The sequence below is a fragment of the Lycium barbarum genome, chromosome 8 (assembly GCF_019175385.1).
Source record: "Lycium barbarum isolate Lr01 chromosome 8, ASM1917538v2, whole genome shotgun sequence".
NCBI lineage: Eukaryota > Viridiplantae > Streptophyta > Magnoliopsida > Solanales > Solanaceae > Lycium > Lycium barbarum.
In genome coordinates, this window is record NC_083344.1 from 35,958,759 (window position 1) to 36,030,847 (window position 72,089).

A 72,089-nucleotide genomic window follows, 5' to 3' on the forward strand; every position below is an offset into this window, starting at 1 on the left:
GATAATCTGTCGTGCCTTCCCAACTAGGATGTAGGTGCGTACTATGCATATTATCTGGATATTCTGATTTTGGCTCGCCGTTTGGCACCCCTTCAGTTTGATCGAGTCTGTATGTTGAGGCTGTAGGTAGGTGGTTTCTCATTTATCGATTCGTGTCTGTCTCAATGCATTCTTTCACTGCGACCCGGGCCAGGTTCTGTTATCGTGCATATTTCTCTGCATTGTTCACCGCGTCCCTCGGCGTACGGGCCGGGATCTGTATGTCTGTATGATCTGTGTATGGGGATGGCGGCCAGGATGGCATATGATCTGATTTGATTCTGTCTGTCCACCGCGTCCCGTACTAAGAGGGCCGGGTTCTGTTACCGCGCCCCCAGACAGGGCCGGGATCTGTATGAATATATGCGTGTGCCATCTGTATTTATAAAGCACACGCCTTTGTATGATTTTGTATGACTCTGTGCTACTCTGCATGCATAATTCTGTCCGTCATACTACTGTCTGTCTGTCCGTCTATGTTACGACTATTTCTGTTTGTCCGTATGGCTTCTGCTTCTGTATGTCCGTATGGATTCAGATTCTGCTCGTCTGTCCGTATTATGATTTCGTCTGTCTGTCCGAACTATAATTCTGTCCATTTGTGTGTAACACGATTCTGTATGTCTGTCTGGATCATAACTCTGTCCGTCAGTTTGACTTATGATTTTGCCCGTTATATTTCTGCGACTCTAGTTCGGACTATGTTTATATCTGTTACGTTTCTGCTTTACATACTCGGTACATTTTCCGTACTGACCCCCGTTCTTCGGGGGCTGCGCTACATGCCCGCAGGTACAGACGCACCAGGTGATACGCCGCCCGCGTAGGTTTCTGACTCTGCTACTTGAAGAGCTCCTTTGACTCGGAGCATATATCTTTGATATATATATCTTCTGTCTTTGTGTACTCCGTATGTTTGTATATTCTGGGTACGGCGGGGCCCTGTCCCGTCATATGATTCTGTATGTCTGTAGAGGCCTGTAGATAGATGTGTGGGTTACGGGTTCCGTCTGTATGTTAGCCCTATCGGCTTATCTGTAAATGTCTGTGTGTTCAGGTATATGTATATATATATGTATGTTACGCGCACGCCGTATTTGTATCGGCCTACTTCTGTACTTCTGTTTTGAAAAAAAAATCTGTATGGTTCGAGTTCGATCAGGTAGGTACGTATGGGTGCCCAGTTAGGGTACCAGTCGCGGCCCACGGGGTTTGGGTCGTGACACGAAGATGGGTTGTGATTAGCTGGAAAACGGCAAAGGTATGTAAGGAAAACATTTCTTCCTTTGGCATGATTCTTGCTGTTATTCATTCTATATGTACTCCATATGATTCCATTCTTAGACGAATAAGGTCTAAATGTTTCTTGTGATGGCTTATTGATATTGTACTCCTATTCTGTTCCGAAGGGAACACCCATAAGGTGCCAAGTTGAGTTGTTTATATGGTTTTACTAATGATTTCGAGGAAATGAGTTTTATACTAAAAGAAACATAAAGTGTGATTTTCAAAACCACTCCGAAAGGGGTGCGAGATTTTACTACTTCATTTCATTTACGATTTCTGCTTACATTCCGTAGTATCATCCCTTTATATTGATATGATCATTTATTCTTTGGGTAGGGCAATAAGATGAAATTGATTAGAATATAAGTAGTAAGGATTTCATAACAATTCTACCCTTAAACCTGGAAGTATGTCCTGCTAAGTCTAGTGAGATACAAATTTGATAACTTCTTATGAAAGACTAAGGTTAATAACTGGATTGTGATGACTTGATTAGTGACTTATGATATGAATTGAAATTGATATTTGTGTATTGAGTTTGAATTGATATTAAGCCGAAAGCGGCTGCCGAAGGAGCCATCGTTATTAAGCCGGAAGCGGCTGCCCTAAGAGGCCATCGTTATTAAGCCGGAAGCGGCTGCCCGAAGGGGCCATCATTACTATGCCGGAAGCGGCCGTCCGAAGGGACTATTGTGATACTAGCCGGAAGCGGCTGTCTGAAGGGACTATTCTGTTAAGATGTCGGAAGCAGCATATGTGTTGGATTGCATTATTTACTTAAAGATTGTTTTGAGACTTCGTGTGCACATTTATGTTTCTTCCAGCGAAGGCTGCAGGTATTGAGTTAGGTTGCGATTTCTTCTCTCCTAAGTCAAATTATGATTATGACTTGTTACCACCTTACATACTCAGTACATTGTCTGTACTGACGTCCTTTTGCCTGGGACGCTGCGTTCATGCCCGCAGCCCCAGATTGTTTGGCAGGTTAAGTGTATAGCTAGGATGCTTGGACGTCAGCTGGGATTGGCAAGTTCCACCTCATTCTGGAGCTGTGCTGAGTCATGTATCGATATGTATGATTATGGGTATGTCAGGTCCCTGTCCTGACTCATAATGTTCAGTTTACTTCTTAGAGACTTCTGCAGACAGTGTCCTGTGGTATGTTTGTCGAGATGTCGACAAAGTGATGTCAGTTGAGTCCTTTGTGGATTTTAAAAGAGTATGTATTTTAGATGATTTCAATTGGTTTAAAGTACTTATTTAATTGAAAGTTTTCATAATCGTTATAAAGATAATGATTTCTATTTGGAAAAGTTTTATATTCTTAAAAGTTTTTGAAATGATAGGATTTGATAGAGAGAATGTCTAAAGGTTCGCTCGACTCTGATGAGAGTCGGGTGCCCGTCATGCCCTACCACTGTTAGGGTGTGACAGGGAGAGTCTCGAGCATCGGCTTGGCCAGTAGTGACATCTTTTTCCTGAAGGTCGTTATCAAAATATAGTTCCCTGGCATTATGCATCGTGCCAGTGGGTTTATCTTAGTTGTGACTTCGTCACCTTGATAATGCATATCCGGCAACCGGGGACGGCATTACGGTGGCACAAGCGTCGGTGGCATCAGAAGCAGAAAGAGTGGTGGCTTCAGTAGAAGGAGTTTGTGGTGTCGACATGGTGTCACTTGAAAGGAAGGTTGCGTAAAGGTTTTTGAAATGGTGAAGTGATTGAAAAACTTTTCGGTGATCGGAATATAGGAGAAGAAGAAGGTATTGTTGTAGAAAACTTGTAGAAAGTTTCAGTAGTGAGCAAAGTAACAGTATGAAGGTGGTGATTCGTTTATATAAAAGGGAAAAAACACCGACTTCATCATTATCTTGGTAACCGATGAGCAGTCATACGGATCTTCAGCCAGTCATGAGGCGACACGCGTCTGTAACATTCAAAGCGAAGAGACGTGCGTCTTATCAAGTGTCAGAGACCATTGCCTGATTTCCCGCCATAAATTGTGAAAACTTTCCACTTCCCGCTCACATTTGCACTAGTCCCCGAAAAGTGGGGGACTCTGTATTAGGCAAAATTTGTAGACACCGAGTGGACGAATTAAATGATGCCACGTGGCAATAGTGACAGGTCAGGTTTGAGTCAGCATGCAAGAAACTTCGGGGAATCATGTGCGGTCTTGGAGAAATGTGCATGGTATCTCGCCTGCGAGGCATAGATTAGAGGGGATCCATGAAGCATACTATTTCATGGCACACGGAACGTAGTTCAATGTACAACTATTACAAGAAGGTTCTGGGTCTTCCTCGGGTCTTAAATGAGCTTTATTACCCTTCATTGCTCATCATTACTATAGCATTAATATTAGGTAATAAAGAAGGCTCGATTCATGGATCACGCACCTCATAAACTCTAGTATAAATAGGACTCCTCATATCAGTGTAAGGACATCCGAAATCTATTAGACAAATAGGCACTCTTAAGCAATTTCTTTGTTCTTGTTCTTGGTTTATATTGATAGCGCTTAGGAAAATCCATGCCCCCGAGACCCTAACTGGCAGCTTCACCAATGGTCAGGCTACTTACTTTGAATAACATTAGCTCTCTATCCTATTTGTTCTTGTTCATTATTTCATTAACTTGGTCATATTGATCCACTCGTTCATAACCACATATATAATTCAACTGTACCGTTTTGTGGGTAAACACTTCTATACAAGGAAGAGAAAATTTTGTCCCAAATTTATTTACTTCTAAAAAAATGGTGGTATATTTTGAAGAGCGATTGTATTCTAAAGAGTGGAATTAGAAGTGGCTATTTGTGCAGTTGGGCCCTCAGCTAGTGTGACTAGGTCCGCTTATCGGACGGATCGGGTGGATAATTACGCTTAACGGTTTGACTTATCGGTGATCGGCTTTTAAATGTATTAATCCGCCAGCCAACTGATAAGATATCGGTTTGTTTGGTGACAATTACCGGTGGTGTATCGACTAATCTAAGAAAAATTAAAATTAAAATCACATGTAGTCCAACTTCCACAATTATTTTGTGTTCTTCAAATTCCATTATGAAACCACGCAGTAGTAACAAGGAAAACTCGTAGGATGGTCAATTTCTACCTGTGATGACTAATAAGAACTTTAAATTTTCTCATAGGATTGTTACTACTTTCTCCTAAGATGAATACAGAAATCATGTTATGACCACTTGAGTGACTTATGATAATGAAAACCATAGGATTGTTTAAGATCACCGTTGAAAATTGCTCATGCGATGGTTTTATTCATTGAATCAATCTATATATATAATAAAGCCAAGCATAGACAAGGTGATGTGGCACCTCTCTTTAGCCACAATTCCTATTTATCTTTTTTCGCCCTTTTTTGAGTTATTCTTCATTTTTTTCTCAATTATTTTATTTGAAAAAATCATCTTCTCACACATTTATTTTCATAACTTCAATCCTAATAATATCCATTAATCTTATGCCTTTAACTGACACATATTCATCTACATAACTCCTACTCTTAATAACCTCAATTACTCCTATGTCTTTTCAAGTCCACAACCCCCCAAATAATATGCTATAAAGTATACCCCTTATCTTGATATTTTCCTAATGAACTATTATTGGATACACAATGGAAAACGACAATGCATATTGGATCTGTATAAATAATAAAAGGGAAAATACATAAACCCCCCCCCCCCCCAAACGTATACTCGGATTAATTATGACACACCTAACTTTTGCGGGCGACCTATTACCTCCCTGGCCTTATTTTTTCTGTATTTTTGTACCCTTTTTTGACTGACGTGGCAAAAAAAAAAAATTGAAGCCCAGTTGCACAGTGGAGAGTGTTGCACACTCTCCGCCACATTGGTGCCACGCTGCTGCCACATCACTGCCACGTCACTACCACTTTTCCTTTCTTTTTTTTTCATTTGATTTTTCTTTTATTAATTATATTACAATAATTAACCTCTAATTAACCATTAATTTTGTCTTCTTCATCACTAAACCCTTCTTCTTCTTCTTCTTCTTCTTCTTCTTCATTTCAAGATATCCATCAACCCATTTTCTTCCTCCATTAACACACACACACACATTCAACCCACTTTCTTCCTCCATTAACAACACAGATTCAACCCATTTTTTCCTCCATTAACACACACACATTCAACCCATTTTCTTCCTCCATTAACACACACATTCAATTTAATCATCAATCATAAAGAGCTTATTTTCAAAAAACATTCAACCCATTTTCTTCCTCCATTAATACACACATTCAATTTCATCATAAACCCCTCTTTTTCATCTTCATTTCAGCCCCCCCCCCCCCCAAACCCGCTCCTCTTGCCCCACCCATTTGAAGAAATTGCCATTGACACCCATTTGAAGAAATTGCCATTTGAAGGACAAACTGTGCAATTTCTTCCTTTCTGGGCTATGTTCAATCATGGACTGGAATTTAACAACAATGGAAATTGTTGTTTGTTAAATTTCATGGAAATTGTCCAACCCGCTCCTCTTGCCATTTGTTAAATTTTATGGAAATTCATGGGGAATGAAATTTAACAACAATGTAGAAATTGCACGAACTGCCCATGATTTCACGAACTGAGCTATGTTCAATCATGGCGGCGTCGGTGGTGGCGGTGTGGTGGCCGTGGCGGCGGCGGTGGGGGTGGTTGAAGAGAAAGAAGAAGAAAGAGAAAAAGGAGAAAGAAGAAGCAAGAGAAAAAATGGGTTTTTTAAAAAAAATTAATTTTTATTAAAATATAAAAACTATTTTTACTGTTTTCACTCGCTATTAATTATTTTTTTGCCACGTCAGCCAAAAAAGGTACAAAAATACAGAAAAAATAAGGTCAGGGGGGTAATAGGTCACCCGCAAAGGTTGGGTGCGTCATAATTAATCCGAGTATAAGTTGGGGGGAGGGGGGTTATGTATTTTCATAATAATAAAACTAGGAATAGACAAGATGATGTGACGCCTCTCTTTGGCCACCATTCCTATTTATCTTTTTTCTCCTTTTTTTGAGTTATTCCTCATTTTTTTTCTCAAACATTTTATTTGAAAAAATCATCTTCATAACTCACACATTTATTTTCATAATTTCTATCCTAATAATATCCATTAATCTTATGCCTTTAAATGACACATATTCATCTACATAACTCCTACTCTTAATAACCTCAATTACTCCTATGTCTTTTCAAGTCCATAAACCCCCAAATAATATGTTATAAAGTATACACCTTATCTTGATCTTTTCCTCATGAACCATTATTGGTCACACAATGAAAAACGACAATGCATATTGGAACGAGGAAAGCAAGTTCATACATGATGCCTGGTCACTTTAGTTATTAGGAGTCATCAAGTCTTTCTATGAGAAGGTTTACATGCCATATATGCATCCCTTAAAAAATAACCAAGAGCTGCCACAAGTTTTGCATTGATGCTTCTCATGGCAACAATGAGCTGTTTAAGCTTACAAGATATGCAAAAGGTGAAACTGCAATTCTCACAATCCACTGCACTGTGTATGCTGATAAGAGTCGAAATGGGCAAAATCTTTCATACGTTTTCAATAGGTTCCAAAAAATTGAATTTCTGTAGTACTGGTCATGCATCTATATACTCGATCTTTTTCGTCATATCAACGTTAGAATCTCTTTCAATTTGTTAATGATACGAAGTCTGCATCAGTGTTCCTTTTTTAAGCTACTTTTATTTTGGTTTACACTTCAATATCTTAATTTGTGCATACCATCTGTACAATGGAAGTAAACTTTAAATGGCTCAGAAGTGATTTCTCTATGACCTTTTTTCTAATCTTGAAAACGTTGTGCGAAACAATAAAATATTTCTTATTTTAGAGATGTACAAACGTTTTGGACAAAATTGCAAAGAAAATTATTTGGGATAGTTTCCCATACACATTACATTCAAAACCAGTATATGTCACGACCCGACTGGTGGGCCATGACGGGCACCCGGTGCTATCCCACTCGAGCACCTCTTATTGTACATCCACATTCACATCTAGGTGGACCACATGGCTTACTCATAATTTACATATATCAATAGTGCTAATCTCGTTAGGCAACAACGCATTTATATCATCATCAATAACAATGCCCATATCCATATATACAAGCCGACGAGGCTATCAAAATGATATACAAAATATGAGCCGACAAGGCTACAAGACATCTAACCATACACAACTGTTTACGAGCCTCTAAGAAGAGTATGTAATATCATATAGGCGGGACAGGTATGTAACATCATATAGGCGGGACAGGAACCCGCCATGCCCATAGGTATGTACACAAAAGAATAATACCCAAAAGTTGTAGCTCCGGATGAAATGGAGCTCCTCTATGCAGTCATTGAATAGGAAATCTATAGATCAAGCCTGTCTCCCTGTCCACCTGCGGGCATGGCGCAGCATCCACAAACAAAAGGACGTCAGTATGAATAATGTACTGAGTATGTAAAGCATAATCAATATAATAGTATAAGCATAATAAACAGCACAAGAAATAACATGAAATGGGGAGAATCAGGAGGTAATAGAGTCATTTGTACCTCTAGTGGCCTTCATCATATCTACTTATTTGTTTTTCATAGGGACCTTCCATTTCTACTGCTTACTCATGTACATATATACATATATATTCGTATTCGTATTCCTATTCATACTCGTATCCATATCATACCCGACCATGAAGGTTCGGTGTTTCACATACTCGGCCATGACAAGGCTCGGTGATTATACATACCTGGCCCTACCAAGGCTCAGTGTTATTCGTACTCAACTGCAGTGGTGTGCGCGCGATAGGTATCATACCTGGCCATATAAGCTTGGTGTTAGATAATAGTCATACATACTTAGACACGTATACATAAGAGCACATAAGTATCATCAACATCATTACCATCATCATCTTCGTTACGTATATCCTTGGAGGATCAACTATCATATGAGGGATGCAATGGAATCATGAAAGTATCGAGGATCATGAGCTTTAGTAACTTTAGAGATAGAATCATTTGGAAGACATTATGGAACTCATGAAAGGGTATATAGCAAGGAACCATGCCTTAATGATAGAAGGGTTAGCCTTACATACCTCTTTGTCTTCTTAGCTATTTAATGTTCACCTTCGAAGCTTGAATAATCTACATTTAGAAGGATTCGTACCATAGTTAAGCCTTAATGATACTCTTAAACCTAAACTAGAATAATTCATGATTTAACGAAAATTGGGCAGCATTTCCCCTATTCCATCGACTTCCACTATACTACAATACAACTGCCAAACATCCACTATATCACAATCAAGTAATCACATTACATTAAGCCTTCAATATTCATTCTCATATCCAACCCATACTAGCAACTTCATGCCAACTTTTGCACATTTTCAAACAACGCTTCCTCATCACCATTATTACCTTCCATAACAAGATTATATCCATATCATACTAAGAATCATTATTCAAGTTAACTTACTACTCACAAACATCATAAAAACTACATTTAGACTACATTCTCTACTTTCTTTTTTCTACCCAAGTTTTGCTAGAACCAAGCATTCTAAATAACATGAAATAAGCATGGAAACTAACCTCTTTATCCCTTAGGAACAATATTTGGAGCAGCTATCAACTTGTGCAAAAACCCTAGCTACAATGCCCAAGTATTTCTTGAAATCCATCAACCCTATGAAGCCTTCTAACACATGAACACTTTGATTCTTGCTGTTTGATCTTTGTAATCTCTTGGGTTTGAGTAAAATATGTTTGGAGAAGGGTTTTGGAGCTTTAGAGAGTTTGGAAGAAATGTGGGAAATGAAAAATGAGCAAGGGTCGTCCATCCTTATAAAATAAAGATCTAACCCGACCTGATTATACGGTCCGTATAATTGGACCGCAAAATCCCACCAGGGATCACCTCTCTCTGAACGAAACCTACGGACCATTATATGGGCCGTATAATTTATACGGTCCGTACAAATGGCCGTACAACTGGAAATTTTCCGAATTCCATTCTCGTCGACTCGTTTGACTTCCAATCCTCGTGGAACCTTCTTGGTACGTATATAACACTTCATTAACCATAAAATAGGTCCTATATCAGCCCTTTAAGATATTTCTAAATAAAAATTAGCTCAAATATAGCGGAAACCTTCCGAACACGACTTACATTTCACTTCCTTCAACAAACTAAATTTCACATATCCGTATGACTTCAAAATCCTATGGTATACATCTTAAGCTATCTAATAGTTCCCTTAATCTCATAAGGATTTCATAATCAACTTAAGCCCATATTAACCTATCCACAAGGCAACACATCCAGAATTTTCGATATGTAACATTCTTCTCCCCTTAGGAACATTCGTCCTCAAATGTTAGGTTCTTGGGGATTCTATAAAAATTTTGCCAAAGTTTCCCCTATAATATGGAACTACCATCCTGCATAGCAACCCAAAATACATCGTCTCACAGGGCTACAACAACAACATCAATAACCATGGCCACACACGACCAAGAAAATATCAAGGAAAACATTACATACCTGAGGATAATGGTGTCTCTGCCTGAGTCTCCTCTAAAGGTGAAAATAAATACGGGTCCCTGAACTTCTTGTCTTCTTCGGCTTCCCAAGTCATTTCCTCCCTATTATTATTCTTCCATAAAACTTTAACTGAAGCTACCTCTTTAGTTCTGAGCTTCTGTACTTGCCTATCTAAAATGGCAATGGGGACTTCTTCATAAGACAATTGTTTGGTAGCTTGGAGATCATCTATTGGTACAATTCTAGAAGGATCTCCAATACATTTACGAAGCATCGATACATGAGAAACTGGGTGAACTGACTCCAAATCAGGAGGTAGATCTAATTCATAAGCCACTTTGCATACCTTGCGTATAATCTCATAGGGCCCAATGTACCGAGGGCTAAGCCTGCCCTTCTTGCCAAATCTCATGACGCCCTTCATTGGCGACACCTTCAAAAATACCCAATATCTCATTTGGAACTCTAAGTCTCTTCGACGATTATCTGTATAGGATATTTGGCGACCCCTGAGCTGTTAATAATCGATCGTGTATAAGCTTGACTTTCTCTATAGCTTGCTGGACCAAGTCCGGCCCTATCAATTTGTTCTCTCCTACTTCGAACCACCCAATTGGAGATCTACACTTTCGCCCATATAAAGCCTTATACGGAACCATTTGGATGCTAGAATGATAGCTATTGTTATAAGGAAACTCAATAAGCGGTGAATGATCATCCCAACTACCTCCAAAATCCAATATACATGCTCGTAGCATATCCTCAAGGGTCTGAATGGTACGTTCATCTTGTCCATCAGTCTATGGGTGAAATGCCGTGCTAAGGCTCACCTGAGTCCCCACACCTTCTTGGAAAGATCTCCAATACTGGAACATCGTGAAGTCGCACTATCTCTTTAACATAAAGCTTTGCATAATCTTCTGCTACATATGTAGTTCTGACCGGTAAGAAATGAGCTGACTACGTGAGTCTATCTACAATAACCCGTATAGAATCATACTTACGTTGGGAACGGGGTAAGCCTGTAATGAAGTCCATGTTAATTACTTCCCATTTCCAAGTTATAATTTCTATAGCTTGTAACAATTCACCCGGCTTTTGGTGCTCCATTTTCACTTGCTAAAAGTTAGGACATTGAGCCATGAATTCCGCTATGTCCTTCTTCATTCCATTCCACCAATATATAGGTTTAAGATCGTGATACATTTTCGTTGCTCCTGGGTGAACATAATAACGGGAACAATGAGCTTCTTTTAATATTTGGTGGCGTAATCCTGCAACATCAGGAACACATAACCTGCCTCGACATCGGAGGACTCCATCTCCAGAAATCTCAAATGACGACTTCTCCTTCTGAGGGAGTGTATTTCTGTAATGAATTAGCATGGGATCTTCGTATTGTCGATCCTTCACTTCTACTACTAGCGACGAGACCACTGAGTTTTGAATGATAGCTCCCATATTGCCTGAGTCCACTACTCGAACTCCTAGGCTAGCTCACTGATGGAGCTCACGAGCGATCTATCTTTTCTCTAGCTGAACATCGCATAAACTTCCCATGGATCTACGGCTAAGAGCATCAGCCACCACATTTGCTTTCCCGGGATGATATAGGATGTCAACATCATAATCCTTCAACAACTCCAACTATCGCTGTTGCCGTAAATTCAGTTCTTTCTACTTGAAGATATACTGAAGGCTCTTATGATCTATATAAATATCAACGTGGACTTCATAAAAATAATGTCTCCACATCTTCAATGCATGAATCACTGCAGCCAATTCAAGATCATGGGTCGCGTAATTCTTCTCATGTTTCTGTAACTACCTTAAAGCGTACACAATCACCTTACCATGTTACATCAACACACAACCTAGCCTAACGCCTGAAGCATCGCAATAGACAACATAACCTTCCGATCCCTCTGGAAGTGTCAGGACTGGAGCAGAAGTTAATCTATCCTTTAGCTCTTGGAAACTACGTTCACAAGCATTTGTCTATTGAAACTTAGCTGATTTCTGGGTCAGCTTCGTGAGTGGTGCAGAAATTGAAGAAAAGCCTTCTACAAATCTCCTGTAATAACCTGCTAAGCCCAGAAAACTACGAACTTCCGTAGGGGTTGTGGGCCTTGGACAAGTTTTCACGGCCTTAATCTTTTGGGTATCTACCCATATGCCATCGGCTGAAATAATATGCCCCAAAAAGGTCACTGAGTTCAACCAAAATTCACACTTAGAAAATTTGGCAAATAACTCTCGAGTTTGAAGAACTCTAAGAACAGTACGCAAATGGTCCACATGTTCTGCCTCGGACCTAAAATACACCAAGATATGGTCGATGAATACAATCACAAATAAATCTAGGAAGGGCCTGAACACATTGTTCATCAAATCCATAAATATTGTCGATGCATTAGTTAGCCCAAACGACATTACCCAGAATTCAAAATGGTCGTATCTTGTCCTGAAGGCTGTCTTAGGGATATCTTTCTCCCTAACTCTCACCTGATGATACCCAAATCTCAAATCTATCTTTGAAAACCATGTGGCGCATTGTAATTGATCAAATAAATCATCAATCCTCGGAAGCGGATATTTATTCTTGATCGTCACTTTATTTAGTTGCTGATAGTCAATGCACATTCGCAAGGAACCATCTTTCTTTCAAACAAATAACACGGGTTCTCCCTACGGGGAAGATCTAGGCCTAATAAAGCCTTTCTCAAGCAAGTCCTTCAATTGCTCCTTCAACTCTTCGGGATCCACTCTGTAAGGAGGAATAGATATGGGCTTTGTATCCGGTAGCACATCTATAGAGAAATCAATCTCCCACTCGGGAGGGAGACCTGGAAGATCTTCCGGGAATACATCCAGAAACTCATTCACCACGGGGATAAACTGAAGAGTTGGCGTTTCAGCTTCTACATCTTGAACCCGACAGATGGTAAATACTACCTTTTGTGATCATTCTCCTTTCCTTTAGATAGGAAATAAACCTACCTTTTGGGGATGCGGTATTTGCTTTCCATTCTAAAACTGGTTCTCCCAGAAACTGGAAGCGAACCATTTTCATTCTACAATCAACATTGGCATAGCAAGAATCCAACCAATCCATGCCTATGATAACATCGAAGTCCACCATTTTTAACTCATGTAAATCAACCATAGTACGATGGTCACAAATCATAACTACACAGTTTCTATATACTCGACTAGCTATTACCGGCTCACCGATGGGTGTAGATACCTCAAAAGGTTTAATTGACTCCGGTCTAACCCCAAATCGACCCGCAATATATGGGGTAACATATGATAATGTGGAGCTCGGATCTATCAAAACATACACATCATGAGAAAATACCGATAATATACCTATGACGACATCGGGGGAAGACTCAAGATCCTGGCGTCCTGCCAATGCATAAATATGGTGCTGAGGACCACTAGAACTGGGAACTCTCCCTCTACCTCTACCATGGCTGACTGGAGCATGTGAACCTGGCCCCATAAGGAGTATAAATGATGAAGACCTAGTTGCCGACCCTGAAGGCTGAATTCTACCCCTGCTACCAGCCGAGGGGCAATCACGCATGATATGGCCTGGCCGACCATATGCATAGCAAACCTCTGAGCCCAGTCGACACTGGCCCCAATGTAACTTCCCGCACTGGGAGCATCGTGGCACGAGTGGCCTTTCCTGACCCGAATCACCCCTGAACTGAGAACCTGAAGCCCTGAAACTCTGACTCGGCCCGGAATAAGTAGATCTATCAAATCTCTGGCCTGTAAACTGTAGAGGCGCACTAGTCATAGAAGGGCCTGAATGCCTAGAAATCTCCGGACCCGATGATCTAGCCCTCTTGCTATACCCTCTATCATGCTCACGCTCACTTCTTTGTTGTTTTTGGGCTTTCCTCTAAATTCTGGGCGTGGGCTTGAATGCGTGAAATATCTATGTTGTCCTGAAGGGATGCAGTCAAGCACCTATCCATCAAATGTGGCACTAGGCCTCTCATAAATCGGTGCACTCGGTCACCCAGCCAAAGAATTGAAGCGGAGACTATACTCTAAGGCACTCATACTTCCCTGTCTAAGATTCAAGAATTTATCGGCTCTAGCCCGCCGAACCTCAGGAGGTAAGTAATGTCGGAGGAAGGCATCCACAAACTCTTGCCATACCGGGGGAGGTGCATTGACTTCTCGTGAAGCCATCCAAACTGTGTACCAATGAACTGCAACATCCCGGAGTCTATAGGATGCTAACTCCACCGATTCAACGTCTGAAGCATGCATTAACCGGAGTGTCCTCAATATCCCATCAATAAAATTCTGAGGGTCCTCCTCCAGCTTTGACCCAAACAATTTCAGAGGGTTCAAGCTAATAAAATCACGGGCCCTTGCACTAACAACCCTATCACCTTGACCTGTACCTTTCCGCTGAGTTTGGGTGGCAACGAATTGAGTAAGTAAGTGAATGACCTCTTTTACATCTTGGCCTGAAGCATCCGGTGGAGGAGCTGGAGGTGCTGGAGCTGGGGATGAGGCTCCCTCATGCTCCTCAGAAATAGACATTGTATGGGAGGATTGAGATTGAGCCGCATTCTGAGACTCACCCTCCTCTATATCCATTGGCGGGTGCTCTTTTAGCCCGCTTTTCTGCCACTGTCTTGCCTTTTTGGGCTGTCGTAGCGTTTCTCTTTATAGGCATTTCTGAAATACATAATACACGATTAAGGAAAGAGAAATCCTTATATCATGGCTCTATCGCATGATCTTATGAAGAAAGAAGGTCATTCATTCCTAAAATGCCCGCAGCCTCCTGTTTATAAGTGTGGCACGCAATACACCCATAACCAAGACTCTACTGGACAAGGCTCGTAGACACACCCTAGGACAGAACTGCTCTGATACCACTTTTGTCACGACCCGAATGGTGGGCCATGACGGGCACCCGGTGCTAGCCCACCCGAGCACCTCTTATCGTACATCCACATTCACATCTAGGTGGACCACATGGCTTACTCATAATTTACATACATCAATAGTGCTAATCTCGTTGGGCAACAACACATTTTATAGCATCATCAATAACAATGCCCATATCCATATACACGAGCCGACGAGGCTATCAAAATGATATACAAAATATGAGCCGACAAGGCTACAAGACATCTAACCATACATAACTGTCTACGAGCCTCTAAGAAGAGTATGTAACATCATATAGGTGGGACATGACCCCGCCATCCCCATAGGTATGTACACAAAAGAATAATACCCAAAAGTTGTAGCTCCGGATGAAATGGAGCTCCTCTATGCAGTCACTGAATAGGAAATCTATGGATCAAGCCTGTCTCCCTGTCCACCTGCGGGCATGATGCAGCGTCCACAAACAAAAGGACGTCAGTACGAATAATGTGCTGAGTATGTGAAGCGTAATCAACATCATAGTAGAAGCATAATAAACAGCACAAGAAATAACATGAAATGGGAGAATTGGGAGGTAATAGAGTCATTTGTACCTCTAGTGGCCTTCATCATATCTACTTATTTGTCTTTCATAGGGACCTTCCATTTCTACTGCCTACTCTTGTACATACATACATATATATATATATATATATATATATTCGTATTCGTATTCATATTCATACTCGTATCCATATCGTACCCGACCATGAAGGTTCGGTGTTTCACATACCTGGCCATGACAAGGCTCGGTGATTATGCATACCTGGCACTACCAAGGCTCAGTGTTATTCGTACCCAATTGCAGTGGTGTGCGCGCGATAGGTATCATACCCGGTCATATAAGCTCGGTGTTATATAATAGTCATACGTACTTAGATACGTATACATACGAGCCCATAAGTATCATTAACATCATTACCATCATCATTTTCATTACGTATATCCTTGGAGGATCAACTATCATATGAGGGATGCAATGGAATCATGAAAGTATCGAGGATCATGAGCTTTAGTAACTTTAGAGATAAAATCATTTGGAAGACATTATGGAACTCATGAAAGGGTATATAGCAAGGAACCATGCCTTAATGAAAGAAGGGTTAGCCTTACATATCTCTTTGTCTTCTTAGCTATGTAACGTTCACCTTCGAAGCTTGAATAATCTACATTTAGAAGGATTCGTACCATAGTTAAGCCTTAATGATACTCTTAAACCTAAACTAGAATAATTCATGATTTAACGAAAATTGGGCAGCATTTCCCCTATTCCATCGACTTCCACTATACTACAATACAACTCCCAAACATCCACTATATCACAATCAAGTAATCACATTACATTAAGCCTTCAATATTCATTCTCATATCCAACTCATACTAGCAACTTCATGCCAACTTTTGCACATTTTCATACAACGCTTCCTCATCACCATTATTACCTTCCATAACAAGATTATATCCATATCATACTAAGAATCATTACTCAAGTTAAATTACTACTCACAACCATCATAAAAACTACATTTAGACTACATTCTCTACTTTCTTCTTCTACCCAAGTTTTGCTACAACCAAGCATTCTCAATAACATGAAATAAGCATGGAAACTAACCTTTTTATCCCACAGGAACAAGCTTTTGGAGCAGCTATCAACTTGTGCAAAAACCCTAGCTACAATGCCCAAGTATTTCTTAAAATCCACCAACCCTATGAAGCCTTCTAACACATGAACACTTTGATTCTTGCTATTTGATCTTTGTAATCTCTTGGGTTTGAATAAAATATTTTTGGAGAAGGGTTTTGGAGCTTTAGAGAGTTTGGAAGAAATGCGGGAAATGAAAAATGAGCAAGGGTAGTCCATCCTTATTAAATAAAAATCTAACCCGACCCGATTATACGGATCATTATACGGTCCGTATAATTGGACCGTAAAAGCCCACCAAGGATCACCCCTCTCTGGACGAAACCTATGGACCATTATATGGGCCGTATAATTTATACGGTCCGTACAAATGGTCGTACAACTGGAAATTTTCCGAACTCCATTCTCGTCGACTCGTTTGACTTTCAATCCTCGTGGAACCTTCTTGGTCCTTATATAACACTTCATTAACCATACAATAGGCCCTATAGCAGCACTTCAAGATATTTCTAAATAAATATTAGCTCAAATATAGCGGAAACCTTCCGAACACGACTTACATTTCACATATCCGTATGACGTCAAAATCCTATGGTATTCACCTTAAGCTATCTAATACTTCCCTTAATCTCATAAGGATTTCATAATCACCTTAAGCTCACATTAGCCTATCCACAGGGCAACACATCTGGAATTTCCGAGATGTAACAATATATATATAACTAGAAATTAAACATGGATATATGTGTATGTTTAATTGATATTTTTGCTTATATCCCATTTCATTTTTTCCAACTCTTTTTTTGTTTCCATTCCTTTTTATAATATTTTTCTTTTACTTTTATTTGATAGGAATGAGAGAATGTCAACCTTATCAAATATAAGTACTGTTAACAATTTATACAAAGAAGAAAAAAAGGGACATATCTCAGTACTGTAAATTCCTCCTCGGATTTTCACATCATGATTTTTTTCTATTTTTTGTGTCTATTCACATAAACTGATTTAATTAAGTCGCTTTATATTTAACCTGAAACGTTTTTAACATAATGTTATAAAGAATCATGAAAGATGATAGAATCACAAAAGACATGTAAAAACAATTGATTTCTTAAAAAGTAACAATATTAATATTTAACTATTTTAATATTTGTTTAACCGTACGAAGCGCGGACGAGTTGACTAGTATATAATACAAAGGTAGGCATAAACAATCCTATGTGGCACCTTTCTATGGCCTCCATTGGCATTTATCTTTTTTCTCAATTTTTTGACATTTTCCTCTTAATTTTTCTATTTTACTAAATAAAATAAAATATTAAAGGTTTCATCACTCACTCATAATAAAGACTCACCCACCATTTAATGTCATTATTTTTTCCATCACTTCCCCTATAATTATTGTGATTACTTTGTATTAAATTTATTATGAGTAAAAGCAATGAACCTTCCCCTCATTCTACTCATTCAATTCAATTAAATTCAATTTTAAGGATCTATATATATATATATAGATACACATAAACACACACATACATTTTTTGCATCATTCTTCTTATTGATTATATTTAAAAGCCTATGTAAAGGCAATAAATACTTATAGTAAATAATTAGAATAATGAAGAGTCATAGTATGAGCACTGTTACCTACAAAGTGAAGAACTAGGATGTGAGGCAATAAAGTATTGCACTAATAAATGATAATGAAGAGTGGTAGAGTCATTTTGAAACCAGAAAAGGGTCAAAAATACCTCGTACTATTGAAAAAGGGCTAAATATACCCCTCGTTATATTTTGGGTCTAAATATACCCCTGTCATTATACTATTGGTTCAAATATACTCCTCTTCCGTTAAAATTATCTAAGATGGACATTCAATCCTACATGACATTGACATTTGATGAGGTGGATGCCACGTGGCATGCCACCTCAACATGCCTAACCTATTTTATCCATCCCCTCTATTTGTTCGTTCTTCCACCACTAAAATTTCATTCCCCTGCACCACCATTACCGCCCCTAAAATATCTCTTTGGAGGTAATTTCTTCTTAACTTCATTGTTTTTACCCTTTTAACAATAATTTCGGTGGTGGGTTTGAGTGAAATATTGAATATTATTCAGGTTAAATTGTATTTGCAGATGCTTACGGAAGAAAAGTATTCTTTAACTATGAAAAGCATTTTGGGATGCGAAATCCTCCTGAAAAAGTATTAATTTTATCTAAGTCGAGATAAACTTTTTATGCTTTCATTTAGTTTGTTTGTAATTTTCCATCAGTAGTTCTTCTATAACTATTAATTGACTACTAGATTAAAAGAAAAAATTGGTTTCGCTGACTAGTATGTGGATGACTAAATCTGGTGCTTCTTGTAAACAAAATGAAGCAAAGTTGTACTGAATCTTTCGCTAACTAGTATGGTGGATGACTAAATCTGGTGCTTCTTGTAATCAAAGTGAAGGAAAGCTATGCTGAATTTTTACAATGTGATGTAGCCTTTGCTTGTTGAAAGGGGAAAGGAACTTTAGGGGCGGTAATGGTGGTGGAGAGGAAGGAAGAATAAATAGAGTGGAGGGGTAAAATGGATTAGGGTGTTGAGGTGGCATGTCACGTGGCTTCTACCTCATCAAATATTAGCGCCACAAAGGATTGAATGTCCACCTTGGACAACTTTAACGGAAGAGGGGTATATTTGAGTCAATAGTATAACATTTGGGGTATCTTTGGACCCAAAGTATAACGAGGGGTATATTTGGCCCTTTTCCAATAGTATAGGGGTATATTTGGTCCTTTTCGGTTTTGAAACTGAAGAAATTAATTCTTTTCCTGAAATCTCCTCTATTCCTTCTATAGTTCTATTCCTTCGTTTTCTGCCACAAACAATCTTCTTAATCTACCTTTTCCTTTCTTCTTCCCATTTTCTTTTTAGGTAGATTTTGTGTTTTGCAATGTACTTGAAACCTTAGAAGTCAGCTGTTATTATTCTTTTTTGTTTTTGTTACCCATTTTCATTAATTTAAGATGGGAATGTTCTATTGTTGATTTTTATTTAAGGCTTTTCCTATTTTAATTATTGAAAATTGGAATATTACATGTGCTTCGAATGTCGGTTTCTGGTGTTTCGTTCTTCCACTTTTTCTATGATTTTTTATATTTTATTAACTTTAGCTTTGTTGATTATTGCAGGTTGCTCGGTTTGTGAATTTGTTGATTTGAATTATTTTTGTTTAAAGATATTGTTAAAATTATTCCGCAAGTGGATTTTGAAGTCTATTATGAAAACGATAGTGACATCGCTCATTAATTTTTGGGAGGACTAATTTGCTTCTTCTTTTCATGCTGGCACACGTAAAATCCTATCATCAGTGATCAAGCATTTACTGCTACTGATCTGAAGATAATATTGCACAGACTGTTTTAGAGCAGATCAAGTTTAAGGAGAAGGAGAGAAAGAGTTGCGGCAAGATTCAAAATCTACACTTTTTTTTAAGTAAAGTTTACCCATTAAATAAATAAATGTATATATGTAAATACCTTTTCAGATATGTAAGACTTAGTTAAATTTTTCGATGTACAATTGAATGGAGAAAATATATGATCAAATAGTCTATAACGTTCTTACATGTTGTTCTTGGAAATTTTTATTTTCTTATATATATATATATATTGGTAATATTGCTAATATTTGTTCTTTATATTTCCATGCAGGAATATATTAGAAAGAATGGACATGATTAAAGATTCTGAAGAAAGAACTTGAATCAGAATTGGAATAGCTAACTACGTCTCTTTCACTTTGGGAAATGGTAATTTTGTGTAATTTTCTGTAAAATAGTTTAAATCTTATGAATAGTAAAATAGTTTAAATTTTCGCTTTCGTTTATTTCATTTTCGTATTGCTTTGAACTGTTTGTGCTTATCTGACCTTTTCTCATCATGTTTTTCTTCTGAGCCGAGGGTCTTTCAGAAACAACTTCTCTATCTTCCGAGATGGGGGTAAGGTCTGCGTACATTTTACCCTCCCTAGACCCCACACTGTGGGATTTCACTGGGTATGTTGTTGTATTTTAAATCTTATGAATGAATAGCCTATTTCCTAATGTTTTTGACTTAATTGTTAGGAATTGATTATATTTCGTTTCCTTTAGATTTAACAATATTATAGAAACCATTAAAAAACTAAAAGTTATCTTAAATTTTTTCTTTTAATATATTAAAGAGTGATACTTTCACTAGTTTCATTTAGAATTTTAAGCATAGTATCTTCTCTAATTTTCCTTTATCTTATACCTTTTGGAAATAAAATAATTCTCTAATATATATTTTAAAAAATGAATGAATAAAGAATATAATACCAAGGATGAAAACCTAAAAAAAGACATGTCACACCCTAGTCTTACTAGGGTGTGATGGGCACCCGACCCCATATTTGGAGTCGAGCGAACCCGCTGACTCTTATTACATACATACTCGCTTGGACTTCTAACTCAAATAAAATGAATTACATAACAGGAGCTTTCAGACAAATTTCTTTCGTCGTTCTCAAGTCAAATAAAATCTATAATTATATGGAATTTATATCAGAACACAAAATGACACATCGGCTGATGGAGCCGCTTACAGGACTGACATTCTATACCCACGACTCTGTCTGCAAAGTCTCTAACATCAATCAGAAATCATAACATATAAACTCTGACTCGGCAACACTCCGGGAGGAAATGGAGCTCGCCAATCCTGCTGGAACATCTTATACAATGGCCTCTACTCATCTGGGTGTACCTGCGCGGCATGAAACGCAGCCCCCGAAGAAAGGGGGTCAGTACAGAATATGTACTGAGTATGTAAAGCATGGAATACAGATAACAGAGCCATAATCGAAACAAGCAGTACAAAAGGTAAGTACATGATTTAGAATACCCAAAAACTTATTTTTCAAAGCACAAATCATGTATGCTGATGTCATATGTCAGAAGAAGTACAGAAAGTAAGTAAATCATCCAGAATATCCAAAATGCTTGTTTTCCAAGCACAAATCATGTATGCCGACATCATATATCAGAAGAAATACAGAAGGTAAGTAGCTTATTCAGAATATCAGAATGCTTACTTTTGAATCACAAATGTTGCACATCAAAATCATGCATAGGGCACAGGAACATAGTCGCCACTCCTGTCTTTGGCGCCATAACACATCATACTCCAGAAGATTTCATATCTCCGTAACACATAACATATACACGGTACCCGGGACGTATCACGCTCCGGGAAACCGGACACATCATACTCCATAACATATACACGGTACCCGGGAACCGAACACATATACACGGTACCCCGGAACCGGACACGTCATACTCCGGAATATATATGGAACCCGACCCTCAAGCAAAGAACTCGGTGAACCATACGCACGATACATACCGGCCCGGGACTCGGTGAAGGAGGTAATGGCACATGCACGAGCAGAGTAGTGAGAGACTATATGCATATAAAACAAATTTTAAGACTCGATAGACAAGTATACTTACCGACACCTGAAGGCTCAGAAACAAGTTTCGGGTCAATCCGATTTAGTATAAGAAAGTTATGGGCGTTTTAAGTACAGAACCTTCTACGAACGTTTCAGAAGCCATTTTTGGAAAATCGAAGCAACTATCATGTTAGGTACCTTTCGAATATCGTTATGGATCAAATCAGATAGAGCGTTTGGAACCATATGTACGTTTCAAAATATATCAAAGACTCAATAGAATAATCAAACGTGCTATCATTTGAAAACCAAGACATTAGTCATATCAATTATCTCTCGAACGCCATTCGGAAACATATCAAATAGAACTTCGGACATCATAGGTACGCATCAAAACCATATGAAATAGCTTATGGAAGTCAAGAACATTAGCCATCCTAGTGGCTCTAAGAATAGGAATTTCTTTGAAATCATACATATACGTCATCAGCTCGTTTCATAAGGATCATGCCAAAAGAAAGAAAGGGTAAGCCTTACATACCTACTCCACGTCCTATTAGCTACGCTTATTTGTCCAAGCTCGCTATCTACATTCAAGAAGATTTACACAATCATTAAACACATCATCACACACTTGTCTTAGTCTTTCAAACAAATTCACTTATAATCTGCCGAAATTTCGACAGCATCTCCCCTGTAAATACACCATCCCCGAGAATCTAACTCGGCCAGATCATCAATCAACAATCCGAGAATTCAACTCGGCCAAATTATCAACAACAATACCAACAATCATACTAAAAACTTCAACAATCAATCCAAAATACATTCTAACGTTAGTAACTTCTTTTACATAATCCAACGACATTTTTCTTATATTCGATACAATCACAGCAACCAAACTTACAATCTTCCAAACACATGTCTTTCTTCCAAATTCATGAATTATTTTTTTCAGCTTACACATTAGCAATATCATTCATACAAATATAAGAAACCATACTAATGTCACATTAACTTCTTCAAAAATCCCACAAATGATTCCAACTTCATTTCAATTCTGTCACGACCCAACCCCGTCGGCCGTGACTGGTGTTCGAGCTGGACACCCTTACACACCTACTTACCGAATCGACATATCTATAACTTATTCATATCTCACAAATATTAATTATCACAGATATTAAGGCTGTCATCTACTAGCAGTCATACATACATATATATATATATATCTGTATATACCAGCCGTTAAGGCTGTCATGGAAAATAGTACCGCTTAGGCGCAAATCACAGACATAACCGGACAATGACGACCCATGACCCACATGTATGTCTACAGGCCTCTAACAAACATAACAGAATCATATGGCGGGACAGGGCCCCGCCGTACCCCTGAATAGTCATATACACATAAATATATACAACGGAAAGATCTATACCAAAAGTATGGGCTCCGGATCAAGGAGCACTCCAAAGTAGCAGAAAGGGCACCCTAGACTGGCGGATCACCACAATAATCGTCTGTACCTGCGGGCATGAAACGCAGCCCCCGAAGAAAGGGGGTCAGTACGGAAAATGTACCGAGTATGTAAGGCATGAAATACATAACGGGGAATCATAGCCAAAAATGGAAACTCTACAGAACCAGTAAAGCTGTGAAAAATCATCAATACGTTTACTACCATTTCGCTTACAAAACATTTCTAAACGCTATTCAAACTTATTCTGATTCCAAAACTGTGTCGCACTTCCTTCTTCTTCGTCGGCCGAGTCTGTCTTAGCCTACTCGACCTATTTAGGGTTTTTAACCATTCGGTACATTCTAATTTCCTTTAGGTTATCCCAGATTTCCCCTCTGCCTTTTATATTTACATTTATGAAAATTCTGGTATACTTCTCAGGGGGTCACCCATCCCAAAATTGCTCTGGCCCTAGCACGCTTAACCTCGAAACTTAAGTGCATTTCGATGCGTTAATGCCGGTATAATTTCACCCACTACCCCGTATGACCTTTTCCACGTAATCTAGGGCGAGTCGGGGTCTTAACAATTTTCGGAAGGTTTTCGTAGCGGGTCCCACTCCGATCTAGAGAGGGTCGTTCATTTTTCTGGTTATGTAATTACCAAATTAGCCCTTTAAATTCTCAATATTCACTTTTACTTGTATGGATGGCTACCTCCGACGGTTCTATCAATTCGGGTTTAACTCCAATTCTATTAGTAACCAGGGGGAAAATTATATCTACCAGTGCATATACACTTCATAAGAAAGCAAGTAATATACCTGTAATTACATCTGGTGGCACCTCCTGATCCTGCCGGTTGGCCAAAGCATATGTGCGGTTCGAAGGACCGCTAGAACCGGGAACTCCGCCTCGACCTCTACCGCGACCTGTCGGTGTCGGCCGCATAGCTACAGAAGGAGAAGATGATCCAGCAACTGATCCGGTGAGCTGGGATGAACCACCTGGACCACCTCTAAATGGGCACTCCCTCATAATATGGCCCTGGCGGCCACATGAAAAACAAGCACCGGTGGCGAGACGACATTCCCCCGGGTGACGCTTGCCGCACCGAGGACACTGCGGCATAGATAGCCTCGTCTGACCAAACTCTCTGCTCTGCTGCGAATCCTCCTGGAGCTCTGGCCCGCTCCTGAATATCCCACACTATCAAATCTCTCACCAGTAGGCCGTGGGGGTGCACTTTGCGCTGGCTGAGAAGACCGTCTAACATACTGTTGAGGCTGTCTACCTCGAAACTCCCCAGAATACCCAGCTGATCTAGCCCTCTTGGGCGGCCTCCTATCACGATCTCTACCCGACTGATCCTCTCTGTGTCGGTCCTCCATCCCTTGCGCATAGGCCTGTAACCGGTCAATGTCCATACCAGTCTACGACGCCATCGCCATACAACTGCCAATCAAATAGCGATCCAGCCCTATCACATACCGGTGCATCCTGTCAGCCATATCCGCCACAATGGTAGGTGCATACCTGGCCAGGGAATCAAACTCTAAGCTGTACTCTCGGACACTCCTGCCATTCTGCCTTAGCTGTAAAAATCTGTCAACTCTCGCCCGCCGCAACTCTGGGGGCAAAAAGTGGCTGAGAAAGGCGGCTACAAACTCATCCCACACGGCTGGAGGAGCATCCTCGCCTCTGGACAACTTCCAAGACTTGTACCAATTAATCGCAACATCTCGTAATCTATGCGAAGCTAGCTCAACAGACTCGGTCTCAGAAGCCCTAACCAGTCTCAATGAGCGCTGCATCTGCCGAATGAAATCCTGGGGGTCCTCCTCGGGCTTAGACCCATAAAACTCTAGAGGCTTACAGGTCAAGAAATCACGAACCCTCAAACTGTCACGCCTGTCACCATTATCATCTCCTAGCCCGCGCCTGCGAGCCTGGCCTGCTACTAATGTCGTCAACAGCTGAACAACCTCTCTCATCGCCCTGTCCTCCGCCCCTGGCTGAGGAGTTGGAGGCTCGGGCGCTGGAGCCTCTGGAGCTAATGGTAGAGCTGCTCTAGGCTCCTCTGGTGGGGGTGTAGCAGAACCCTCTGACTGGGGTGCAACATCGGGCATTATCTGAGCACGAGCCCCAGTAACCCTCTGTATCTGACTGGTCTCTCTTGCCACTGCTTTTCCCTTCTGGGCAGCCGTCGCCTTCTTCGGAGGCATCACTGTAAACATAACAATCGGTCAGAAGAGATCATCCTAATAGCACAGCTCTATCGCACGATCTAAGATCCAAAGAAAGGTAACACCCTAAATGTCCTGTAGCCTCCTGTTTATAGATGTGGTGCACAACACACCGATAAACAAGACTCTATTAGACACGGCCTGTAGATATTCCGAGGACAAACCGCTCTGATACCACTTCTGTCACGACCCAACCCCGTGGGCCGTGACTGGTGTCCGAGCTGGACACCCTTACACACCTACTTACCGAATCGACATATTTATAACTTATTCATATCTCACAAATATTAATTATCACAGATATTAAGGCTGTCATATACTAGCAGTCATACATACATATATATATATATATATATATATCTGTATATACCAGCCGTTAAGGCTGTCATGGAAAATAGTACCGCTTAGGCGCAAATCACAGACATAACCGGACAATGACGACCCATGACCCACATGTATGTCTACAGGCCTCTAACAAACATAACAGAATCATATGGCGGGACAGGGCCCCGCCGTACCCCTGAATAGTCATATACACATAAATATATACAACGGAAAGATCTATACCAAAAGTATGGGCTCCGGATCAAGGAGCACTCCAAAGTAGCAGAAAGGGCACCCTAGACTGGCGGATCACCACAATAATCGTCTGTACCTGCGGGCATGAAACGCAGCCCCCGAAGAAAGGGGGTCAGTACGGAAAATGTACCGAGTATGTAAGGCATGAAATACATAACGGGGAATCATAGCCAAAAATGGAAACTCTACAGAACCAGTAAAGCTGTGAAAAATCATCAATACGTTTTCTTTTGTGTAACAAAGTAGTATATCTCAAATCATGAATCGTATACATATACATATACATACATATATATACAACGTGTCCCGGCCCTTTAGTGAGGGACTCAGTGAATAAGGTCAGGCATATCAACATCACATACCATGTATACATATAACGTGTCCGGCCCTTTTGTGAGGGGCTCGGTAAATAGAATCATGTATATCAATATCATGTATAGAGTATGCATATAACGTGTCCCGACCCTTTATTAAGGGACTCGGTGGATAGAATCATGCATGGCAGAATCATATACCGTATATACATAACGTGTCCCGACCCTCTATTGCGGGTCTCGGTGGATAAAGTCATCACGTGCCATCCTGGCCGCCATCCCCGTATCATCATATCATCACATACATATACATATAACGTGTCCCGGCCCGCAAGTGAGAGGGACTCGGTGAATAATGCAGAAAAGTGCGCACGATAACATGTCCTGGCCCGGGCTCAGTTAATTCCAAACTGAGGCTTGCACGAACAGAATAATACGAAACCATATGCACATAAATTAAGACCCGATGGATACATACACTTACTGACATCAGAAGGTTCAGAAACAAGTTTCGGGTTGATCCGACTTAGTCTGAAAAAGTTACGAACGTTTGAAGTACAGAACGTTCTATAAGCGTTTTAGAAGCCATTTTGGGGTAATCGAAGTAATAGTCATATCAGGTATCTTTCGGATGTCGTATAGATCAAATCATATATAACGTGGATTCATAGGTACATATCATAGTATATCAAGACTCAATAGAATAGTCAGGCATGCTATCATTTGAAAATCAAGACACTAATTATATCACTTATCTTTTAATACCAATTAAGGAACATATCAAATAAATCTTTGAACATCATGCCGACATCATATATCATATATATACACATATAACAGATTCATGCATGCATACTCGTAGAACGTCATACATTATATTGCTGCGGAACGTGCAGCCCGATCCATGAACATATTATATTATTGCCGAGGAACGTTCGGCCCGATCCAAGATTGTATGCAAAAGTTAGAAACATTAATACTTACAAAATCATTTTAAGGACATGAATTCTTATACTTGGCTATTTATCCAATTATGCAATAATCCCAACCATATTACGTATAATCGTATCAAAAGGCCAATAGAAGTCGTAGACGAACTTGAAAACTTATAATAGAGCTTCGGAATCATAAGTACATATCGAAACCATATGAAACGACTTATGGAGGTCAAAGATATTAGCCACCCTAATGGCTCTAAGAACAAGGATTTCTTTGAAATCATGCATATACGTCATTTGTCCAATTCATAGAGATCATGCCTTAAGAAAGAAAGGTGAGCCTTACATATCTTGCCCGCTTTCTACGCGAATCCGAATTTAAGTCTTTGGCTCCACACGATCTACAACAACATTAATGCGCACCAACATTAGGTATAAACACTTAGGAATTCAATTCCAACCAACACCTTTTTCTACAGAAATTTCGACAGCATTTCCCCTATAAATGCTACCATCCCCGAGAATTCAACTCGGCTATATCATCAACAACGACTCCGAGAATTTAACTCGGCCAAAATATCAACAACAATACCAACAATCATTCTAACAATATCCACCATCGATTCAAAACGCATACTAGCATTAGCAACTTCGTTCTACAACTTCAACGGCGTCTCAATTATATTCAATTCATATTTGATCACACATTCAAGTGCTAATCCAAGATCATTCAACACAATTCAAGAGCACTCTAGACAATTTGCAAAATATTCAACAATTTCCCACTAACACCATATCCTACCCGGAACCTCCACAAAGGCAATAAGACTACAAAGTCGCATTGTTTCCTTCCAAATTCATCAACAACACAACAATTCACACTTTAGAACTCCACTTCCAGAATTACATAAAACTATATTAAAATCACATAATTTCCTATAACAATTTACAACAAATTTTCATGCCAACTTGAACTATTATTCTTCCGTTTACATAACAAAGCCACAACAACACAATTAACATACTAAATAATTTAATTCATGTTCTTCCTCCAACTTGGTGCACACGGCCATACACACACACACACCCACAACACACAAATTTCATACTTTCCATTTATTTCCACACTCTACAACATATATGCAAGTCTTCCATAATATAAAAAGAATGAAATTCTTACCTTTTCTTAAATATTCCACTTGCCACCAAAGTTGTTTCCCCACTTAAATAATTATACCACGTTGAAGAGGGTCTTGAGCTTAGTAGGAATACTAGAAAATTAAGATTTTTGAATCAAAATTTGATGGCTCAAAATTTTTTTCTTCTTTTTTCTCCTAGGGCCGAATACCCTTTTTTTTTTGCTCTAGTTTGTTTTCTTGAAACTTCTTGAATGATGGATGATTTGTAGCCCCTTATCTATTTATTGTCTTGGATTTAATTGTTCATGGGCTTGGGCCATGGTATATGGCCGGCCACCTTAATGGATTGGGCCTCTTTTTCTATTTTTTTTGGGCCCAATTAGTTGGCTAACATTTGTAATTCATGGAACAAATTTTCAAAATTCCAATTTTGCCCTTAGCCTTCCTCCATATTTTTACATCAACATTTTTCATGAACAACATATATATTAAATAAAATCAAAATATGACCTTATCTCTTACAGGTCACCATTATTTCAAATTTTCCGAATGTGCAAGATTACGGGATATAACAAATTCATCAAACCTTCATTTTCATCATGAAACCCACAAAACAACAATCAAAATACTAAATAAAATCAAGTCATCACATCTTATCATTACACCCCTATTCGGCCACAACCCTTGCACACATATTTCATGAGTTTCATCCATTTCTACATACTACAACATTTACAAATCATCCATAACACATGTAAAAGAAGATTGAACATATACCTTTCTCCACTTATTTCTTCACTCAGCTAGGGGTGTATATTGCACAAATGAATGATTTAATTACTCCAACAACCCCTTCATGTTAATAAGGACCTTCCAATTAATTGGAATACTAGAAGAAATAATTTTTTTGATCAACTTTTCATGGAGCCAAATTTGGCTAGCCATGGGCCGAATAGCCCCTTCTTCTCTTCTCAAGTTTCTTGTGTTGTAAAAAGATGAATAATTCTCTCTCTCTCTCTCTCTCTCTCTCTCTCTCTCTCTCTCTATATATATATATATATATATATATATATATATATATATATATATATATATATATATATATATATATATATATGGCTTCTACCAACACAAGGTGGACACATGTCCCCTTCTCCCTTTTTCTTGAACTTTCTTAAAATAAACAAATATGACCACTTGTCTTGTTATATAAGCTTTGGTCCATATATATTTATAATTGGCTCCATTTAATAAAAATATGGACATATGCCACACGACCAACATGGCCCCTTCAAGAACCTTCTTGAATATTTTGTGAAATTCTCATTTTGCCCCTAGCCTTCCACAATATTACCATGAACCACTTTGCGAATTTCCCTTTTTATCCTTAGCCTTTCTCAATATTTCCATACTAATAAATAACTTGTATATTAAAATAATTTTGGGAAATAGTCTTACCCTTAACTCACCACGACTACCTTGAAATATCCGAATGTACGAAATACGGGATATAACAGGACAAAACTTCCTTGTGTTTATGTTTTTTGTTTTTATATTTATTCTTAAATTAATATTAAGAAAACTATATGTTGTGTTGGATTTTTTCTCTCTTTTTTTCTAAATTGAACTGTTCAATATGAAAGTGATACTTTCACTAGTTTCATTTAGAATTTTAAGCATAGTATCTTCTCTAATTTTCCTTTATCTTATACCTTTTGGAAATAAAATAATTCTCTAATATATATTTAAAAAAATGAATGAATAAAGAATATAATACCAAGGATGAAAACCTGAAAAAGGACAAAACTTCCTTGTGTTTATGTTTTTTGTTTTTATATTTATTCTTAAATTAATATTAAGAAAACTATATGTTGTGTTGAATTTTTTCTTTCTTTTTTTCTAAATTGAACTGTTCAATATGATAAATATCATTTTTTATTTATTTAATATGATACATGATATCATCCAATTATGGCTAATGACATAATAAGATATGTCATTATTTTATCATATAAGACACATTATCTTGATTAATTATCTAAATTCATGTATTGAGAAAACATTTGCATTGTAATCAGAATTTTTATATTACTGAAATTATTGAGAAAAAGTATATAGCGTATTTTGTGAAGGTGAAGGTTTTACGCCTCCATATTTACAATGCGGAAGAAATGAAGATTGAAAGTATTCTTTCAATTAATGAGAAGTTAAAATGACTCATATCATTCGACATATGCTTCTATATATGTAAGTGGATACAATGTCTCTCCATTCCCCGTCACATTCCATCAAGTCTAGAATTTTTTTTGTTATTGTTTTTGACTGTCTTTTGCTTTTTATAAGTGCAAGAAATGGATGGAAGGCTTTCACTCAAAGAGATGGGAGATAAACTTGATCAAAAGAATATATAAATAATAGTTTTTTTTATAATATTATAACAATAAATCCAGTCATAAATAATTTTCTTTAACGATCGCGCGAAGCGCGATCTAATTCACTAATATAGAATAAGAACTCACCGTGCGTTTCACATAGGATCGATTTATTTTTCCAATTGTAATAACCATCCTATGATTTCTTCATTGAATACAGAATAAGAAAGTAATAACCATTCTAGGAGAAAATTTAGAGAACTTTTATTATTACAGAAACTAAATGTTTGTATGCCTAGCGGTAAAAATATAAATATGGTAATTCGGGTTAACAGTTTACCCGATAAGAAAATTGAGTAATCCGCACCCACATCGATAATCCGTTAACTATAAAAGTTTAATCCGTTCACCAATCGTTAATCCGATAACCCAATACCAATAAACTAATAAACCAATTTTATGATTGAATTATCGGTAATGATTCGGTTTTGACCCAGCCGCTCCTCCTATTGAAAATTAGTTTTTTGATTGGTAAGACAAAATTAATTACGTAAAAAAGAAGAGCACAGTCTGTATGTCTTTACTTTTTTTTTTTCCCGTTTTTTGGAGGAGCCGCTGTATTGTAAAGAGTTGGCACATCAGAACTTACAAGTTGTTATTTGTGCACTTGGCCCCTTAACTCTTTTGTTTTCCTTTGATAAGTAAACCCCGCATGCCAAACGCATCTCCGCTAGTCCGACTTTTATCGCTCAACCCCCTCGGCATCGTTCCGAATGTTAGAAAATGTTCACACAGTCGACGTCGGATTCACTGAGCAAAGCCTCATCTTTGGTGTTCCGCATCGGTACTGATGCCCACCTTTATGACGATCCCGATGACGTCAACATTGCTCCCCTTCTAGACAGCAAATTCGACTCAGAAATATGTGAAGCACTGAAGAGATTACTTGCTCTCATTGCCCAAGGTGCCGACGTCTCCAATTTCTTCCCTCAGGTCACTTCCCCCTTTTCCCAAATCTAATGGAACAAAGGAGTTTCACCTTGTTACTTACTCCCTCTGTTCCAATTTATGTGGCATGGTTCGAATTTTGATAGTCAAAACTGTTTTATTTTGATCGTGAATTAGGAAATGTAATTTATAAGTTTTTTGAAATAAAATATACATAGTTGGAAAATTAAAAAGTAAGTATAAGTCACAATAATTTACAATTCAAAACATCTAAAAGACATATGAAAAAATTACGGTAAAAACTTGTTTGAAGTGCGAAATTCAAAAGTTGCCACAAAAATTGGGACGGAGGGAGTATAACAAGATTTGAGTTATTGAAGTTTGTTTGACTAGTGCAGGTGGTGAAAAATGTGGCTTCACAATCAATGGAAGTGAAGAAGCTCGTCTACTTGTACCTCCTGCATTATGCTGAAAAGTATGACACTACCATAAATTACTTGCACCTTGTTTTTCCACACTCATTGAATTCCTGATTAATATAAATCACTGAATTAATTATTGTATTTGCGTTGTCCACATTTATACTTCAACTTCTTCCATTTGTTTAAACTAGTACTGCATAATTTATTGCAACTTGGTTTATTATTAAGTAAAGCTTTATGAACAAGCAGAAAATCAGTTCCCAAGTGGAAGAATTATTTGGGAAACTTACATAAATGGACCATTCGGCTATCTAGTTTACCAAACATGGCCGAACTATACACTTCAGCTGTATATGTTGTGTATAGGTATGTATAGTAACTGTATAGTTAGTATACTTTATAAACTATTTATACACTGTCTGGATAGATGGCCGAATGGTATTTGGCTGTAATTTTCCCAAATTATTTTGCTAAACGAATTTGGGGTATAAACATTAGGGCTCCTATTCAATATTTAATCTCCCTTACATAAATTAATCAAACTTACTATAACTTGCTGCCGTTGCACACATGAACAATTTTATTATCAGTAAAGGTAATAATTTTGATTTGCCAGCAAAAAATGTATGTTGGGAAGTCTTTACAGCTAAAACTATAGCTACATCACAAATGATTTGATGACCTCAAGAAGACAATCATTTCTATATGATACTACAGCCATGTTGCACCAAATAGGATAATAAGGAAATATATCTGCATCTTATAGTAATTACAAATAGAGGCTCTTGCATTTCTTTACTTCCATATGGACCACCAAATTGCCGCTGGCATCGAATTCCCAATACCTTTCCTGTGCTAGTATTGGAGGAGTTCCATTATTGATGTAGGCGTTGACCAACTAAGCCCCAAAATAATGAAAATGAAATTTCATAGTTGAGAGGTGAAGCTGAATTGCAAGAATAGATGGTTGATATCTTCACTTTTTTTTCCGCAAAGAATACATTTGTTGCAAATGTTGAAACCACTTTTTTAGGGATTATTTTGGGTTGATCATGCTTCCTGTGCTACCAACCAAGTGAGGAGAGAGCGGAGGCGCTTTGTTTTCTAAGTTATTTCCATCTGTTGTTCCTTGTTTGCTGAGCCGTCAACAGTAAATTGTCTGGTCTAAAGGGCAGCCCGGTGCACTAAGCTCCCGCTATGCGCGGGGTCCGGGGAAGGGCCCCGGACCACAAGGGTCTATTGTACGCAGCCTTACCTTGCATTTCTGCAAGAGGCTGTTTCCACGGCTCGAACCCGTGACCTCCTGGTCACATGGCAGCAACTTTACCAGTTACGCCAAGGCTCCCCTTCGTAAATTGTCTGGTGTGTTTTGTGGAAATTGGTAGCTATTAAGGAGTTGCAGAGAGAACAAAGACTTTTTGTTCCCCGGTCTTTGAAATTTCTTCTAAAAATGATGTTGAACCCTTGATTTGACCAGTAATCAGAATTTCAGAAATAATTGCTAGTAGGTTTGTCGCAGAGGTGTAAAGATCAGGGTGAATCTCTTTTATTGGGTAGTTGCTAGTTGACATCTTTTTAAGCAGCAACTTTCCATTTTGTATCTTCAAGTTTTTAACTCCTATCTTTCAGTCTTTAGCTCTCTAGTCTTTTTGTCAGTAATAAAAGATGCCCATCTGACTAGGTTAAGTTTCTCCTTTCTTTATTGCCGCATTGCAAGAAATTTCTATCTAGTTTGTCCAGTCCTTTGGCTGCCGGGGACGGGGGAATCATGACATGCTGTGCTAGTAAACTGTTGACAGTTTTAGTCTGATTAGAGCTACTGGCTCTTGCCGCAGGAGAGCTTTTTTTCCACTTTCCCAAGACTCCTTTCTGGATAGAAGAAGCTTTAGATTTAGCTCCCAAAGGGAGACACAGGTACTTGGCGCAGGAGTCCTAGTGCTGCAATCAAGTGTGTCTGCCAGTTTTTGCGAGTTAATTACCTCATTATCTGGAAAGAGATGACTCTTGGAGTAGTTAAATCATAACCCAAAGGTTGCTTGAAATAAAAAGTGAATCGATAGGAGATAGATCATCTGTTGCACTTCAATATCACATAAGATCGAGGAGTCATCTGCACAAAGTATGTGGGAGATAGCCATGTCTTAGTGATCTCATGGCAGTGTGAACTCCTGTATCCAATTTTGTTGCCTTTCTATAAAAAGCATTTTTCTGACCATAATAAAGGGGGGAGGGCATAGGGGGTTCCCCTGTCTCAGACCTTTTCCAAATGAGAATAAACCCTGTGGATAGTGAATTTTAATGTGGAGATGCGGAAGGAAGTTAAGAAGTTAAGAAGGAAATTCCAGTGAACTTTATCAAAGGTTTCTCAATGTCTCGTTTGCCAAGACACCAGCTTTGCACTGGCATGAAGTTGAAGTAATTCTGGGAAGATTGGATTGTCTGATGTTGCTGAAGCTGTCATCCCAACCTACTAAGGATAGTAAACGATCAATTCTAAATGTCTCTTGACCAGGTGAACTTGCCTCTAGCTAGATAGGGCCAGCTAGCTCTAAGTCTCCTACCAAGTTAGAGGAACGCTATTATGGCTCTGGTGAGGTTATGGTTGTCCTTTCATTCTCTGGGAACATGGTGGTGTTGAAATTCTCACACATAACTCAAGGATCTTAAGTTATGCCTTTGGTGGTCACAAAGCTTCTATCCTGTCTATTTGTAGGATCCTACCAACATAAGCTCACAGTGAACCCATTGAAGTGATTGAACATTAATAAATGAGACAGTAATAGAATGCTCTCTTTATATAAGTTCGGTATCGTACCAGGCTCTCTTGTCCCGTATGATCGCATTGCCTCCCTTCGTGCCTTCATCATCAAAACATAGTTTGTCCATCTGCCTGCTTGGAGTTGACCTGCAATTTGTGGTTGGAAATTGTAGAGCTTAGTCTCTTGCAGACAGTAAACATCTGCTTGCCATTTCCTGATAAGTGGTTTTCAGTATTCTGTGTTTGTCAGAACAGTTTAGATCGCTAACATTTCAAGAAATAACTTTTAGCAGCTTCAAATATTGATGCATGGGACTTTCCTTCCTTTACCTAGGTTTACGGATATAATGTTGTAAGCTAAAATGATATACAGCTGAGTTTCAGATGTATATTTTCGGATATAATGTGGAAGCTAAAACGATGTACAGCTGGTTTGTGCACATGGAAACTTCTATTCGGTTTCTGGTTAGAGCTGCTTTGCTTCGTGTAGGCATATGTTTTTTATTGTACTTATTAACAGACAACCTCAATATTAAATGAGATTAGAATAACATGAAAAAAACTTACTCATCTATTCTCTTATATATGCTGTAGGCGTCCTAATGAAGCATTGCTTTCAATAAACTGTTTCCAGAGGGATCTGGGAGATTCTAATCCGTTGGTGCGGGCATGGGCACTCCGTACAATGGCAGGAATTCGTCTTCATGTGATTGCACCCCTTGTTCTGGTAGCAGTGGGAAAATGTGCAAGAGATCCATCAGTATATGTTAGGAAGTGTGCTGCTAATGCACTCCCAAAGTTACATGATTTGCGTTTGGAGGAGAATATTAGTACTATTGAAGAGGTAGGTTTTGTAGCTTTGAGGCCAGGGATGTTGGTACCTAGGCATCTTATAAAGTAATCATGTCTTTGTAATCATCCAGTTTTACTTATACAGGAAAGAACTGCTCCAATGTAGAAATCATTTATCTAAAAACAGATCTCTTGCTAAGCAAGGGTGTTCCCTTGGTTTGTCCTAAAAATTAGACTTCTGACATATACAATAGCTAAAGCTGTTTAACTTTGATTTCATTGCACGTTTGACAGTTTCCCAGGGTCTTCTCTTCTCACGAAAGAAAAGAAAGAACCTTACTCAACTTATATTTTTCACGTTTTCTTCCGTGTTGCCATGTATGTTTTCTACAATTAAACTGCATTCATGGCTTCAACTATACTTGTGTCATACAAGTAAACCAAAAATCTTTCCTTCAAGCAATGCTCCTAGATGAACTGAATTTCATCGTTACTATATTTGACTTCTACTGCATCTGCTATTATGTTTTGCAGACTGTTGGAATTCTTCTGACTGATAGCTCTCCTGGAGTAGTTGGAGCTGCTGCTGCAGCATTTTCTTCTATATGTCCTAATAATTTCTCTCTAATTGCAAAAAATTATAGAAGGCTGTGCGAGACTCTCCCTGATGTGGAAGAATGGGGTCAGATTATTTTGATAGGGATCCTTATACGGTATATTATTGCTAGGCATGGGCTTGTTAAGGAATCCTTGATGGTAGATTCCCATTCTTCAGAGAATTGTAATTCAGAAAAGGAAGGATCTGAAACCTATTTTGGAATCAAAGAGAGCACCAATGACATTGGCAGTGTAGTTTGTGAATCTGAGATAGCAGAAATAGTATCCAGGAGTTATCTTGAAGGACCAGATAAGTATTTATCCAGACCAACTTCCAAAAGAGCTTCTTCTGTCAAGGACTTTCCAGACTTTACATCTCCAAAAAGTAACGATGACGTGAAGATTCTACTACAGTGTACTTTACCTCTACTGTGGAGCCAAAATAGTGCAGTAGTACTTGCTGCTGCCGGGGTGCACTGGATTATGGCACCAAAAGAAGAAATTAAAAGAATCGTTAAGCCTTTGTTGTTTCTGTTGAGATCATCCAGTGCCTCAAAATATGTGGTAATTTTTTGTCTCCTACTAGTTTGAGTCAAAACTGATTATTATTTACATGGTGTAATATGTCTCAGGGGCCATTGAACTTTTTAGCCTAGAGTGATAGAAAACGAACATTGAGAGGTGGCATTTTATTTATTTAACCATTGACAACATAACCTTGATCCTCTGTTAACTTCTTGGCCTGTTTCGGTAGGAGTTTGTCACCTGCAATGCATATGACCTTCTATGGGAACTCAAGCTTTGATGAGTTTGTATTCAGTTGTAATGATATTCAGTGTTATCAAAGGCGCGCTTTGAGCGCGCTTAAGCCCTGAAGCGAGGCTCAAAACATGTTGAGCGTTTCGCCTCGCTTTATGTGCGCTTCAGTGTCATCATCAAGGCTCTAAGACATACTTTTCCTTGCCAATGAGCCTCTCTTGGAGAGGTGACACTAGAGGATTGATATTTCACTTTACCGTAATATTTTTACAATCACTTTGTCCATATATTTGTTATTCATGCTTATTATTATCAATCTTGGACTAAACATATACATATTTGTATTTTTGCACCATTGCGCTTTTTTCCATTAAAGCCCCCACTTTATTTGTGCTTTGCGCTTAAAGCCCCAGCTGACCTTAGAGCTTTTTTGCGCTTTTCGCTTTTGATAACACTGATGATATTGTAGATTGAAAAAACTTGGCAATATAAATTACACAAGAGGTTAAAACATTGTAAAGTCCTCTCAATTCTCTTGCTTGTAATTGTTTAAAGGTCACCTTGTGCTGTTCTAGCCTGTCAATGGGGCAAAAACACATGTAAAAATAGTTTGACAATCTCCACTTCCTAATTTCACAAGTTGCTGCTAGAGTTTTATACTCCCAAAAAAAAAGAGTGAGAAAAGAATGATGTCATTCTATTGCCGGGAGTGTGACTTAGAGGTTAAAGGAAGAGGAATATGGCTTGGGGAAGGGAGGATGACAACTCAAGGCAGAGGGGTGCGCACCATAATCTTTTTTCGATTTCTCACTTTTCTTGTCATTTGGACTGAAAATCTAGTTGAATGTCTATATTGGATCACTTAAATAGTAGTGACAGTCACTGACTTGTATATAAAAAAAGTATTGATTGTCAAGTTGCTGCTTTCCTAAGCTCAGCCAGCAAATCAACATCTGCCAATCAATTTCTTTGCCCTGAAGTTTACTGTACTGTTAGTTGACTTGGTTCAAGTCTTTTTCACATTTTATTCGGCCTAAAAATCTGGGGTGTTTCTATGAAGATTTATCCACACTTTAGGTTGTGAAATAAGTGTTTTTTGGTACTGGATTAGAGCTCTCCTTCTACAGGATGTTTCACAAGTTAAAGAGATTTTTGGCCATAGTTTAAGAAGATCGAATTCTCCCATAACTTACTAGCTAGTGAGATGAGGTCGTTCAGACCTTTAAGGGCTGTTCTTTAGAACTTTGTTTTCCTGAAAACACTATGACCACATTATTTTGCTGCAATCATACATCCATCCTTTAAGTAGAACTTTGTTTTTGTGAAAACACTATAGCCCGACTTTGCTGCCATCTATGTTTTGGTGTATATGTAATGCTTTGGTTGATGCAGGTGCTCTGCAACATTCAAGTGTTTGCTAAAGCAATGCCTACCTTGTTTATTTCCCATTTTGAAGACTTCTTCGTGAGCTCTACTGATCCGTATCAAGTAAAAGCTCTGAAGCTTGACATACTCTCTTTAATTGTGACAGATTCATCAATTTCACCTATTTTTAATGAGTTCCAGGTACACTTTCTCATCAAAACTTTACCTATATGTACATTTTCGAACTATAATGATTGTCTTAATCTAATTATTTGAGATGCTATATGCTAGCCAAACTCAGCTTTATACGTTAATGAATCCTCTCAAAGCACCTTCCTCTCCTTTTTTATATGCCATTGAATGTAGTGTTTGGTTTATTCTTTATCAACAAAAAAGGGAGTATGTGTGCGTATTTCAATTTTCTTAATTGTTGCAATTTAGCTGCTTGCACATTGGGGTTTCTAATCTCTTTACAGCCACGTGTTAACTTCAGCATCATTATATTCTTTTTCTCTTTGTTGTCGTGGAATTAGTCATGCAAGCTAGTGCTAATTTGTTAGTTAATTTCTAGGATTATATCAAAGATCCAGACAGAAGGTTTGCTGCAGATGCTGTCGCTGCTATTGGTTTATGTGCCCAACGACTTCCAAATATAGCAAGCATATGTCTGGAAGGGCTATTGGTTTTGACTTCATCTGGTAAAAGCATCTTCTGTCTATGGAATCTATAGGAGAGCTTTTGTTTTATGTAATTCTGAGCTTCATTGCTTTATTTATTTAGTTTCAATTATTTAAGTGATCACGGACATGCAGAAATTTCAGATGTGGACATAGCATCAATGGATGAAGAAGCAGTTATTCTGATTCAAGCAATAAATTCCATCAAAACAATCATAAAACATGAACCCTCAAGTCGTGACAAAGTGAGTTGCTTTACTAACTCAGGAAATTTACACATTTTGCAATTTCTAGCCAATTACTCTCATTTTGTTTAGCTATTAATTAATGATGATATCTTACACAGAATTTCTAACACACCCCTAACAGAGGACAGTCCTTTTAGGAATTTTTTTTGGTCTGGTAACAAGTACTCCCTCCATTCAGTTTACATTACACTATTTCCTTATTAGTCCGTTCAAAAAAGAATGTAACATTTCTATATTTGAAAACATCTAATTATAAACATCACATTTTACCCTTAGTGAGAAGTTCTGATAGCCACACAAATATTATGGCATGTTTAAGACCACAAGTTTTAAAAGTCTTATAGCCGCACAAATGTTATGACATGTTTAAGACCACAAGTTTCAAAAGTGTCCCCTTAAAATTCCTTAAGAAGTCGAACTATGTCACATAAATTGAAATGGAGGGATATATAGTGTTTCTTTAATGTTGCTTCAAGTATAAGGTAGCATTGAGACTGCTTATTATCTTAGGAGTCTTTTAATGGGTAGCGTTGCATGTTCACAGTCCTTTCGGAGAAGAAGGTGTCAATGGACTTGTCTTGCCACCTCTCTCATGTGGACGTCAGAAGAAATTTTATATGTTGCAGAAATTTAATATACTGTTTACGTTTTTCTGACATGGAACTTTTGAATCTGAGCTCTAATTGTAACTTAGAGACACATTTATTAAACAAAAAGTTTATAGTTTGGAGCAGAACTCCACTAAAGGAGCCTGTAGTGACTAGCGCCACTGGAAATGTGGAAATCTTTTGCGTTAACTGAGCCATGAGTAGAAACTTTACATTTAAATCTACATGCATTCTTTTATGTTCTCCCTGCATATAATGATTAACATACTATTCAAAAACCCAAAAAGAAAAAAGAATGAAGTATATACTATAATCTGTGATACACTTAAAAAGAAAAAAGAATGAAGTATATACTATAATCTGTGATACAGAACTTACTCACTCACTTCTTTTGACAAAGGTAATTGTTCATTTGGCACGTAAGTTGGATTCTATCCGAGTACCAAGTGCACGTGCAATGATTATTTGGATGTTGGGCGAGTATAACTCCACGGGACATATAATTCCCAAGGTGTTACCCACAGTTCTCAAGTATCTTGCTTGGACTTTTTCTTCAGAAGCACTTGAAGCAAAGCTCCAGATTCTTAATGCGATGGTCAAGGTAGAACGCTACAAATAGCTTTTGTTTTTCCTCAATGAGCCTCTAGCTCAATGTTTTTGGATGGTTTGCATTTATCATAATTGCATTGCTTTTTAGCTCTGGAAAATCTTCTTGTTTTCTCATAATTATATTCCTTTGACTCATATTATTTGTTGTTGCTACTGTTCCATTGTTTTCAGTATGGCTCCTTCACTTCTGTATTTGCTTTACATACTTGATTTTTGATATGCTTTACTGAGCTGAGGGTCTATTGGAAACAGCCTCTCTACCTTCTCAAGGTAGGGGGTAAGGCTGCGTACACGCCACCCTCCCCAGACCTCACTTGTGGGATTACACTGGGTATGTTGTTGTTGTATATTCCTTTGATGTTCTTGGCTTAAGTGGAATATTTGCATATGGCTGTACTTTGCGTTGTTAAGACGAAAATTGAATCTATAAACAAATAGCACAGGTGAGCTAACTGTTTAACGGCTTCAATTGCTATTGAGAAGCACGACTGACATTATAGGAGCATCATCTCCACTATCAGCAATGATACTTTTTCATGCCAAATTTAGTTACTTCATTTTCTATCGAGGATGTAGCTTGACGTGAGATGCGAATTCTGTTATATACTAAATTCTATGGTGTTTGTTTATCCGCATAGGCATCTTACAAAATTAATAATGACATGTATCTTTTTTATTAACTAAAGACGATTATTACAGTATATTTATTATGAGGAGTGCTTGCTGTACTTTCAAGCTCTCTGTAATATGATTAATCTGTCCTAAAATATGATTGGTAAAACATATCTGAACTGATATACTCTTGTGAGTTTACATATTTAACTTATTCTGCTCTTAGATCTGACATATGGGCTTCTCGAAAGTACAAGATTAGATGTTGCATACTCCTGTATTCTTCGAGAAAGAGATGCTATCCAGATATGCAACTAATTTGGTTCCTTAATGAAGTAATTTCCTTTGATTAATCAATGGTTGAATTTCACAAACCTCCGGTTGATAGTTCAGGAACCTTGTCTCATTTAATCAACAATAGGCTTGGATGTTTTTCAGGTCTTATTACATGCAGAAGGGGAAGCACTATCAACCTTCAAGACACTCTTAAACTATGTACTTGAACTAGCTAAATGTGACTTGAATTATGATATCCGTGACCGTGCACGTCTTCTACAGAAACTCTTATCCCACTATATTGGCACTCATGAGTTGGAAGAATCAGCTCACCGAGCAGCTCCTGACAGCGCATTGCATGTACTTGCAGGACACTTATTTGGGAGAGAAACAAAGCCCAGTCCGTCAGAACCGTTAGCTTATCGGTTTTATCTTCCTGGATCTCTTTCACTGATGGTTCTTCATGCTGCTCCAGGATACGAACCTCTCCCACAGCCATTAAGTTTGATTTGCGATGACACTACTCATGAATCCAATATGGTAAAAGATATGAAGCAACCGGAGAATGGAGCCACTCAAAGTGAATCGTATGAAACTGATGATGCTGACTCGGTATCTGGATCACTAAATGAAGAAAGCACATCTGGTTACAATTCTCAAGATTCTCCAACTGGCTCAAGTGGAACTCGGGGTAGCCACGGGAGTGGGTCTGTGAGTGATGATGACGGGCACGCTGGTCCACTGATTCATCTGTCTGACAGTGGCAATGCTCATGGGAATCAGTTGGGACCAAGGATTAATCAAAATTCTGACTCCAATGATCTTGGGGAATTAATGTCTGTAAGAGCTCTTGAATCCTGGTTGGATGACAGTCCTGGTTCTACCCACAATTCTGTAGAATTGAATAATGTCTTTCAATCATTGGCCAGAATTTCAATTGGAGATATTAGTAGCAGAGTTAAACCTAAATCCTACACTTTGTTAGATCCTGCAAATGGAAATGGCTTGAGTGTGGAATACACATTTTCATCAGAGGTGTCAAGCATATCTCCTCTGCTTGTTTGTATTCAGGTTACATTTATCAACAGTTCGGTGGAAGCTATGTCCAATTTACAGTTGGTCGAAGAGGATTCTGGCATGAGGGTAGAATCTTCAGATCAAGTGCTGACATCAGATGAGAGGTAATTGTTGCGCTTTGCAATTTTCAGTATATACTTTGTTGTTCAGAATAATAGTGATTCTTATATTGAATAATGCTGCTTTGAGAACATGCCTTTGAATATTTCTTTTGTCAATCACCTTTTCCTAGATATAAAAGAGGAAAGAAATGTTACGGTAAGATAGTTAATTAAGTTCCACTGTCCTTTGTGAAAGTTCTCTTTCTCATCTAGAAAGCCATCTTTTCAGTTCCTCTTGTTGCTTTATGAACTAGTGGCCAGGAGTTCATTGTTTCACTGGTCTTCAGGCCTTCACTGAAATTCTCAGCCAGAAAAGTACTCCCTCTGTCCCAATTTATGCGACACACTTTCCTTTTTAGTCTGTCCCAAAAAGAATGCCTCCTTTCCATATTTAGAAACAATTTAACTTTAAAATTCCCCTTTTACCCTTAATGAGAAGATTTACAACCACACAAATATCTGAAAGCTTGTTTTGGACCACAAATTTCAAAAGTCTCTTCTTTCTTTCTTAAACTCCGTTCCAAGTCAAATGGGGCCACATGAATTGGGGTGGAGGGAGTAGATATTATCATAGAGATGTCTTAGACCATTGTAGAAATGTAAACACATGCTCATCTCTAGTCACTTAAATGTATAATTGGTAGGATCTCAGTACCTGACTTCCAGGTTCCTGAATGGTCAGTTATTCATATAATATGATTTGATAGTGTAAAGGGTGCATTTCTGTTTTAATTTGTTTCTTATTCTTCTCTGTTGCCATGTAATGTTCTGGTTTCTTCTCCTGCTGTCATTGTCTTTGATTGTTAGTAGTATGACAACATTGGCATTAAGATCGTTCTGTTTAGTCATGCTATGGCATCTTAGACAACATTGGCATTAAGATCGTGCTGTTTAGTCATGCTATGGCATCTTACTCTTTTTTCAAGTTGGTGAGGGCTCTTGCACTTGCTCATCTTTGTTTGTAGTTCCAAGATGTCTGTTAATGATGTGCCGACTCTAGTTCCAATGGAAAAAATTGCTAAGCTGGAGCAGGGTCAGGTTACGCAGAGAACCCTTCAGGTCCGGTTCCACCATCATCTTTTGCCCCTTAAGCTGCTTTTATGGTGCAATGACAAGAAATATCCTGTGAAGTTGAGACCTGATATCGGATATTTTGTAAAACCTCTTCCAATGGAAATCGATGTGTTCTCAGTCAAGGAATCTCAGCTGCCTGGAATGTTTGAATATTTAAGGAGGTCAGTTATTATTTTATTCATCTTTGGTGAAGTGTATGAAAAGATCAACTATTTGCGACCTTGAACCCTTGAAATTTGGTGCTTCATTGTTTTGCGTCTCATGTCTCTGCTGAGAAGTCAAGATATTGTTGCTTTTTATGAAACCAAATCGGCAAATCCGATTGTGTTATTTGCGGATCTGCTGATATTTTATTAGGTTAAGTCAACTGAGATATGCCATTTTGCCGTTTTTCGAAAATGATGACAATTCTCTGATCTTGAACTGTGTGGTTCCTTGTTCTGGAACCTTATAAATGGGAAAAGTGAAAAACCCTCTGAATGACATCTGAGAAATATCGGTTTTAAGTTGAATGTGTAAATGAAAGTTTGAAGTTCTCCATAATTTATTGTTTTATGGACTTTACACCTCATTGTTCCGGGATTCTCTTGTGACCATTTTCCTATAATTTGCTACAGGTGTACTTTCATTGACCATATTGAAGAACTTAACAAGCTTGAGAGCCCCTTAGCAAAGGACAACTTCCTTGTAATCTGTGAGACTTTGGCTTTAAAGGTGCTTAGTAATGCCAATCTTTTTCTTGTATCTGTGGACATGCCTGTTGGCACCAACCTCGATGATGCTTCAGGTTTACGGCTTAGGTTCAGTGGTGAGATATTAAGCAACTCAATCCCATGTTTAATTACTATTACTGTTGAAGGTAGATGCTCTGAACCGCTGGACACTGCAGTAAAAGTCAACTGCGAAGAGACTGTTTTTGGCCTGAACTTTTTGAACAGGGTTGTAAATTTTTTGACTGAGCCTGCTCGTTCATGATGAGAATCTAGTTTAATCTGAAATAACCTGATCATTGGATTATTGTTTGTTCAAGAGGGGTTAATTATGTACATTTTCCTTGTATCATTGGACTATTGGTGGCCTTTGCAATGGTAGTTTCTCCATATGTGAAGGTCAAGTTACTGCAAATGTAAATCTGACACCACTGTTTGTTTATATGATATGATTTGTTGCTTTACCTCAATGCATTGGTATTACTTATGGAATCCCAAAAGTAAAAGAAAAAGAAAGGGAATAATGCTTTGGAAGAACACACTAGTTTTAACTAGTCACCGAAAAAAAAGAGTCAGGGAGATGCATTTTATGAATTACTATCCGGAACAAAAACTCTCTCAACCTTAAACCGACAATCCAAGGGTTTACACCGATGGCAACTTCTCTCTCTTTGGGTGTGTTTGGTACGGAGGAAAATGTTTTCTCGGAAAAAAAGTGAGTTTCTTAGTGTTTGGTAAGGAAACAAAATTTTTTTTATCTCAAAAGTACTTATATGTAAGATAGCAAGATTATGGGGGTGGGATGGTGCGGGGACGGGGGATTTGGAGGTAGCGGGAGGTGGGATGGTCAAGGGGTGGGGGTTGGGGGCATTGGGTGGGTGGGGAGAGACAATAAACTTGAAATGTCATTTATAGAATTTATTTTCCTCATTTCTATTAAGGAAGTCATTTTTCTCATTCTTACCGAACTTATTTTCTTAGAGAAAATGTATTCCAAAACATTTTTACCAATCAAATATGAGAAAATTGAAAAATGTTTTACTCCATACCAAACACACCCTTGCTCTTGGATAATTTGATTGGGGGTTGCGGAGTAAGAGGTTGTGAAATGATGTGTAGTGGAAATTAACTTCAAATTAAAGATTTTTGGCATCATTTGAAGGATCAATGTTCGAATCCATCATTGACCTTTTCAGAGAGCAAGAGTAAAGTAATTGGCTGTATATCCATTCTACCAGTGATTCCATATCTTTCATGTGGCATTATATGAGCTTGGGCACCACTAGCTTCTTCTTACTTGTCACACTTACTGAAGCTTCCAAGTACACTTTTTGCTCTCTACAGTTCATTAATAACTTCATCTGGTGCATAGATCCTTTAGCTGCAACAACACAACATCGTTAAGACGAGAGGAATTTTTATACTTGCATTCCAGATTCCATCTAATATAAGAGAGACCTATAAAATAAAGACTGATGAATTTTATAGTTAGTTTCTCTTTTTGGGTTGATTGCGCTGCACATTCGCCACGTTGTTGAGGGTTGTTCCCATGGCGGTTGACACGACATGCTGAGGATTTTTTCTTTAAAATTTTGTGATTGGAATTTGAAAAAAAAAAAAAGGGGAATAGCACAAAGGAGAACAACATAAATGCTTTTTTTTAGTTACTTAACAGGTGTCACTTGCTGATTGGTCCATTTCCCATGTCAACGCTCTAGAAAATCACCCACTTTATTTCCTGTTCGTATCAGTGTGCCAGCTCAATAGTTTGCTTAGGTGCACATACTTTGGAGAGTAACGTTTGACTTTTGTTTGTGTATTGAATGAATTTTGTGACAAAGCTAAAGGTAGTGTTCGTCAAATTGAAATTATTTTGAAAGGAAACGGAATTTGTTCTAATTCCTTTTAGCTCTAAGAAAATATGATTAGACTGAATGTATTTAATGCATTTTTCTTTTATCTCTTAGTCGTTGATTGAATCTACTACCACAGTCGAGAAGTTGCAAAATTTGGAAACTCCCCTTGTTGGGGTAGGAATGCAGGTGAAGAAATAATCAAAATATTCCTTTTTCTCTGAGCTCAACTGCTCGAAAGGCATTTCATGATCAATTTGATCCCCTTATAGTCCACCGTAAAAGTACTATCCTAGATGGCAAAATTGTAACTCATTTCATAGCACATTACTCTTGGAAGTACTATTCACAAGTTTATATTAGGCATTCGGTCTTCAAGGTTTAACACTCAAAATTACACTCCTTGTCCGAGTTACATACTCTAACTTGTTCAGACACAAGTATAAACAAATTTAAGTTTCATTTTATTTAAATGAAAAATGTTAAGAACTGCAGATAAAGCTCAATTGAAGAATTTTTAACTTTTTTTTTTTTTAAAAAATGAAGTAGATCTCTTAGATCATAGCTATTATATCAAAGAATTATCGAGTTGTTTAGAGAGTACTATCTTTGTTCCCATTTATGTGAAAGGGTTCGAAATACGAAAGTCAAAACACTTTAAATTTAAATATATTGATTCTTCAGATATTTAAAAATAAAATTTACATATTTAAAAACTACACAAAAAGTATTCCAAATCAGCATAGCTAATGATTCAAAATATTTCAAACAAATGCGGAAGAAAACTATAATCAAATAGAAAATAGTTTGACCCTTCAAATAGTCACATATTCACATAAAATGGGAGGCCGGAAGTAATAAGTTCCCCTGGCAAGAAACTAGAGAAATTCTGGGACGATGCAATTTCTTTTTAAAAGCAAAAGGACAGATAATTTTGGACAAAAGAAATTAATATGCATATGCATCACACGTGCCATATTGGCGAATTTCTAGTAAATTTATAATTGGCAAGCCTGTTAAAAATAGAACAAATCAAATCAAGAGGATAAAGAAATGAGGGTTGCCGTGAGTGTGACAAAAAGGTTACACAAATTAAAGAGAAGATTTGTCAGAATAAGCTATGGTAGTAGGCACTAGAAAATTGATAGAGAAATTAAAACAGTCCAATCCAGAGGGATGATCTAGACCAAACATTGAAACACGAACATTAACCAACTAGAAACTTCTGCAACACTAACTTGACAAGCGGTACAGAGTAAGCACAAAACTAAAGAATCTGGAGGGAACAATGTGTAATGCAAGAAAAACCTTGTACAATCACCATAAAATGAGCTATGTTAAATCCTCCTGCAAAGATGATATAATAGTGAGGAGGAGTATATCCAGATTACGTCCAAACAAAGTGAGCTAAGTTTATATAACTGGTATTTAGCTATTTATGTACCCTACAATATTAAATGATGTCAATGTTTTCTCCATCTAGGACAAAAGGCTCAAGTTAGAACATGGCATAACAGAGCCATAGGACAAAAAAGATGAGAAATTAGTTAATGTGCATAGCATCAGAATGATACTTGTCCAAATCAGCATCAAGATCTTCAGCTGAGACAGGTTTCTTCTTTTTTGAAACTGTAGCTGAGACAGGTTTATGATGGCTTCTTTCTACACGAGCCCTTCCATATGCTGCTCCTCCAGGTCTGCAGGCAAAAACAATTCTCTAAAAGTCATTACAAGTAGGCAATGGCTCATTAGTAAGGAAATTACAACCCAATCATTAGCTCCAAATGATCTATTGTGCCACTATCACTCAAGAGTTATTAGTTGCTTGTAAAAACGTGGACAATATGAATCCTTACTGATCTTTTACCTCTGGAAACTTGCTTGCAAATTTGCTGATGCAAAAATAGGCACTGGATGAGTTGGAGCATTCACCCCAACCACCTCAATTTTCATTGGTCTACCGTCAAGCTGTATGTTGTTGTATCTCTTTATAGCAGCTAAAGCACCAGACGCATATGTGAAAACCACTTCTGCAGTTCCCTATACAAGAATTTCCTCAACATGAATATATATATATATATATATAGTACACAACATATCTCAGGAAAATGTCTTTCTAAGGTACCTTTGATCTGCCGCTGTTATCATAATGCAGCGCATATTCTTTAAGTTCACCAACATCTGAAAACAGCAGCTGAAAAAAAACAGATAGCTCTAGGTTATAATTGTTTCAGGACTTCTCATCAGAATAGTTGCTTCAAGAAAGTAGGGATGGCAATGTGGCAGGGATCGGAAAATTGTTAAATAGGGCGGGGCAGAGTAGGGCAGGGAGCTGCCACAAATTTTTTAAAATTATTAGGGCGGGGCAGTCAGGTTGCTGATCCGGGTTATAGCTGATTTGGGTTTAAAGATGTGACCCGCTTAAGTTATCCGTAATTTCCCAACTATAATGCAAACATTTCCATCTACAAGCATCAGTGATATGTGTGATAGCCTAAGAGCTTTTCATTTAATAGGACGTGCTTCTTTACCTCTATGAATAAGTGAAAAAATAAAGATATAGTACACAGTTACCTCTATGATATATCCAGGGGAATATTTTTTGCTACAGGTAATAAATTTCTATGTTAACTGTTAAATTGCACGATATATAAAGATGAGCAATCATTTGACAAAGATTATCTCCTTATACATTTTTCATTTAATATTTTAGACTACACAACATTGATAAAATTTACTATAATTTATTCAACTGATATACATAGACAACTTTTATTGACATGTCAACTTTAGATGTATTAAATAGCATATTGCAAAATGAAAATAAATCATAAACGGGGCAGCAGGACAAAATTTTGGCACAATGCTAAACGAGGCAGGGCAGGGCGGGTTAAAATTTTAGCGCGTCAAGGTCTTCCCTGCCCTACCCCACCCCTCCCTATTTTACATCCCATCAAGACAGTATTGCAACTACAATTTGAGATCAAAAGCTTTGAACTCAAAACAGAGTACTAAATCGAGAAGAGACGAGATTGAAGATAAGGAAATCAAATAGTAGATAACAGACTCACATACAACACAGTATACATAGGAAAATATTTTAATAACCCATACTAGTACGTTTTACACCATCCAGTGCTCCAGGCAGTATCAATAGATATTAGGGGCTACAACATCTATATACGGAGTCAATCTCGCAGAAATTCTCTGTTCATTCATCAACATAGAAATGAGTAAACAGACAAAAAATTACTTCATAAGCAGAGTAAACTAGTAGTAGATAAGGTTGCTAACTAGGCAGTGAAGCACCAAGAACACTTTAAGTTTGACCAATATCCATGCCATAAAGTAAAACCATATCATCATTCAGCGTGTGTTTGGTAGGGAGGTTTTCCAATTTTCTTGTGTTTGGTTGGTCAAAATGTTCTTAAAAAACATTTTCTCTAGGAAAATAAGCTCCTTAACAATGAGAAAAATGACTTCCCTAATTAGGGAAATCAAGTTTCATAAGTGACATTCCAAATTGATTGTTTACTCCCCACCCATCCACCCCCACCTCACCACATAATGTTTTGCTAGATAGCATATACTAATTGTTTTGCTTACTTACCAAACACTAGAAACTAAGTGAAAAACCCACAACATTTTAATTTCCTTCATACCAAACACCCGTCAATGCGTATGATCTTGTGGGGTCCAACAATTATCTTCTACAAGTTAATACTCTAAGCAGAGTTATCTCAACAATACGAACGCACCTTCAATTTTTTTAACAAATCTTTTGTACTTTTCAAAAAGTACTTTACTCCACAATAGAAATTCTTTGACGTTAGACCCAGGATATGCACATTTAAGAGAACAAAAAGCATAGTACAAGACCGCAGAGAAAAACCCAATGGAAATCCACCTTAACTTAGGATCCATTTGGCCATGAGAATACTTCACTTTTTTCCAGAATAAAATGAGGGTTTGGCCATGAAAATTCCAAATACAGGTTTTTCACTTTCTATACATTCAAACAACCAAATATTTTTTTGCAAAAAACTATTTAGCAAACACAACTCCAAGTTGAAAAAGATTTGGTTTCTATGGCAAAAAAAGAAGAAGGAGAGAGTGTTTACCCTGATGTCATCGTTGGTGACGCCGTAATCGAGGTTAGATACAAATAACTTCGTTCCATGAACATGATCCCCTCCTCCAGCCATCTTCATCAAGTCTCGCTCCTGCATTTCAAACAAGGCTAAAACTACTTTCTGTGAATGAATGTGAGTAGAAGGAAGAGGGAACACCTACCTGCGACATTGAGTAAGGCGTCATTCTAGTCCTACAAACTCGCACATGCCGCCGCTTTTCATCGCCGTCGGAGGTGTGACCTTTGTTACGTCCACCATGGCGGCCCTTTTGTTGTTGTTTGTTCTTCTTGATAATATCATCCAGCGACATGTTCAGAGAGTCAGCCATTTCTCACTCAAGTAGTCCAGAAGAAGAAGGCTTTTCAGAATATATAGTGAAATGTGCCAGTATAGCGAAGGGACGATGATCGACAGGGAAAAGCTGTCAATAGTACTATAGCAGATTGTTGAGTGGTGCATGGATAACAGCTGGCTCGCCTGCTCCGTAAAGACCAACTACCCTTTCATTTTACCGTCTTGTCCTTGCTGAAATTATCAACTGGATGGAGTATCTCACGCACAGTTAAAATGGATTTTTAGCCTTTTATAATTTTTTATTTTTATGACCTTTTCGAAATAGATCTTTATTTCTTACACACAAGTGATCTAGAAGAATCTCATAAAAAATTTGAAAAGGTTATTTTAGTTATAAATATACCGTATTTTGAATGTTTATTTAAATACACGATTTTTTGGATAAACTTGTAATTGAATAAACTTGCAATCAAGCAGGTAGTTCAAACTTGCAATCTTCTTGAAAAGCTTCACAACAACTTATTTTCTTCTATAAATAGAAAGTCAATTCATTTCATTTTTACCGCAGTTTGAAGAGGAATAAAATCTCTCTCCCCCACCCAACTTCTTTGACTATATTTTTTGTTGCCTTATATTTTATTATTATTTCATAATAATTTTCTTTTATTTAAATTGTAAAAGGACAAGAGATCTCATTTTCTCGAACGATAGTGAAGGAAGATTTTTGGTACGGGAATTTAAGTAGGAAAAATGGTCGAACTTCGACTACTATTTAAAAATAATAGTCGCATTTATCTTTTGTTACAATATGTGAAATTTTTTTATCTCCACCATTAACAAAATTTTAAAATTTACTTCAAATCTAACGAATTACCCGAATTTTCATTTTAATTACCTGATTTCACTTTATTAATACATAACCCATTTATTCCGTATTGCTTAAGTACCCAATTTCCATTTAGGTTCTCTTAAAAATAAATATAATTATTTTCTAAAAAGAAAAATAAGACACTTAAATTGATACGAAGGGGATATTATTTTTCACAAGTATAAGCTAAGCCTTATCTTTTGGTTGTCTTAGAAAATGATTATAATAGTTGTCTAAAAAGGAAAGATGACACTTACATTAATACGGAAGGGATATTAATTTTTTGTAAGCTACAGGAAATTTCATTTAGGGAAAAGGACTTTTGATGCTCAAAACCACCTAACGGATCGTTACAATTAAATGCTTTTTGTATTCTCATAAGATACTAATTTGGAGTACTCGGTGGAAGAAAAAACTTTTTTCTTTCTTGTATTATTCTATAGAGCTTGAAGCGCAAATAGTAAGAGGTTGACTTGATACAGATTGTATACGGTAAAAATCGATTCGATTTGTACAAGACAAGAACTGGGGTAAATGTTACAGTTGTCCGATATACAGCCGAGGAAGAATAAGGCCGTTGGCCACTGATGGGAATGAAGACCGAGGGTCGTGAGTTCATTCAACTCAGTGTCAAAACTGAAGGTACTTTGATGGGCACAGAAATCCCGAGCCTGAGGCGAACACACTCAACATAGGCTCGGAGAATCCGTTATGGGGCAAGACACGCGTCATCTGACCGTTCCGCCATTTGCGCTGACAACAGTACGGGTGTCAGACCGTACGGATGCCGCCTTAAGTGTTTTGGCTCGGTTAAAGAAAGCAATCTCCAAACCGGACCAGTTCTCAGAGCTTACAAACTTGTCTTCTTAAGTTCTCTTTACTAGTCTTTATCAATATATTACCATTTACTTGCTATAATCTTATATTATAAATTAATCTAACCACATATCCTATCAACCACTTATAAATTAATTGTTATTCGTTTTTTTAGGGTAAGCAGTTTGGCGCCCACCGTGGGGCATAGGATAATTGTGGTGGTTTAATTTGCTACTTCCTTTTTCACTTGTTCTTTGAAAGTTTGCGTTTTAGATACGTTCGAGATGGTAAGCAATGGTCATTCCGGGCACGTGAACAATAACGAAATAGTCGCTCAAAACTAAAACAACAGCGGGTTACCAAACCCGAACGGACCGCCTGCTGAACCCGCCAACCCAAATGCTGTCAAATCGACCGAAGGCCTTAACCGCCAGAACACCGTCAATCAGGAGAATGCCGCCCTTCCGACCACAGATCCTTTGAATAACAATAATTCAGCAACTTTGCTTCGGGCACAGGCCAAAAAGGCACCGGATGTCATAGAGGAAGTTAACTTACATGTGATATTTGAAATGTTGCAGGAACAAAAGGTGGCTATAGGTGTTATATCCAGTATTTCGCATATTCGAAAAATTTGAAATAATTGTGACTTATAAGGGATAAGGCCATATTTTGAATTTATTTAATATATATATAGTTCATGAAAAAAATATTGATGTGGAAATACGGAGGAAGGCCAAGTGCAAAATTGAAATTTTGGAAATTAGTTTTGGGAATTACAAAACAAGATCCATAACCAATTGGGCTAAAAAATAATAAGAGAAAATAGGGCCCAATTTGTATGGGGTGGCCGGCCACATGGCTAGCCCAACCTATGTCCCTTTAAAAAAAAAAAACCATGTGATAAATTAGTCTTTATCACAAGAACTTTCAAGAGAAAACAAGAGAAGGAGAAAAACAAAGAAAGAAGAGCAAGAAAAACCCAAGGCCATTCGGCCAAGCTCCAAAAATTTTACCCCTTGAAATCTTGTTCCTAAAATTATTTTCTTGTGGTATTCCTACTAATTCAAGGACCCTCTACAACGTGGTGTAGTTGTTTCGGAAGATAGGCCGCTTGTTTCGTCGATTTAACACTTTGGACAAGTGAAGAAGCTAAGAAGAAAAAGGTAAGATTTTACTTCTTTTGTCTTGGAAGAAATATATATATGTGTTGTAGAATATGGAAAGGAATGTAGAGTATGAAAATTTTGTGTTATAGGTATGTATGTGTATGGCCGAAAATGGTATGCATGGATAGGGATGATTAGAATTTTATTTTTTATGTTAATTGTGTTGTTGAAGCCTTGTGATGGAAATGGAGGAAAAATGGTTTAAGTTGGCATGAAAAATTGTTGAAAATGATTATAGAAACTTATGTGATTTTAATGTAGTTTTTATGTAATTATGGAAGTGGAATTCTAAAGGTGAATTGTTATGTTGATTGGTGAATTTGGAAGGATGCTAGTCCATATTAGCATGAACGATTGGTTGCTAAGTTGTTATGAGAAGTTTTGTGATTTTATGGTAGATTTATGTGATGATGAAAATGAAATTGTTAAGGTGCGAATTATGATTATTGTTAATGAAATTGGAAGATGAAAATGTGTTATGAATATTTATGTCGAAGATTAGAGGTTTCGAATGAATTATGGTTTTGGTGGAATTTTTGTATATTTCGTAAATATTTTGTAGAATGATATGAAATGCTTCCGAATTGTATTGGAATGATCTTGATTAGTAAATGAATATGAAAACATTGATATTGGGTTGGAAGTGCGAAGTTAGATTGAAAGTTGTCGCACTATGTAGGAAAGAAGACTATTCATGTTAGAATGTGTTTTACTTCGATTGTTGATGATGTTGGTGTTGTTGTGGGTGCTGTTGTTGACATTTTGGCCGAGTTAAATTCTCGGGGATGTTGTATGTATAGGGGAGATGCTGCCCAAATTTCTGTAGACAAGTATGAGTTAAGACTGAATTCCTAAAGGCTTGTAATTGATATTTGGTAATTGTGACCAATTGTAGATTTTGGAGGAAACGAGATTTGAGTTTGGAGAAGCGTAAGGAGCGAATAAGGTATGTAAAGCTTTACCTTTCCTTCTCTTGGCATGTCTTAGACATAATAGGTTTGGATATGAGCCTCGGGGACGACTCTATTCCTAGAAATCCAAGTTTGAATTTGACCCTTTTTCATTCAACAGAATTGAATTAAATATTTCATGCCTTGATGAAATAATTGCCTAAATACCTACGATTTGCCCAAATGGAAACGGACTACATTAAAAACTTTCATAAGTTACTCCATAAAGCTCGATATACGTAATTTGTGTACGCCACCTCAGTTGACCCGAAGTGGGCCCACTATTCCCGATTCATCTCCTATTGTATTATTGTCTTATTTTCGAGCGATATTAAAGGGAACGTTTTAACTACTCTTCTAACTACTAAACGACAATTGTTTTAAATATTCCATTGAGTCTTGTAAACTATTTTGGAACATGGAAACGATTCCAGAAAAAAAAATTTATCTTTACGTAACCTATTGTGGTATCCGGAATACACGCACTATGATTATCGTGCGATTTTATTATTAAGATTTGTTATTCGAGATATCCCCTCGAGTCTTTGTAAATGTATTATGTTTTATATTGCATTTAGTTTCTCATTACTCAACTCGTGGATGCCTCAATGTTTCCTTCACTGAGCCCGGGCCAGGATATGTTATCAAGCGTAATCCACTGCATTGTTCGTCGTGCCTCGATGTGAGGGGGAAGGTATACACGTACATGGGTTGTGGAGTATGCTGTGCCATGTACATATATTCTGATATGATATGATATGATACGATATGGCCATCTGATGTGATATGATATGTTACGGAGCTATTCCCTACTCAGGAGTATGGCGTGTTGTGGCGCCAGTGTCGGGGTGGCGACCACGTTCTGTTCACCGAGTCCCTTAACGGGGCCGAATATGGCATATGTTTCTGCATACACTATTTATGTTTTATAAATATGCATTTTAACATTCTGGACATCATGCTCATTTTCTGTACCTTCTGTCCGATCATGATTTTATTACTGTACTCCAGGCTTTACATATTCAGTACATATTCCGTATTGACCCCCTTTCTTCGGGGGCTGCGTTTCATGCCTCGCAGGTACAGACGACCGATTTGCTGATCCGCCCGCTTAGGATTTTACTCTGCTGTCTTGGAGTGCTCTCTTGTCCGGAGCCTATATTTTGGTACAAACTTTTTCTATGGTACATATATATGTTATTCAGGGGTATGACGGGGCCCTGTCCCGTCTTATGATTCTGTTATTATTCGTAGAGGTCTGTAGACATACATGTGGGTTGTGTATATGTTTTGGGTTGATATGTTCTGCGATAGCCTTATCGGCTTCCCCGCGTTATATCTGTTTATCTGTGGTAATTAGTAATGCTATTCGCCTTCTATATCTGTATATTCTGTTTATATGCTGGTTTGGGTTACTGGGTACGTACGGGTGTCCAGCACGGACACTAGTCGCGGCCTACGGGGTTGGGTCGTGACAAAAGTGGTATCAGAGCGGTTCGTCCTCGGAGTGTCTACAGACCGTGTCTAGTAGAGTCCTGTTTATCGGTGTCTTGTGCACCACATCTATAAACAGGAGGCTACAGGACATTTAGGATGCTACCCTTCCTTCTTATCTTAGATCGTGCGATAGAGCTGTATTATCAGGATGACTTCTCCCTAACTAATTGTTATGTTTTCAGCCATGCCTCCGAAAAAGGCGACAGCTGCCCAGAAGGGCAAGTCAGTAGCAGCGGGAGAGACTAGCCAGGCCCAGAGGATTACCAGGGCCCGTGCTGAGATTATGTCCCAGTCAGAGGACTCCTTTACACCGCCACCACCAGAGGGGATTGGAGCAGCAGCAGCTATAGATCAGGGGGCGGCTCCACCGCCAGTTCTCGGAGTTCCAGTGCCCGAGCCACCGGCTCCACAGCCAGGGGCGGAGGATAGGTCCATGAGGGATGCGGTCCAGTTGTTGACCAGGTTGATAGCAGGGCAGGTTCATAGGCACGGACTTGGGGGTGATCATGCAGACAGACGTGATAGTTCGAGGGCCCGTGAGTTCCTGACTTGTAATCCTCCAGAGTTCTTCGGGACAAAGCCCGAAGAGGACCCCCAGGAGTTTATCAGGCAGATGCAGCGTACGTTACGGTTGATTAAGGCTTCTGCGACCGAGTCAGTTGAGTTGGCTTCATATCGGTTGCACGATGTATCAGCTAATTGGTATGAGTCCTGGGAGTTATCCAGAGGCGACAGCGCTCCCCCAACAGTATGAGATGAGTTTACTGAGGCTTTTTTTGGCCACTTTCTGCCTCCGGAGTTGCGGCGGGCTAGGGCCGACAGATTTTTGCTGCTGAGACAGAGGGGCCGCAGCGTCTGAGATTATAGCCTAGAGTTTGACTCATTGGCCAGATATGCACCTGCTATGGTAGCTACTATGACTGACAGGATGCACCGGTATATTATGGGGCTGGACCGTTATTTGGTCGATAGTTGTCTGGTGATGGCCGCTCAGCCCGGGATGGATATTGCCCGTATACAGGCGCACGCCCAGGGTATGGAGGACCGGCATAAGGGGCATCAGCCCGATAGGGGTCAGGACCGGAGGCAGCCCAAGAGGGCCAGATCAGCTGGGTATTCTGGGGAGTTTCGGAGTAGACAGCCTCAGCAGCAGCAGTCTAGCAGACATTCTTCCCAGCCGGCACAGAGCACACCTCCACAGTTCTCAGGCAGGAGATTTGATAGCCCGGGGTATTCAGGAGCAGGCCAGAGCTCCAGGGCTTCAGGTTCGCGGACAGACAGGAGTTCCGGTCAGACAAGGCCACCCAGGCCTCAGAGTTCTTATTGTAGGAGGTACCACCCTTGAGAGTGCTACCGTGCTACAGGTGCTTGTTTTTCTTGTGGCCGCCAGGGCCATACTGTGAGAGAGTGCCCGTATAAGGGTAATTTGGAAGGTGCAGCGCAGCTTACCGGATCAGCCGTTGGGTCATCATCTTCTTCGGTGGCTATGCGCCCTACGGGGCAGGGTACACCAGCACCAGCACCAGCAGGTCGCGGCAGAGGCCGTGGTGGATTTTCCAGTACTAGCGGTCCTTCGAACCGTATATATTCTTTGGCTAGCCGGCAGGATCAGGAGGCGTCACCAAATGTTGTTACAGGTACATTATTGGTCTTCTCCCGATCTGTTTATGCATTGATTGATCCAGGTTCTACTTTGTCATATATTTCTCCTCTCGTCGCTAGAAAAATTGGAATAACGCCCGAACCTATAGAACCATTTGAAGTGGCTACACCAATTGGGGACTTTATTATAGCGAGACAGGTTTATAAAGATTGTTCTGTAATTATATGTGGCCGAGATACTAAGGCAGATCTGGTGGAGTTAGATATGGTTGAATTTGATGTTATTATGGGCATGGATTGGATAGCTTCCTGTTATGCTAATGTTGATTGCCAGAAAAAGGTGGTTCGCTTCCAATTTCCCGGGGAACCAGTTATAGAGTGGGCAGGTAATACAGCATCGCCGAAAGGTAAGTTTATTTCATACCTTAAGGCGAGGAAGATGATCAGAAAAGGGTATATTTATCATCTAGTTTGAGTACAAGACTTGAAAGCAGAAGCACCGACTCTTCAGTCAGTCCCAGTGGTTAATGAATTTCCAGATGTATTCCCGGATGAGCTTCCAGGTCTTCCTCTGGAGCGAGAGATAGAGTTCACTATTGATGTGCTGCCAGATACTCAGCCTATATCTATTCCCCCGTACAGAATGACACCTGCAGAATTAAAAGAATTGAAAGAGCAACTGAAGGATTTATTAGAAAAAGGCTTCATCAGACCCAGCACCTCGCCTTGGGGAGCCCCGGTATTATTTGTAAGAAAGAAAGACGGGTCGCTGCGTATGTGTATTGATTATCGGCAGCTAAATAAGGTAACCATAAAGAATATGTTATATCCCGTATTTTGCACATTTGGATAATTTAAGATAATTGCGGGGAGATGACAAGCAAGGCCTTATTTTTTTATTTTGTTTGGCATACAAGTTGTTATGAAAATTTTGAAGTGGGAATATTAAGAAAGGTCAAGGGCATAAAGGGAAATTCACAATATGACTCGTGGAATTATGGAGGAAGACGAAGGGCAAATTTGGAAATTGGAAAAATTAAAATTTGGCATGAAGTACAAAAAAAAAATGGGCTTATGTTTTGGGCCATGTTGGCCTTCCCACTTGGAGTGGGCTTAGCCCACTTTGGATCTTAATGGATAAATAAAAAGATGACTTAGTCATCTTATTTCCAACACCTTCTAGACATTTCAAGAAAACAAAAGAACAAGAAAAGCAAGAGAAAGCTCCAAGGCCATTTCGGCCAAGTGCAAAAACCAACAAGAAAATTGACAAAAATTCCTTCAAAAATCATTTTCTACCAAGTGGAGGGTCCTTAACAAAGTAAAGTTGTTATTGAAGCAAGAAAAACACAAATTCATAAGTTGGAAATTCAAGCAAGTTGGAGAATCAAAGAAGAAGGTAAGGGTTCATCCTTTTCTTATATGTTATGGATGTTGTGCATGTTGTAGTGTGTAAAAATGAGTGAAATTCATGAAGAACAAGAATATAGGTGTGTGGCCGTGCATGCCTATGTGTGTGTATGAATCATGTTTTAATTATTCTATCTAGTGTTTGGTTGTTATTGTTGTGGATGCTATGTTGATAATGGAAGTTGAATGATTTTGGAGAGGTTGTAGTTGTGTGTGCATGATGTTAGCCGTGTAGTTGTGGTGTGGTGTGGAGGAAGATGAGTTAATTTATTTAGTATATTGATTGTTGTTGTGTGGATTCTATATTGCTAACAAAAGCCTAATGAGCTCAGTGAAGTATTAGTAGTTGGAGGCTTGTCTTGGAAGATTATATAAATTGAATATTATGTTCTTACATGTATGGAAGGTAATGATATTAGTATGGTGTTGTTGGAATGTATATTATAAGGTTGTTATTGTTTTATTGGAGTTGGAAGGTTTTGAAGGAAGTAGTAAATTGATTATGTTGTTATAATGTATCTTGGATTGAATATGGAAATTGTTAGTATGGTTGTTGATATTATGTTGATAGTTTGGCTGGGTTGAATTCCTGGATTGTTGTTGATTAAAAATTGACCGAGTTGAACTTTGGGGATGGTGTATTTACAGGGGAAGTGCTGCCGAAATTTCGGTAGCCAAGTATTATCTTAAGATTTCAATTCTAAATGCTCTAATCAAGTTTGGTAAATGTGACCAATTTGTAAATTTTGGCGGATTTGCAACTTGAATTTGGAATAGCATAAGGAGCAGAAAGAGGTATGTAAGGCTTCACCCTTCCTTCTACGGCATGTCTTAGACGTAATAGGTCGGATACGAGCTTCGGGGACAACTCTATTCTCCGGAATCCGCACCTAAAGTTTCCCCTTTTTCATTCAGTAGAATTGAATTAAAAATCGTGTGAAATGTTGGAAAAACTTCCTAAACCTCTAGAACTTGCATAAATAAGACCCGACTACCTTGAAACCCTCACAAGTAACGCCATGACATGTAACACATGCAAATGGTGTACGCTACCTCATTCGGCCCGAGGTGGGCCCATTGTTCCCGGATTTTCCCTATTGCTCCGTTTGACTCATTTTGGAGTAGAATCCAAAGGAAGCTTTTGATCGTTGTTCCAATTATCAAACGATAAGTACTGTACTATTTTTAATGGAAATATGTCTATGATGACCATGATAACGATGATGCTAAGGAAGAGAATACGTCTATGATAAGTATGACAAGAATGATTCCATGACTAAGAGTCTTAAGCTAAGGACCCAATATGAATATGAAAGTATCAAACTAGTTCTTGATTTCAATTCTATTCCTTGGTTATGACACCATCCTCTAAAGATTCCAAAGCCGATGAATTGATTTCTATGACGTCCATGATTTCATTCTATGTTTCTTTTAACACTATTCTCCGTTGATAGTATCGCCTTAAAATACTCGTTCCTTCAAGGTGAGACAAGGCGATCACGATTGTTCCATAATGTAATCGGAGGTCACCGACCTTATGTCACTCTGATGGTTACATGATTTTCTTTGGGCTCTCCTGCATGCTTATATGACATATGTATGTGAGATATGAATATGTACATGGGGGATGGGAAGGGAAACATGTTTCATTGCCACCTGGTCAGCTGGCTTATCATCCCGGACGCGGGATTCCCGGACGCGGGATATATGGGCGAGCCGATGTATTTCGGTGCTATGTGGGTGAGCCGACATTGTTCGGTGCTATGCTATGTCCTGCTATGCTATGACACGATATGATATGACATGATCTCATATGATTTGATACGATATGATATGATATGATAAGACATGACATAATATAAGTTCTATTTTCTATGTCTATGAAAAAGAAATGTTTTCCAAAGACAGACAAGCATGCATGGTATCTGGCCTGAAAGGGCATTCCTATGTACATGTTACTTTCTTATTTCATTATATGTCCTATGATCCCATGATATTGTTATTCAAGCTCTATGGTTCGGCTTGCATTATTTTTCCATGCCTTACATACTCGATACACTATTCGTACTGAAGTCCCTTCTTGTGGACGCTGCGTTTCATGCCGCGCAGGTCAGCAGGTAGACAGGCTTGACTCCTAGGAGCTTCATCAGCATTACTATAGCGGCGCTCCAGTTGTCTCGGAGCCTCAGTTCCTTGGTACTATTTTGTGTATATATTCGGGCACGGCAGTACTCGGCCCTTCTTATGTATATGTGTACTATGTTTAGAGGCTCGTAGACAGATATGTACAGTTAGATGTTTTGTACTCTTGAGGGTCCTCGTCGCTGTATAATGTACTAGCAAAGTTTATTAGTCCGTGTTTATAATTATGCTATTAATGTTGATGTTAAGCAAAAAAAAAGGATATGGTATAGTGCATACGGCCCACTTAGTGATAAGAATACGATACGGGATAGGGGGTGCTCGGTACAAGTATTGCGTACCCGTCGCGGCCCTAGTTGGGTCGTGACAGAATAAATACCCCCTCCCCAGAATTGATGATTTGTTTGATCAGTTGCAGGGCGCTAAGTGTTTTTCGAAGATAGATCTGCGGCCAGGCTACCACCAGGTGCGGGTACGAGAGGTTGATATTCCAAAGAGAGCATTCCGCACCCGATATGAGCATTATGAATTCAGAGTGATGTCTTTTGGGCTGACTAATGCTCCAGCGGTATTCATGGATCTGATGAATCGGGTATTCAGACCGTTCCTGGATATGTTCGTGATTGTATTTATTGATGATATTCTGGTTTACTCACGGTCAGAGGAGGAACACGCAGATCATCTGAGAGCGGTACTTGGGGTACTTCGGCATCAGTAGCTATATGAAAAATTCTCCAAGTGTGAATTCTGGCTGGTTTCAGTGGCATTCTTGGGACATATTATTGCAGCTGATGGCATCCGGGTGGACACACAGAAGATTGAGGCCGTAAAGAATTAGCCTAGACCTACGACGCCCACTGAGGTACGTAGTTTTCTGGGATTAGCAGGCTATTACAGAAGATTTGTGGAAAAGTTTGCTTCGATTTCAGCGCCTTTAACGAGGCTAACTCAGAAGGGAGCCAAGTTCCAGTGGACTGATGCTTGTGAGCGAAGCTTCCAGCTACTGAAGGAGAAGTTGACTACAGCTCCAGTTCTGACTCTTCCAGAGGGACCAGATGGGTATGTTATTTATTGTGATGCTTCCGGCTTTGGGTTAGGTTGTGTATTAATGCAGCACGACAGAGTTATAGCCTACGCTTCCCGGCAGCTCAAAAAGCATGAAAGAAATTATCCTACCCATGATCTGGAGCTAGCAGCGGTAATCCATGCTTTGAAGATATGGAGACACTATCTATATGGCGTCCATGTTGATATTTATACAGATCACAAGAGCCTCCAGTATATCTTTAAGCAGAAGGAGCTGAATTTACGGCAGAGGAGGTGGCTGGAGCTGCTGAAAGACTATGATGTTGATATTCTGTATCATCCGGGCAAAGCTAATGTTGTAGCAGATGCACTCAGCCGCAAGTCTATGGGTAGCTTGGCAGATTTGCAACCGGAGAGGAAAGAGATAGTACGTGATATTCACCAACTGGCTAATCTTGGAGTTCGTCTGGCCGATTCTGGAAGTACGGGGATTTCTGTCCGAGGGGTTTTTGAATCATCTATTAGGGAAGACATAAAGCGGAACCAATATGATGATCCTGTTTTAGCACAGTACAGAGACACAACCCGTGAAAAGGAGAAAACCCCGTTCGAGTTTACACAGACGGAATATTGCTATATCGAGGCAGATTGTGTGTACCTGATGTTGCAGGGCTACGACAGCAGGTTATGAGCGAAGCACACTATGCCCGTTATTCTGTTCATCCGAGATCGACGAAGATGTATCATGACCTCATATGCCTGTACTGGTGGGATGGCATGAAACGGGACATTGCAGAGTTCGTTGCCCAGTGCCCGAATTGTCAGCAAGTTAAGATTGAACATCAAAAGCCGGGTGGACTATTACAAGAAATGGAAATTCCGACGTGGAAGTGGGAGATAATTAATATGGACTTCATTACAGGTTTGCCTCGCACTCCACAGAAGTATGACTCCATATGGGTTATTGTTGATAGGCTGACAAAATCAGCCCATTTCCTTCCAGTCAAAACTACTTATTCGGCTGAGGATTATGCCAGGCTATATATTAAAGAAATAGTAAGACTTCACGGAGTTCCTATATCCATTATCACTGACAGAGGTGCCCAGTTTACAGCGAATTTCTGGAGATCATTTCAGGAAGGATTGGGGACTTAGGTGAGTCTGAGCACAGCATTCCATCCTTAGAGCGACGGGCAGGCCGAGCGCACTATACAGACGCTAGAAGATATGTTGCGGGCCTGTGTTATTGATTTCAGAGGTAGCTGGGATGATCATCTGCCGCTGATTGAGTTTTCTTATAACAACAACTACCATTCCAGCATCCAGATGGCACCGTACGAGGCTTTATATGGCAAAAAATGCAGGTCACCAATCGGCTGGTTCGATGTTGGAGAAACTGAATTAATTGGCTCAGATATGATCCAGCAGGCGGTTGATAAGGTGAAACTCATTCGAGAGCGGTTATGAGCAGCCCAGAGTCGACATAAGTCATATGCTGATAAACGACGTCGACATTTGGAGTTCCAGGTTGGTGATTGGGTATTTCTAAAGGTGTCGCCTATGAAGGGCGTAATGCGATTCGGCAAAAAGGGAAAGCTCAGTCCGCGATATATTGGGCCTTATCAGATTGTTCGAAAGATTGGGAATGTCGCCTACGAGCTAGATCTACCATCTGATCTGGAAGCAGTACATCCGGTATTTCATGTATCCATGCTCCGCAAATGTGTTGGTGATCCTTCCATAATATTTCCAGTAGATGATATTCAGGTGACGGAGGAACTGTCTTACGAAGAGCAACCTATAGCCATCCTGGATCGTCAGGTGAGGAGATTGCGCAATAAAGATGTAACTTCCGTTAAGGTATTGTGGCGAAACAATAACAAGGAGGGGATGACCTGAGAAGCTGAAGAGGAAATGAAGAAAAAAGTACCCTCACCTGTTTCCTATGCCTACAGGTAATTTAAATTTCGTAACTGGTTATGCTGATTAATGAATAAGTTATATGTATTATCCATATAAAGAACCTTCCCCAAAATACTTACAAGACCCTATAAGATTAATTTAACATTCGAGGACGAATGTTTAAAAGGGGGGAGGATGTTATATCCCGTATTTCGCATATTCGAAAAATTTGAAATAATTGTGACTTATAAGGGATAAGGCCATATTTTGAATTTATTTAATATATATATAGTTCATGAAAAAAATATTGATGTGGAAATACGGAGGAAGGCCAAGGGCAAAATTGGAATTTTGGAAATTAGTTTTGGGAATTACAAAACAAGATCCATAACCAATTGGGCTAAAAAATAATAAGAGAAAATAGGGCCCAATTTGTATGGGGTGGCCGGCCACATGGCTAGCCCAACCCATGTCCCTTAAAAAAAAAAATTCCATGTGATAAATTAGTCTTTATCACAAGAACTTTCAAGAGAAAACAAGAGAAGGAGAAAAACAAAGAAAGAAGAGCAAGAAAAACCCAAGGCCATTCGGCCAAGCTCCAAAAATTTTACCCCTTGAAATCTTGTTCCTAAAATTATTTTCTTGTGGTATTCCTACTAATTCAAGGACCCTCTACAACGTGGTGTAGTTGTTTCGGAAGATAGGCCGCTTGTTTCGTCGATTTAACACTTTGGACAAGTGAAGAAGCTAAGAAGAAAAAGGTAAGATTTTACTTCTTTTGTCTTGGAAGAAATATATATATGTGTTGTAGAATATGGAAAGGAATGTAGAGTATGAAAATTTTGTGTTATAGGTATGTATGTGTATGGCCGAAAATGGTATGCATGGATAGGGATGATTAGAATTTTATTTTTTATGTTAATTGTGTTGTTGAAGCCTTGTGATGGAAATGGAGGAAAAATGGTTTAAGTTGGCATGAAAAATTGTTGAAAATGATTATAGAAACTTATGTGATTTTAATGTAGTTTTTATGTAATTATGGAAGTGGAATTCTAAAGGTGAATTGTTATGTTGATTGGTGAATTTGGAAGGATGCTAGTCCATATTAGCATGAAAGATTGGTTGCTAAGTTGTTATGAGAAGTTTTGTGATTTTATGGTAGATTTATGTGATGATGAAAATGAAATTGTTAAGGTGCGAATTATGATTATTGTTAATGAAATTGGAAGATGAAAATGTGTTATGAATATTTATGTCGAAGATTAGAGATTTCAGATGAATTATGGTTTTGGTGGAATTTTTGTATATTTCGTAAATATTTTGTAGAATGATATGAAATGCTTCCGAATTGTATTGGAATGATCTTGATTAGTAAATGAATATGAAAACATTGATATTGGGTTGGAAGTGCGAAGTTAGATTGGAAGTTGTCGCACTATGTAGGAAAGAAGACTATTCATGTTAGAATGTGTTTTACTTCGATTGTTGATGATGTTGGTGTTGTTGTGGGTGCTGTTGTTGACATTTTGGCCGAGTTAAATTCTCGGGGATGTTGTATGTATAGGGGAGATGCTGCCCAAATTTCTGTAGACAAGTATGAGTTAAGACTGAATTCCTAAAGGCTTGTAATTGATATTTGGTAATTGTGACCAATTGTAGATTTTGGAGGAAACGAGATTTGAGTTTGGAGAAGCGTAAGGAGCGAATAAGGTATGTAAAGCTTTACCTTTACTTCTCTTGGCATGTCTTAGACATAATAGGTTTGGATACGAGCCTCGGGGACGACTCTATTCCTAGAAATCCAAGTTTGAATTTGACCCTTTTTCATTCAACAGAATTGAATTAAATATTTCATGCCTTGATGAAATAATTGCCTAAATACCTACGATTTGCCCAAATGGAAACGGACTACATTAAAAACTTTCATAAGTTACTCCATAAAGCTCGATATACATAATTTGTGTATGCCACCTCAGTTGACCCGAAGTGGGCCCACTATTCCCGATTCATCTCCTATTGTATTATTGTCTTATTTTCGAGCGATATTAAAGGGAACGTTTTAACTACTCTTCTAACTACTAAACCATAATTGTTTTAAATATTCCATTGAGTCTTGTAAACTATTTTGGAACATGGAAACGATTCCAGATTTTTTTTTATCTTTACGTAACCTATTGTGGTATCCGGAATACACGCACTATGATTATCGTGCGATTTCATTATTAAGATTTGTTATTCGAGATATCCCCTTGAGTCTTTGTAAATGAATTATGTTTTATATTGCATTTAGTTTCTCACTACTCCACTCGTGGATGCCTCAATGTTTCCTTCACTGAGCCCGGGCCAGGATATGTTATCAAGCGTAATCCACTGCATTGTTCGCCGTGCCTCGATGTGAGGGGGCAGGTATACACGTACATGGGTTGTGGAGTATGCTGTGCCATGTACATATATTCTGATATGATATGATATGATACGATATGGCCATCTGATGTGATATGATATGTTACGGAGCTATTCCCTACTCAGGAGTATGGCGTGTTGTGGCGCCAGTGTCGGGGTGGAGACCACGTTCTGTTCACCGAGTCCCTTAACGGGGCCGAATATGACATATGTTTCTGCATACACTATTTATGTTTTGTAAATATCCATTTTAACATTCTGGACATCATGCTCATTTTCTGTACCTTCTGTCCGATCATGATTTTATTACTGTACTCCTGGCTTTACATATTCAGTACATATTCCGTACTGACCCCCTTTCTTCGGGGGCTGCGTTTCATGCCGCGCAGGTACAGACGACCGATTTGCTGATCCGCCCGCTTAGGATTTTACTCTGCTGTCTTGGAGTGCTTTCTTGTCCGGAGCCTATATTTTGGTACAGACTTTTTCTATGGTACATATATATGTTATTTAGGGGTATGACGGGGCCCTGTCCCGTCTTATGATTCTGTTATTATTCGTAGAGGTCTGTAGACATACATGTGGGTTGTGTATATGTTTTGGGTTGATATGTTCTGCGATAGCCTTATCGGCTTCCCCGCGTTATATCTGTTTATCTGTGGTAATTAGTAACGCTATTCGCCTTCTATATCTGTATATTCTGTTTATATGCTGGTTTGGGTTACTGGGTACGTACGGGTGTCCAGCACGGACACTAGTCGCGGCCTACGGGGTTGGGTCATGACAATAGGTTAGCTTCAAAAGAACGATGGAAAAACAGTAGCGGCTGGAACAAATCAGGCTATCGAGGCAAGCCAAAAAGGAGAGCGAGTCACAGATAGTGGTAGCGGATCAGGGACCAGTGCATCAGCTGAGGTCCTGAAAATGCTCGAAGCGTTGGCCAAATAGATTGAATCCAATGAGAAAAGGGTAGAGACGTACAACTCTCGAGTGGACCAGATCCCGGGAGCCCTTCCGATCTTGAAAGGACCGGACTCAAAAAGATACATTCAAAGGCCTTTCCCACCGAGTGCTGCCCCGAAGCTGATCCTGAAGAGGTTTAAAATGCCTGATATCAAAAAATATGATGGGACAACGGACCCGCAGGAGCATGTGACATCATATACTTGTGCCATAAAAGACAACGATGTTGAGGAGGATGAAATTGAATCAGTGCTACTAAAAAGGTTTGGTGAAATGCTGTCTGAAAGGGCCCTAGCTTGGTACGACCATCTGCCCAAACATTCCATCACTTCTTTTGAGATGCTCGCGGATGCGTTTGTTAAAGCACATGCCGGAGCCAAGAAGCTGCAGGCAAGGAAGGCGGACATCTTTAGAATTGCCCAAAGAGATGACGAATTACTTCGAGAGTTCGTGAATAGGTTCCACAAGGAACGGATGGAACTGTTGACACCTAATTTTCACCTCATAGAAGTCGTATTTTAATTTTCAAAATTTCCGAGTCAACGACGGAGTAAGGATATACCATTTAAAAATTAAAATTTCAAAATCCCGAGAAAATTGCAAAATGATGTTTAATTGTTACTTCCTGAAAACTGATGACTATGAGAAATACGAGTTATTTAATTTCATCCTGCTCCATCTAATTCGGGTAATTGTTAATTAAAAACGACGTGTGAATTACGACTTATTTTAACCGCATTTTTACATATTTGAAATATTGCTCGGAACTATGTCAATATTGGGCTAGTTTTAAAGCTCGCATCTTAATTCTACAAATTATGATTTTCATTGGTCCAAATAATTATTATGTATTAGTATTTTAAACCAATATATATTTATGACATATGTTTTATTATACAAAAGGAGGGTCATTTTCTATGTTGTAAGGTACATTTTGATTCATTTGTACCTTTGTTGGTACTATTTGCATGATTGTTGCTACCATGTGTACTATCCTAGTACGAATTTGTTGAAATTCTTTTGTCTTATTCTAATTAGGGTACAAATTTATTAGTTGGATTTCGTCTTATTTGATTTTTGAAATTATGGATAAGGTCTTTTGAAAATTAAGGGTTTTTGGGGGAAAAGGTGTAACACCCCGTATCTTAAAATAAAGGTTAGACTCGTATCATTAGAGTTTCAGAGGAAATTTGAAGGTTTGAACGTTTTGCGAAAGTGACTGAGGGGCCTGCTTTGGGAAACTATAACACATTGATTTGTTAGGAATTTGGAAAAGGTTCCTTAATGAAAGTTACAGTACATAGAAATACCTTTCCAGGCATATAAGGATCAAGCCAATCGGGGTCCGGATCAAGGAGATATGATCATCTCAAAATGGTTAATAGAGGGGTGCTCAGATTCGATAGAATCGGCTAAGTTTTTGATATATCTGACTTCCCGCCCAATTTCGTGAAAGTCTGTTGGGAATTTGAGAAAATGTAAAACATGAAAGTTGTAGCCCTTTGCAATATCTTTCCAACGGTATATTATGGATCCAAAACAGAGTTTTGTGCTAGGAGTTATGGACATGTTACTGAACGTTGTCAGAATGGCCTAGGTCGCCGCCCTGGGCGACGCCCCAGGCGCCGCCCCAAGCCAAAATTTGCAGAAAGCGTAATTTTCATCAGGGCCTGTAGTATAGGCCTAGTGCCCTGCCTTGGGCGACACACCAGACCATATTATGCCAGAAACGTCCTTTTTCAAATTTTATATGTATCCAACTCCGAAAAACTTTTCCCACTTCTTTCTAAACCATCTTTTTGGAGAGAAATCACTCTAGGGATTCCACAAAGCATACAAGGTGAGTTCTTACTCAAACCCCATTGATTATTACATCAATCTAACAAAGATTAACGCTAGAATTCTAATCTATTCCATAGATTATCGATTGCATCTTCGGCTTGGACAAAGGAACCTGTCACGACTCGACTAGGGGCCATGACGGGTACCCGAGGCTATCCACCGAGCACCGCTCATTCTGCTACTTATCATACTCGTTAAGCGTTCATTCATCAAATTCATCCTCAAGTCATAGAAAAATCATTTTTCATTTGGAAACATAATTACCTTTATATACATAAGCCCTTCGGCTATCAAAATAATACACACATATATATATATATATACATATATACGCTTATGAGAATCGTGAGACCATACTACCCACACATACATATCTACGAGCCTCTACTAGAGTACTAGACATATGGATGGGACAGGACCCCGTCGTGCCCAAAACATACATGTACAGAAAATGGTAAATCAATGGCACCTCCGGAATAATGGAGTGCTTTCAAAACTCTGCTTATCGGCTTCTATAAATCTGGGTCGCCTCCCTGTCTACCTGTGGGCATGAACACAGCGTGCAAAGAAAACGGACATCAGTACGAATATTATACTGAGTATGTAAGGCATGTATGAAATAAACATATTAGAGAAATCATAGGGCATAAAATGTAGACATAACCTGCGTAACTTTTAAGGGAGGATACCTTTCATGCATATATCATATTTATAATCACAGTACATGTATCATCATAGTGCATACATCATCGTATCATACGTGTATCATAATACCGTATCTGCTCATACACATTAACGTTATCCGCATTCGGCCACATAGTGGCTCGACAATATCACATACATATTTTCCGGGATTTTCATACATATATCATATATATATTTATATCATAGACATATCTATACCATATACATATTTATATCGTATACATATCTATACCATATACATATTTATATCGTATACATACTTGGCCAACCAAGGCTTCAGGGTTATATCTACCTGGCCCTACGAAGGTTTCAGGGTTGTATCTACCTGGCCCTACCAAGGCTTCAGGGTTATATCTACCTGGCCCTACCAAGGCTTCAAGGTTATATCTACTTGGCCCTACCAAGGCTTCAGGGTTATCCGTACCCAACTGCAGAGGTGCGCGCGCGTTACATAAATATATACACATTCATATACATTCTACCCGGCCATATAAGCTCGAGGTTTCATAATAGTCATACCTAGACACACACATATATATATATATATATATATATATATATATATATATATATATATATATATATATATATATATATATACATAAAAGCCCATAAATATCTTTAGCGTCATCACTATTATCATCGTCATCATTATCATCATCACTATTAACATCGTTATCATTGTCATCATCACTATCAACATCGTCATCATTATCATCACATATATCTCATAAACTTATCATAACCTTTCATAGAGCATAAATTTGGATTTAAAGACAATCTATGAGAATCACATCGTATTCGTAGCATGAACTTCGTAATAATATCGCATGATAGACTTTATAATCTCTGACTAAGGCTCATCATTACCATCATCGTATCTATGGCACATCTCCTACCTTAATCTCGTATGGAACCCCTTATGAACGTAGGCTCGTAACTTTTCGGAACATTGGTCATAGGACATGTATTATAGCTTATAGACAATCTACAACAATATCGGGGTGACATAAGGTCGAGAGCCCACGATTCCATTATGGAGCATTCATAAGCATTATACCTCACCTTGAAGGAATTAGCATATAAGGTAAGAGTAGTCAATGAACAACATCAATGGATCATAATATGGATCATTAGCCTTGTAGAACCATAATATTATAGGCCTTAGAATCTTTAGACTTAGACTCATCATCATCATTATCGCATTCGTAACATACCTCTTATCTTATCCCATATGGCTATTCATGAACATAGGCTATTAGTTTTCCGGAAGGTAGGAAAGTTATGGAGAGGTAAGGGAAGTACTATCATAGGAATCATATAAGGATCATTAGCTTCGTAGGAATATCATATCATGAGCTTTATGACTTAAAGACTTAGATTCATCATCGGTATTGTCATGTTCGTAACGTATCTCTTTTCTTTATCTCGTATGAAGTTCTTTATACTCGTAGACTCGTTATTCCCGATACGTAGGAAAATCATGAAGAAGGAGGAAACATCATATCATAAGATTCATGCCTTAGAAAGAAGGGACTAGCCTTACATACCTCTTTTGTTTAACAATTTCCATCGCTTGGTTGTTCTCCTTCAATGCTCACGTTTCTACCTTCAAGAGAATTTGCATTCACATTAGCTAATCGATTACATGAACGTGCTTACTAAAGCTAGAGGAAATTGGGCAGAATTTCCTTTGTTTATACAACCTTTCCCATATTGTATATCAACTCCCAAACATTCATAATAACGTTCACAATATCATAACCATCAATCGTCATTCATCTACATTATCCTCATTTCACAATTCCACTTCAATTCATCCA

At 38.6% G+C, this 72,089-nt stretch overlaps 2 protein-coding genes across 5 annotated transcripts; one reads left to right on the forward strand and one right to left on the reverse strand.

Annotated features, from left to right (window-relative positions):
- The first annotated feature begins 31,684 nt into the window (after nt 1–31,684).
- LOC132606118 (AP3-complex subunit beta-A) lies at nt 31,685–45,155 on the forward strand. 4 transcript variants are annotated; one of them, XM_060319460.1, is made up of 12 exons: nt 31,688–32,051; nt 32,405–32,481; nt 35,571–35,672; nt 35,781–36,030; nt 36,513–37,139; nt 38,727–38,900; nt 39,271–39,397; nt 39,521–39,621; nt 40,633–40,833; nt 41,892–42,910; nt 43,873–44,142; nt 44,599–45,155. In XM_060319460.1, the coding sequence occupies exons 1-12, from the start codon at nt 31,842–31,844 to the stop codon at nt 44,954–44,956; spliced, it is 3,516 nt and encodes a 1,171-aa protein (XP_060175443.1). In that variant the 5' UTR covers nt 31,688–31,841; the 3' UTR covers nt 44,957–45,155. The 4 variants fall into 4 exon arrangements, with proteins under 4 accessions (XP_060175446.1, XP_060175443.1, XP_060175442.1 ...); XM_060319459.1 differs by having other exon boundaries at nt 31,689–32,051; nt 39,512–39,621; XM_060319463.1 differs by lacking the exon at nt 44,599–45,155 and having other exon boundaries at nt 31,685–32,051; nt 39,512–39,621; nt 43,834–43,971.
- A 2,680-nt stretch (nt 45,156–47,835) lies between these two features.
- LOC132606119 (THO complex subunit 4A-like) lies at nt 47,836–51,194 on the reverse strand. The gene is made up of 5 exons (XM_060319464.1): nt 50,838–51,194; nt 50,666–50,767; nt 48,670–48,738; nt 48,412–48,584; nt 47,836–48,241 (listed from the first exon to the last, which is right to left on the reverse strand). Exons 1-5 carry the CDS (start codon nt 51,003–51,005, stop codon nt 48,088–48,090), a joined length of 666 nt encoding a protein of 221 aa, XP_060175447.1. The 5' UTR covers nt 51,006–51,194; the 3' UTR covers nt 47,836–48,087.
- Nucleotides 51,195–72,089: the final 20,895 nt, after the last annotated feature.

Excerpts from the sequence above, each read along its gene's own strand:
- LOC132606118 (XM_060319459.1), top strand. The coding sequence starts at position 31,842 with ATGTTCACACAGTCGACGTCGGATTCACTGAGCAAAGCCTCATCTTTG. Across the intron at positions 32,052-32,404 it reads TCTCCAATTTCTTCCCTCAG|GTGGTGAAAAATGTGGCTTC; the intron begins GTCACTTCCCCC and ends TGACTAGTGCAG. Across the intron at positions 44,143-44,598 it reads ATGTTTGAATATTTAAGGAG|GTGTACTTTCATTGACCATA; the intron begins GTCAGTTATTAT and ends AATTTGCTACAG.
- LOC132606119 (XM_060319464.1), bottom strand. The coding sequence starts at position 51,005 with ATGGCTGACTCTCTGAACATGTCGCTGGATGATATTATCAAGAAGAAC. Across the intron at positions 48,585-48,669 it reads ATAACAGCGGCAGATCAAAG|GGAACTGCAGAAGTGGTTTT; the intron begins GTACCTTAGAAA and ends ATTCTTGTATAG. Across the intron at positions 48,242-48,411 it reads TTGCAAGCAAGTTTCCAGAG|ACCTGGAGGAGCAGCATATG; the intron begins GTAAAAGATCAG and ends TTTTGCCTGCAG.